The following is a 72089-nucleotide window of genomic DNA, read 5'->3' as shown; positions in this document are numbered from 1 at the left end:
AAATAGCATGAGAAAAAAAGGAAAGAAGGTACCAGCCCTTCGTTTTGCAAGCTGGAACGTCAGAACTATGTGTCCTGGCTTGTCGGAAGACTTTACACAAATCAACGATTCTCGGAAGACTGCCATCATTGACAACAAGCTCAGTAGACTTAATGTGGACATTGCAGCACTTCAGGAGACACGCCTCCCTGCGAGCGGATCTCTAAGAGAGCAAGACTGCACCTTCGACTGGCAGGGTAGGGATCCTGAAGAACCAAGACAGCATGGACTGGACTTCGCAATCAGAAAATCTTTGCTCAGCATGATAGAACCACCCTCAAATGGCTCGGAATGCATACTGTCCATCCGACTGCTCACTGCCTCTGGTCCAGTACACCTATTCAGCATCTATGATCCAACACTCTGCTCCCCACCTGAAGCTAAAGACCAGTTCTATGAGGAACTCCATAATATCATTAGTAGCATTCCCAATATCAAACATTTGTTCCTGCTGGGGGACTTTAACACCACGGTTGGGGCCGACCATGACTCATGGCCCTCCTGCCTTGGGCACTATGGCATTGGAAGGATGGATGAGAATGGTCAGAGACTGCTGGAGTTGTGTACCTATCACAACCTCTGCATCACCAACTCATTCTTTCATACGAAACCCTGTCACCAGGTTTCATGGAGGCACCTAAGATCATGTCGTTGGCACCAGCTGGACCTCATCGTCACAAGACGAGCCGCTTTAAACAGCATTCAAATCACACGCAGCTTCCACAGTGCGGACTGCAACACCGACCACTCCCTGGTTGGTGCAGCAAGGTTACTCTCAAACCAAAGAAGCTGCATCACTCCAACCAGAAGGGCCGCCCGCGCATCAACACCAACAGAATTTCTTATCCATAGCTGTTATATAAGTTTCTAAATTCACTTGAAAAAGCCCTACAAAACACTCCTACAGGGGATGCAGAGATCAAGTGGGCCCACATCAGAGACGCCATCTATGACTCAGCAATGACCACCTATGACAAACGTGAGAAGCAGAATGCAGACTGGTTTCAAACTCACTTTGAAGAGCTGGAACCTGTCATAGCCACTAAACGCATTGCACCGTTGAGCTACAAGAAAGCTCCCAGCGAGTTAACATCCGTAGCACTTAAAGCAGCCAGAAGTGTTGCACAAAGAACAGCCAGGCACTGCGCAAATAACTACTGGCAACACCTGTGCAGTCATATTCAACTGGCCTCCGACATCGGAAACATCAGAGGTATGTATGATGGCATTAAGCGAGCTTTTGGACCAACCATCCGGAAGATCGCCCCCCTCAAGTCTAAATCAGGGGACGCGATCACTGACCAACGAAAGCAAATGGACTGCTGGGTGGAGCACTACCTAGAACTGTACTCCAGGGAAAATGTTGTCACTGAGACCGCCCTCAATGCAGCCCAGTCTCTGCCAGTCATGGATGAGCTGGACGAACAGCCAACAAAATAGGAACTCAGTGATGCCTTTGATTCTCTAGCCAGTGGAAAAGCCCCTGGGAAGGACGGCATTACCCCTGAAATAATCAAGAGTCCCAAGCTTGCTCTACTCTCAGCACTCCATGAACTGCTTTGCCTGTGCTGGGATGTGGGAGCAGTACCACAGGACAAGCGCGATGCCAATATCATCACCCTCTATAAGAACAAGGGTGACTGTGGTGACTGCAGCAACTACCGTGGAATCTCCCTGCTCAGCAGAGTGGGGAAAGTCTTCGCTCGAGTCATTTTAAACAGGCTGCAGAAGCTGGCTGAGCATGTCTACCCTAAGGCACAGTGTGGCTTTCGAGCAGAGAGATCCACCATTGACATGCTGTTCTCCCTTCGCCAGCTACAGGAGAAATGCCGCGAATAACAGATGTCCCTCTACATTGCTTTCATTGATTTCACCAAAGCCTTTGACCTCATCAGCAGACGTGGTCTCTTCAAACTACTAGAAAAGATCGGATAAAAGCAAAATACTGCGGATGCTGGAAATCTGAAACAAAAACAAGAAATGCTGGAATCACTCAGCAGGTCTGGCAGCATCTGTGGAAAGAGAAGCAGAGTTAACGTTTCGGGTCAGTGACCCTTCTTCGGAACTCTTCGGAAAAGATCGGATGTCCACCAAAGCTACTAAGTGTCATCACATTATTCCATGACAATATGAAAGGCACAATTCAGAATAGTGGTGCCTCATCAGACCCCTTTCCTATCCTGAGTAGCGTGAAACAGGGCTGTGTACTCGCACCTACACTATTTGGGCTCTACTTCTCCCTGCTGCTCTCATATGCGTTCAAGTCTTCAGAAGAAGGAATTTTCCTCCACACAAGAACAGATGGCAGGTTGTTCAACCTTGCCCGTCTAAGAGCGAACACCAAAGTACATGCACATCTCCGCTCAGGCCACAAGCAGGAGCCTGAGCTTCCGGTTGCTTGCCATTTCAACACTCCCCCCTGCTCTCATGCTCACATCTCTGTCCTGGGATTGCTGCAGTGTTCCAGTGAACATCAACACAAGCTCGAGGAACAGCATCGCATCTACCGATTAGGCACGCTACAGCCTGCCGGACTGAACATTGAGTTCAATCATTTCAGAGCATGACAGCCCCCCATTTTACTTTCATTTTTAGTTTTTTTTTTACATTCTTTTTTACATTTTTTACAATTTTTTTTTTGCATTTATTTCATTTCATCTTAGTTTGTTCAGTTTGCTTACCCACTTTTTTTAAGGTTTGCACTTGCTGCTGTTCAATATTCAGTGTATTAACACCTAATCTGTACTAATGCTTTGTCTTTCAACACACCATTAACATATTGTTTGCCTTTGCTCCGTGAGCTTTTGGTCAGCTATGTGGCCTGGTCCAATCTAGACCTCCTTTGTTATCTCTTGCCCCACCCCCACCTCACTTGCTTATAACCTGTGACTTTTCTAATATTTGTCAGTTCCGAAGAAGGGTCACTGACCCGAAACGTTAACTCTGCTTCTCTTTTCACAGATGTTGCCAGACCTGCTGAGTGGTTCCAGCATTTCTTGTTTTTATTTCAGATTTCCAGCATCCGCAGTATTTTGCTTTTATTAAAGTACGGAAGGTCTTCATCAGGGAACTCCTCTTTGCTGACGATGCTGCCGTAACATCCCACACAGAAGAGTGTCCGCAGAGACTCATCGACAGGATTGCGGCTGCCTGTAACGAATTTGGACTAACCATCGGCCTCAAGAAAATGAACATCATGGGACAGAATGTCAGAAATGCTCCATCCATCAATATCGGCGACCACGCTCTGTAAGTGGTTCAAGAGTTCACCTACCTAGGCTCAACTATCACCAGTAACCTGTCTCTCGATGCAGAAATCAACAAGCGCATGGGAAAGGCGTCCGCTGCTATGTCCAGACTGGCCAAGAGAGTTTGGGAAAATGGCGCACTGACACGGAACACAAAAGTCCGAGTGCATCTCGCCTGTGTCATCAGTACCTTGCTCTACGGCAGCGAGGCCTGGACAATGTATGTCAGCCAAGAACGACGTCTCAATTCATTCCTTCGCTGCCTCCGGAGAATCCTTGGCCATCAGGTGGCAGGACCGTATCTCCAACCCAGAAGTCCTTGAGGCGGTCAACATCCCCAGCTTATACACCCTACTGAGCCAGCGGCGCTTGAGATGGCTTGGCCATGTGAGCCGCATGGAAGATGGCAGGATCCCCAAGGACACATTGTACAGCGAGCTCGTCACTGGTATCAGACCCACCGGCCGTCCATTTCTTGGCTTTAAAGACGTCTGCAAACGCGACATGACTGTGACATTGATCACAAGTCGTGGGAGTCAGTTGCCAGTGATCGCCAGAGCTGGCAGACAGCCATAAAGGCGGGGCTAAAGAGTGGTGAGTTGAAGAGACTTAGCTGTTGGCAGGAAAAAAGACAGAAGTGCAAGGAGAGAGCCAACTGTGTAACAGCCCTGACAACCAATTTTATCTGCAGCACCTGTGGAAGAGTCTGTCACTCTAGAATTGGCCTTTATAGCTACTCCAGGTGCTGCTTCACAAACCACTGACCACCTCCAGGCGCTTACCCATTGTCTCTCGAGACAAGGAGGCCAAAGAAGTATTGCTTCATTGTCATGTTACTTATAATGTAAATTTATTTGGTCTTAAATACAGTATAACCAATAAGGAATAGGGTCCTGAAGTAGGCCCTTTCTACCATTTCTATTTCGAATGGGATTTGAATCTATGCTTATATTTCACCTCATTTGCCTGGAGTTTGTGGTCAAAGGCGAAGCAAAGGCACTCGCCGCTGACCACGAAGCAAGTCTCGCTGATAAATCTCGCAATCTCTCTGGCACGAATTTCACCTCTTTCATTGTGCAGTGATACTGCAACTGATTGCAGTATTCTTTACTGGGCATTCACAATGTGGAGCTGGAGTGATATCATCAGGTTGTCCAAGCAGCCCACTAAAATCCCATTAAAATATTTTCGCAAAACCCCCAAACAGAAAACAAAAAGCAGAAAAATAAGATCACTTAAAAAATTTTTACATAAAGCAAATTGAAGATTGAGACATGCACTTGGAGTGAAGCTAGAAGGTAAAATATTCTGAAAAAACTATTTTAAAACATTATCATTAAAAATATTTAGCTTAAAAACTCTGCTAATTAATCATTTAACAGTACTCCATGAACATGAAATTATTTTTTCATGGTAAATTCTGTCGTTCATCAAATTTTATTCATCACATCGCCATTAAAAACACAGTTACACCTAACGGCAGCACATATACTAAAATTGGAACGATACAGAGAAGATTAACTGAACAAGAATGTGTAGAATGTGCTGGAGCCCTGAGTGCCAGACCGCAACTTTAGGATTTCCACATTAATCTGCGCATGTTTCAGAGGCCCAATGGTGGCCAATGCTGATATTTTGCCATTAACCACCCCCCAGCCATCCCTCAAAATCCAGGTCATTGTTCAGCTCTTGCTTTCGTTAGTTATTGTGGTTAGTAGATTGTTCTGCTTGCAATCAATAAATAGTGAAGTGGACATTTTAAAGCCTCCAACTAAAGGTTTTGCATTCACTTTATATGTTTGAAATACACTTTGTCTGGACAGGTTAGTTTGTGGCAGTAAGTGAGGAGTAATTGTGTTGTCCACTGCTAAGGTTCTAGACCCTCCGGGTAGGATTTTCAATTTTTCTGGACTTGGCTGAATAAATCCCACCAATACCAAAGTGTTGCTTGAAATTAAATTATTTTAACATTATTAATTAAACAGGGATGAATAGGAAAAATTGGGGAAAAAGATTGTTTGGTTTATCAATTTATCTGTAATGGTTGAACATTTTTTAAGTGTGTTAGGTTAAGAACGATTTATATAGTTTCCCGACAACATCAATAGGGGTGGGCGATAAATGCTGGCCGAGTCTGTGATGCCCACATCCCACGAACGGATAAAAAAAAAATTGCATTTCATGAAGTAAATGTTTATTCTAAGGAAAAGTATGTTGTTTGATATTTGGTGCTGTGTTATTGGAGTTCCAGCCAAGATTTCTGTTTAAATTTGTTAGAAATCAGAGTTGATTTTTTTTTTGGAGATTTCAAACTTGTTCTGATAAATAAATTGCTCTCCAGCCCTGCATAAGGCAAATTGTTCCTGGGCAGACTTAGCATGCCAAATTGGTTTCACCCCAAGATGCATCAGTCAATGAGTTCACAAAATAGCCTACAGTGACTTGGGAACAAACATGTCCACACCTGCAAAGAGGTATAATTTAAAAGTGCTAATGAGCAATGTCAAAACTGATTAATAATAATACTGTGGGAGATCATGGAGCAGGCTTAGTGTTTATGACTAGAGAAAAATAAATATGAATGCTTGGATGAAGCTTGTGAAAGCTGAATAGGGAAAGATTTTTCAATACATTTAATCAAATAAAAGGTACTGCACAATGGAGCAGGAAATATGAAACCTATACACAATAAATGGAAAAGAATTTTTCAGTTTTTTGACAAACGTTGAAACAGGTTATTCTAAACTTGCATAAATCATTTGTGAGGCCATGTCTGGGATATAGTGTGCAACAATTGACACCCTACCTTCAAAATGACATTGATATCTTGGAGATGATTCAGAAAAGAGTGCAAAAGATAATTGTAAGATTTACTGCTTTAATCAATTAGAAACTGTTAGCAGAGTTAAAGTGATTTTATTTATTTAGATATACAGCACTGAAACAGGCCCTTCGGCCCACCGAGTCTGTGCTGACCAACAACCACCCATTTATACTAATCCTACATTAATCCCATATTCCCTACCACAACCCCACCTTCCCTCAATTCTCCTACCACCTACCTACACTAGGGGCATTTTACAATGGCCAATTTATCTATCAACCTGCAAGTCTTTGGCTGTGGGAGGAAACCGGAGCACCTGGCGGAAACCCACGCGGTCACAGGGAGAACTTGCAAACTCCGCACAGGTGGGACCCAGACTGAACCCAGGTTGCTGGAGCTGTGAGGCTGCGGTGCTAACCACTGCGCCACTGTGCAGAGATTTTCTCTTTGGAGAAAATATAATTGAAGAGGGATATGATCCTGTTCTTCAAAATGGTGAGCAACATGTGTTCTGTAGCTGTAAACAGAAGTTAAATGAGAGTACTTAAGAAACAAATTTTTGACCCACATGGAGAATGGACTCCTAACTAAAGCAGTTACTGTACTGTCAATCAATTTATTCTAAGGGCCTCGATACAGTGCTGGCTGGGAATTGGATAGAAGGTTATAGGGATAACGAAAGACTGAGATAATGAAATGCTTCACATGACACAATAGATTCTGTGTTATTGGGACCAAGAGGGAAGGGTGTCATCTGTAAATGGCAGCTGTCCAAATGGAAAAAAATGGGAAATCTGAGTGTGGAGACGGTCGATGTTGGTATGGTTCTTAATGAATACTTCGCATCTGTTTTTGCAGAAGAGAGGGATGATCTAGACATTGCAAACAGGGAGGAGGAGTGTGAAATGTTAGATGAATTTGGCATAGTGAGAGAGGAATTTTTAAGGGGTTTAACATCTTTGAAAGTGGATAAATCTCCAGACCAGGACAAAATGTATCCTAGATTGTTAACGGAAGGAAGAGAAGAAATAGCGGAGGCTCTGACCATCATTTTCCAATCCTCTCTGGCTACAGATGTGGTACCAGAGGATTGGAGGAGCGCTAACGTTGTACCATTGTTTAAAAAGGGAGAAAGGAATAGGCGAGGTAATGACAGGCCAGTCAGCCTAACCTCAGTGGTGGAAAAATTCTGAGGGAGAGGATAAATTTTCATTTCGAAAGACACAGATTAATCAAAAACAGTCAGCACGGATTTGTTAAGGGAAGATCGTGTCTAACAAACACGATTGAATTTTTTGAGGCAGTAACATGGAGGGTCGATGAGGTAATGCATTTCATATAGTCTATAAGGATTTTAGCAAGACTTTTGATATAGTCCCACATAGCAGATTGGCCATAAAAATAAAAGCCCATGGGACCCAAGGCAAAGTGGCAAGTTGGATCCAAAAATTGGCTCAGAGGCAGGAAGCAAAGGGTAATGGTTGATGGGTGTTTTTGTGACTGGAAGACTGTTTGCAGTGGGGTACTTCAGGGCTCAGTACTAGATCCTTTGCTTTTTGTGGTATATATCAATGATTTGGACTTGAATATAGGGGCTATGATTAAGAAGGTTGCAGATGATGCAAGAATTGACCTTGTGGTTGATAATGAAGAAGAAAGCAATAGACTGCAGGAAGATATCAATGGATTAGTCAGGTGGCTGGAACAGTGGCAAATGGTATTCAATCTGGAAAAGTGTGAAGTAATACATTTGGGGAAGGCTAAAAAGGCAAGCGAATACACAAGAAATGATAGGCTACCCCACTGCCTCGTGAGCGTCTCGGGAGAGATCATGGCTAAGGGAGTAAACCCGAACAGAAAATCCGGAATGGAACCCCGAAGGCGGTCATGTGTCATCTTTGGCATATTTCTGGCAGTTCCAGCAGCCATACCGGTGCCAAACGTCATGCTCTGCACTCCTTTGGACCCCACCAGGAAGGCCAAGAGGGGGGTTTTGACGCTTGCGCAACTCACAACCTCCATACATCCGCCCAGGCATGCGCTGTGGAGAGGCCACTCCATAATCGCCTCACAGTGAACAAAACAACACGGAAGGCAGCAGTTACGGGTTATAAGTCCAGCTCAATTGGCGTAGAGAGTGGGCGCCACTGATTGCCTTTGTCGGTGGGAGAGGTCATCGCATCTCACTGGACAGCCACCGCCCGCCTCAAACCGGGCAGCCCCCAGTCAGTAAGGTTCTGTGCCGGCACATTCCACCTGCTTCAATGGGTGCTTGGAGCTCAGGGTCATTGCCTGAAAAGTGGACTGCAACACCGTAGCAAACAGCACGATAAAAAAAGGAAAGAAGGTACCAGCCCTTCGTTTTGAAAGCTGGAATGTCAGAACTATGTGTCCTGGCCTGTCGGAAGACCTTACACAAATCAACGATTCTCGGAAGACCGCCATCATTAACAACGAGCTCAGTAGACTCAATGTGGACATTGCAGCACTTCAGGAGACACGCCTCCCTGCGAGCGGATCTCTAAGAGAGCAAGACTACACCTTCTTCTGGCAGGGTAGGGATCCTGAAGAACCAAGGCAGCATGGAGTGGGCTTCACCATCAAAAACTCTTTGCTCAGCATGTTGGAGCCACCTTCAAATGGCTCAGAACGCATACTGTCCATCCGACTGCTCAGCGCCTCTGGTCCAGTACACCTACTCAGCAGCTATGCTCCAACACTCTGCTCCGCACCTGAAGCTAAAGACCAGTTCTACGAGGAACTCCATAATATCATTAGTAGCATCCCCAATACCGAACATCTGTTCCTGCTGGGGGACTTTAATGCCAGGGTTGGGGCCGACTATGACTCATGGCCCTCCTGCCTTGGGCGCTATGGCATTGGAAGAATGAATGAGAATGGACAGAGACTGCTTGAGTTGTGTACCTATCATAACCACTGTATCACCAACTCGTTCTTTCATACGAAACCCTGTCACCAGGTTTCATGGAGGCACCCAAGATCACGTCGGTGGCACCAGCTGGACCTCATCGTCACAACGCGAGCCTCTTTAAACAGCGTTCAAATCACACTCAGCTTCCACAGTGAGGACTGCGACACCGACCACTCCCTGGTGTGCAGCAAGGTTAGACTCAGACCAAAGAAGCAGAAGAGTCGCCCGCACATCAACACTAGCAGAATTTCTTATCCATAGCTGTTACATAGGTTTCTAAATTCTCTCGAGACAAGGAGGCCAAATATGGAGATGGAGATGGTAGGCTACGTAGAAGTGTAGAGGAACAGAGGAACCTTGCAGTGCATGTCCACAGATCACTGAAGGTAGCTGGATAGGTAGATAAATTGGTCAAGAAGGCATTTGGGATACTTGCCTTTATTAGCTGAAGCATAGAATATAAGAGCTGGGAGGTTATGCTGTAACTGTATAAAACACTAGTCAGGCCATAACTGGACTACTGCATGCAGTGGGGTCAGTGACTAGGGGACAAAGATTTAAAATGATTGGATTAGAGGGGAGATGAAGAGAAATTTGTTCACCCAAAGGGTGGTGGGTATCTGGAGCTCAATGCCTGAAAGGGTGGAGAGGCAGCAACCCTCATAACATTTAAAAAGTACTTGGATATGCACTTGAACTGCCATAACCTACAAGGCTACAGACCAAAAATAGGAAAGTGGGATTAGGCTTAATGGCTACTTATTAGCTGGCACAGACACAATGGGCTGAATGGCCCCCTCCCAAGCTGTAAATTTCTATGATTCTTACAGGAATCATCAGCCAGGTCTTCAGAGGGTAGCCCTTGTTTCCTAGGAGCCAGCCATTGAGTCTGTGTGGAGGAGCAAAACCCTGCAGGAGTTGCGATTGCCATAGATTGAATGAGTCATAGCATCTCCCTCGGTATCTATCGCAAACATGCATGATCACCTTCTGGTGGTCACAAACTATCTGGATATTAAGGGACTGGAATTCCTTGTGATTAACAAAGATTCCAGGCTGGTCTGAAGGCATCTTGATTGCCACACTTGTGCAACCAATGACTCTCTGTACACCTGAGAACACAGCCACAGCAGTGAAGCCGCCAGCCCTTTGTGTTTGACTGGCCTCATCTGTGGCAAAGTTCATTTGGATAGGTCAAATATTTGCTTTGTCTTCAAGCTGGGATGAATTAATACATTTCTTGTCGCAAAGCTTGGAAATTGCTATAAAGTTCTGACTGAAAATACATTGCAATTATAAAACCATCAACAATCGCATTTGCTAAAAAGAAAAACGGGGAAATACATGTGTTACATTTGTCATGAATGGATGAAAACCAACTGTAAAGTATAGTATTTTTGTTCACTTGGGTGTTATTGTCAGCTGCCATTAGACACAGTGAAAATAATAGGAACTAGGATACAAATAAGTTTAAAAACTCAGTTCTTCATATGCATGTTGATCCTTTTGTTCTGGGTATGGTATGCTTTTACTGAAGAATCTTTTGAGTTTGAGAACAGCCTTTTTTACACTGATCTCTTTATATACACAGCATATAAAGTTGTTTCCTTTCTGTGTTCAATTTGTTTAAAATGGAGTGGGGAGATCACTTCACCAACTCTAGTAAGGCCAACAGGAGGTGGGACAGCTGCTTGAAAGGGTCCAGTCACATGAGCCAGAAGCCATCCTTTTTAGCCTGTCTAATTTTGAAACAGTTTCAGTTAAAGAGAACAGCTCGTACAAGAAACCGTTGCCTTGAAGCCCTGCACCTCTCTATCTCCAGGGCCTGTAAGAAGAAGAAAAGCCACAGTCTGAAAAGCAGTAAAAAATTGTCTCTGCTGTCTGCCAGTTTCTCTCTTGTCAGAAAGGGTAAAATCAGAAACTAAGCTGCCTCAGCTTATCTCAGAAAGTACTTAAGAAGTAAGTTAAAGAGAAGAGATTTCCTCTGACTCCTACTCCACTCGGCATTTCCAGTTGATTAATTCCAACTTTGGACTTTATGCTAGTTAAAAAAACGAACTCTAGTTTCAGCTGGACCCCCCATCAGTTTGTAATTAAGCTATTTTCTACTTGGTAAATGTCCTTGCTCTTTTGATGCCTTTACCTTTCCTTGTATGTTTGAGAGCACGCATTGCAAAGTTAACCCCCTCCCGAGTTTAAGAGTGTGTGTTAATAAACCTTACTTGTAAAAAAATTTAAAAACAGTGCTGGCCTTTAAAAGTCAAGGTTCACAAACTGAGGGAGTGGAGAAATACGCCAGCAGGGTTTTTGTTTTAAAGGGAAAAATTTAAATCACAATCTGCTTACGGACAGGCTGTTGAAATTATAAAGAAATTTGTTTTCAAAAATTAACTACCTGTTCTTAACACATTGCAAATACCTTTAAGTTCTAATGGTTAAGTTTTAATATTTGACTTTAACTTACATTTAAAATAATTCTGGCCATAACTTTGATTATATGATTGCCTTGGGAGAATGAATTCGCTCAATGTAATTTAAAAGTTTTTATTTAAGAACTAAAAACTAGATTCATTGGTGTGTACCACAATTCAGATTTACTATGAATTGTCATGTAAGAGCAGATATGGTTTTATTCATCAACTTTTTTTTTGTAATGTGGAATTTCAAACAGTGGAGAACTGCAATTATTCATTAGACCAGACTTTAGAAAATAATGTAATATTCATTGTTACGGCCTGGTGAGGAGGGGGTCACAGTCGCCCCTCTTGCCCTTCCTCTTATTTGACCGCAAGGGGGTCAGTGTTGTCAGTGTTTACTGAAAGAACCAATCGGACAGGTTTTCTTGAGTTGAAACAAGAAAGAGGTAAGTTTGATATACTCAACAAGCTAAACCCGATCAAAAAATAATTTTTAAAAATACGCTACACATTCACACATGCATTCACACGAGGATTGCACACACACAAATAGATTACAAAGTGGAAAGTAGGTTTTTGGGTTGGATTAAAGTCCAGAATAAATAAAAGTTAAATACACTGTCTGAGGTTGGATAATTCGGTGGTCTTCCGGCTGGAGTTGAATTCTTGAGCTTTGGCTGGTCAAAGTGCACTTTGTGGCTGGCCCGCTAGGCTCAGGGTTTTCTTGGAGGCAATCTTGTAGATAGCACTCTTCCCTTGGACTCTGTAGCAATCTGTAGGCTTGGAGAGTTCACAGTCGCAGACGGTTTCAAACTTGATGTTTTCTGGAGAGAGATTGAGAAAGGGTGGCACACAGCCTTCTCTGTTGCTGCAGTCTTAGTTACTGCTTGCCTGTTGTGTGTAACAGAATTTCCACAGCCTGGGGAGATGTCACATGGGTCGCTCAATCTCCCTTGTTTTTAATGAGGTCCTATGTCTAAATACCAAAATCTCTGTCAGGTGGTCTTGTCAGTGTTTACTCCCTGGAGGAATGTCTCCATTCATGAATGCCACAAGATGGCTTTGAATGTCCCGCTATCAAGGATGATCTGGATAATCTACTCAGTTAGCCAAAGCATTGTCCTGGCTGGGCTTCTTGTTCGGACATGTGTCATCGATTCAATCTCCTGGTATTTCAGATGCAAATTGCAGTGGCCATCTTGGTTGTTAAATTTTTAAAAAAGTTAACGTTAGGATTTTTTCCATTAAAAGTTGAACGTAAGTTTCCAACTGATGAATGAATATTTCTCATTTGGCATATTATGTTCTCTTGACACCATCGTGCCACGCGGAATAAAAGGTGACAGTAGAAACATTTAATTCGTTGTGGGAAAAAAAGATTTCACACATTCATTCTCAGCACTTACTCCTCAAATTCATTCATTCATATCAGAAATTGCTGCATCTGGCTTTGTCTGCAACAGCTGTGCTGATTTAATTTTTTTTGAGTTTTTCTGGGATGGTTATGTGTTGCCACATGGGGTTAAAGATCCTACAAATTCAATGGCAGGTCAATGAATATCAGTGTCCTCTCTCAAACCAACATCCCCAGTATCCAGACACTGGTCATGGCTAGTCAGTTATGTTGGGTGGGACACATCGTCTGCATGCCTGACACAAGACTCCCAAAACAAGCTTTCTACTCTGAGCTCCATCACGGCAGGAGGCTACCAGGAGGGCAGAGGAAACACTACAAGGATGTCCTTAAAGCCTCCCTGAAAAAATGCGACATTTCCACTAATTCGTGGGAATCCCTTGCCTGAGACCACCTAAAATGAAGAAGAAACATCTGTGAAGGTGCCAGCCAGTTCGGACAACGTCAACATGCCCAGGCTACGACCAAGTGCAAACAGCAGAAGAAGCGTTCGGAGATGCGAACATCCCATTCACTCACCTCACCAAAAACCAGCTGCCCCATTTGTGGCAGAGTGTGCGGTACCAGACTGGACTATTCAGTCACCTTAGGACCCACAACCCTGGAGTGGAAGAAAGTCATCATTGTTCCCGAGGGACTCCCTAAGAAGAAGGAGAAAGTTTCTCGAGTATTAATTTGTAATACCCTGGGGATGTGCCTCCTGATAAACATGTGGTTGTTGGTGAAGCCAAGCTTAAGACAAGTTCTCTTGCATGTACAAGCTTTAACCCCTCAACTGCTGTTTTTGCAACACGTGGCTTTAACCATTCAGGTTCCAGTACCTTGATAATTTTTCTCCCTGTAGTGGCAGTGGATAATAAATTGGTTTTTAGCCCCAGTGAATTGTCTGAGGTTTCCTCTGGGCCCTTGTTCTTGCTGAATTCTGAATTGAAATTGCTGGGTTTGATTAGCTTAGGGTTTGGGCCCTGATCATTGGATTCTTCAGTGGGTAGATCCACATTGACCTCACTTTTATTTTTCTGTTGAGTCACACAAGTGCTGTTTACTTTAGGGTATTTTTCTTTCCCTTGTCCCTTTACTGTGGGGAGGATCTCTTTGCTAATCTGCCCCATGTCCTCTGGGACATTCCTGCTCACAGGTGTCTGTCCAGCTTTCACTATACTCCCCTGGTGCACTTTAACCAGGTGAGGCAGCTCCCTCACTGTTGATCTGCCTTTTTGAGAACTTTCCTTGTCCCTGGAAGTTTCTGTAAATGCTGTGAGCAGCCTTGAGAGGGTTCCTCTTTGGCCTGCATTAGAGAAAGAGAGTTATCAGGAAAACCCTATATGTCAAATAGAACATATTAATTTCATCGGTTGGAAACTCACCTTAGACTTTTATTGGAAAAAATCCTACAAGTAACTTTAAAAAAAAACTAGCAGCCTAGATGGCCACTGCAATTTACATTTGAAACACCAGGTGATTGGACAGGCGACAAAGAGTCTAACAGAAACTCAGCCAGGACATTGGCTTGCCCTAAGTGATTGAATTATCTTGAATGGCTTTATCAACACAGCCGTCAAATCCATTTCCACCTATTGACTTTGAAAGAGCCAATCCCTCCAGGTGTGGATGGACACCCTGGGGCATGTTGCACCTTGAATTTCATGAGAAGATTCCAGAAAAAAAACCTTGGTTTCCACCAAGGGGATTGATAGGAGCATGTGACTGCCGGTTCATCTGAGGAAACTAAAGTTTTGTGACACAGACAGCAGTTAGGCAGTAACTGAGGGTACAGCGGCGAAGATGTCAGCTGCTCCCACTGTGTTTCCCTCTCTCTGTCTCTCTCTCTCCCCCCAGAAAACATCAAGAAAAGAACTGGCTGTGACTGGGGGGCTCCCTCAAAGCCTTTATACTGCTATGGCCAGCAACCAGGGGAAGAGAATCAACAATCAATTCTGCCTTCAGGAGCCCTGAGCAAAACAAGCTAAAAACAATGCACTTGGACCAGTGAGGATTTCAAGACTACAACAAGGACTGCAGGACTTACAGACTGTATTTAAGTTCCATTTATTCTGGACTTTAATCCAACCACCGAATCTGTTTCCGTCTGTAATCTATTTGTGTATGTGTGTGACTCTCATGTGAATGTGTGCATGCATGTATGTCGTATTTTGAGTATTTTAAATCGGGTTGGAGTGTTAAGTGTTATAAACTTGCCTCTTTTTTGTTTAAACTCAAGAAAACCTGTCTAATTGGTACTTTTGCAATCATGTTAGAGGAACAAGGTCAAAGAATCACTGAGGTAGTAAGCACAAACACTGTTTTAAAAAAGGAATAAACCTTGTTGCTGTCAAATGAGAGGAATGGCAAAAGGGAAGCCTGAGGCCCCCCCTCCTGACCTGGTCGTGACAGAGTGTGGGGTCTAATTTTCCCAACATTTCAGGGTTGGCTAACCGGACAGTAGAGGGTTCCCATTGGGAAGTCTCCCTGCCATCCTTTAACCTGTCCTCACAAACAAAGAACAAAGAACAGTACAGCACAGGAACAGGCTATTCGGCCCTCCAAGCCTGCGCCGATCTTGATGCCTGCCTAAACTAAAACCTTCTGCACTTCCGGGGACCATATCCCTCTATTCCCATCCTATTCACGTATTTGTCAAGATGCCTCTTAAACGTCGCTATCGTAGCTGATTCTACCACCTCCCCAGGCAGCAGGTTCCAGGCACTCACCACCCTCTGTGTAAAGAACTTGCCTCGCACATCCCCTCTAAACTTTTCCCCTCGCACCTTAAACCTATGCCCCTTAGTAACTGACTCTTCCACCCTGGGAAAAAGCTTCTGACTATCCACTCTGTCCATGCCACTCATAACTTTGTAAACCTCTATCATGTCGACCCTTCACCTCCGTCGTTCCAGTGAAAACAATCCGAGTTTATCCAACCTCTCCTCATAGCTAATGCCCTCCAGACCAGGCAACATCCTGGTAAACCTCTTCTGCACCCTCTCCAAAGCCTTCACGTCCTTTTGGTAGTGTGGCGACCAGAATTGCACGCAATATTCTAAGTGTGGCCTAACTAAAGTTCTGTACAGCTGCAGCATGACTTGCCAATTTTTATACTCTATGCCCTGACCGATGAAGGCAAGCATGCCGTATGCCTTCTTGCCTACCTTATCCACCTGCTTTGCCACTTTCAGTGACCTGTGGATCTGTACGTCCAGATCTCTCTGCCTGTCAATACTCCTAAGGGTTCTGCCATTTACTGTATACTTCCCACCTGCATTAAACCTTCCAAAATGCATTACCTCACATTTGTCCGGATTAAACTCCATCTGCCATTTCTCCGCTCAAGTCTCCAACCGATCTATATCCTGCTGTATCCTCTGACAATCCTCATCACTATCCGCAACTCCACCAACCTTTGTGTTGCCCGCAAAATTACTAATCAGACCAGCTACATTTTCCTCCAAATCATTTATATATATTACAAAGAGCAAAGGTCCCAGCACTGATCCCTGCGGAACACCACTAGTCACATCCCTCCATTCAGAAAAGCACCCTTCCACTGCTACCCTCTGTCTTCTATGACTGAGCCAGTTCTGTATCCATCTTGCCAGCTCACCTCTGATCCCGTGTGACTTCACCTTTTGTACCAGTCTGCCATGAGGGACCTTGTCAAAGGCTTTACTGAAGTCCATATAGATAACATCCACTGCCCTTCCTTCATCAATCATCTTTGTCACTTCCTCAAAAAACTCAATCAAGTTAGTGAGACACAACCTCCCCTTCACAAAACCATGCTGCCTCTCGCTAATAAGGTTGTTTGTTTCCAAATGGGAGTAAATCCTGTCCCAAAGAATCCTCTCTAATAATTTCTCTACCACTGACGTAAGGCTCACCAGCCTATAATTTCCTGGATTTTCCTTGCTACCCTTCTTAAACAAAGGAACAACATTGGCTATTCTCCAGTCCTCTGGGACCTCACCTGGAGCCAATGAGGATGCAAATATTTCTGTCAAGGCCCCAGCCATTTCTTCCCTTGCCTCCCTCAGTATTCTGGGGTAGATCCCATCAGGCCCTGGGGACTTATCTACTTTAATGCTTTGCAGGACACCCAACACCTCCTCCTTTTTGATAATGAGATGACTGAGACTATCTGCACTCCCTTCCCTAGGCTCATCATCCACCCAGTCCTTCTCTTTGGTGACTACTGATGCAAAGTACTCATTTAGTACCTCGCCCATTTCCTCTGGCTCCACACATAGATTCCCTTCTCTGTCCTTGAGTGGGCCAACCCTTTCCCTAGTTACCCACTAGCTCTTTATATACGTATAAAAAGCCTTAGGATTTTCCTTAATCCTGTTTGCCAATGACTTTTCATGACCCCTTTTAGCCCTCCTGACTCCTTGCTTAAGTTCCTTCCTACTGTCTTTATATTCCTCAAGGGATTCGTCTGTTCCTACCCTTGCAGCCTTTACGAATGCTTCCTTTTTCTTTTTGACTAGGCTCACAATATCCCACGTTATCCAAGGTTTCCGAAATTTGCCAAACCTATCCTTCTTCCTCGCAGGAGCGTGCTGGTCCTGGATTCTAATCAACTGACGTTTGAAAGACTCCCACATGTCAGATGTTGATTTACCCTCAAACAGCCGCCCCCAATCTAAATTCTTCAGTTCCTGCCTAATATTGTTATAATTAGCCTTCCCCCAATTTAGCACCTTCACCCGAGGACTACTCTTATCCTTATCCACAAGTACCTTAAAACTTATGGAATTATGGTCACTGTTCCCAAAATGCTCCCCTACTGAAACTTCGACCACCTGGCCGGGCTCATTCCCCAATACCAGGTCCAGTACGGCCCCATCCCCAGTTGGACTATCTACATATTGTTTCAAGAAGCTCTCCTGGATGCTCCTCACAAATTCTGCCCCATCTAAGCCCCTAGCACTAAGTGAGTCCCAGTCAATATTGGGGAAGTTAAAATCACCCACCACTACAACCCTGTTACCTTTACATCTTTCCAAAATCTGTCTACATATCTGCTCCTCTACCTCCCGCTGGCTGTTGAGGGGCCTGTAGAAAACCCCCAACATCGTGACTGCACCGTTCCTATTTCTGAGCTCCACCCATATTGCCTCGCTGCATGACCCCTCCGAGGTGTCCTCCCGCAGTACAGCTGTGATATTCTCCTTAACCAGTAATGCAACTCCCCCACCCCTTTTACATCCCCCTCTATCCCGCCTGAAGCTTCTAAATCCTGGAACATTTAGCTGCCAATCCTGTCCTTCCCTCAACCAAGTCTCTGTCATAGCAACAACATCATAGTTCCAAGTACGAATCCAAGCTCTAAGTTCATCTGCCTTACCTGTTATACTTCTCGCATTGAAACAAATGCACTTCAGACCCCCAGTCCCGCTGTGCTCCGCAACATCTTCCTGCCTGCTCTTCCTCTTAGTCTTACTGGCCTTATTTACTAGTCACCCCTCATTTATTTCACTTGCTGTCCTACTGCTCTGGTTCCCACCCCCCTGCCACACTAATTTAAACACTCCCGAGTGACGCTAGCAAACCTCGCAGCCAGGATATTTGTGCCCCTCCAATTTAGATGCAACCTGTCCTTCTTGTACAGGTCCCATCTGTCCCTGAAGAGATCCCAATGGTCCAGATATCTGAAACCCTCCCTTCTACGCCAGCTGTTCAGCCACGTGTTTAGCTGCACTATCTTCCTATTTCTAGCCTCACTGGCACGTGGCACAGGGAGTAATCCAGAGATTACAACCCTACAGGTCCTATCTTTTAACTTTCTACCTAACTCCCTAAATTCTCCTTTTCATCCCCTTCCTCCCTAACTGTTCGACAGACCTGTGTTTGTCTGTCCCCTTTTGTTTTTGGTAGGGGTCCCACACAACCCACCAGCACTCTGCTGAAGGGTTCCCCAAAAGCTAGTATGGGAATTAGGGATGCAGGTTTTATTGCAAGTTGGGGCTTCCCCACAACATGGCACGTGTGGAGTTGTGGCCATTCAAAATGCTGTCTTATGCGGGCTTCGGTTTTTTGTACACCGACATGTCCAGACATTGGAAGTTTGTGGGCCATTCTTAATATTTCCCTACGGTACCTCAGCGGCACCACCATCTGGTGAATCACTGTCCACTTTTCATCTGCAGGTCTGTGAGGAGGTCTCCACTTCCTCATCAACATCTCATTCTTTAGATAGTAGCACTCTGGGACTCCCTCAGCTCTAGTTTCGGTTTGGGCAGTCTGTGCTTACTCCTTTAATACTGGGTCGGCTTGCTGAGCCTCAGCTAGGAAAGATGTGTCCAACCCTTCCTTTGGGTCCTCTAATTTCCCAAAAAGATTTCAGATAACCAGACAGTAGGGTCATCTGTCTGCAATGCCAGTTCAGTCTCCTGTGATGGAGCTTGTTTGGCTATGGACGAGGTCACCACACAGTCAGGGAAAATGACGGGGATCTTGTCCTGCAATCATTCTGTCTTCCTGACCTCTTTCAGTCTCTCTAAAACTACTGGGAAAGCTATCACCTTAGCCCCCGCCATATCATTACCCAGGAGCAGGTCGACCCTATCCACAGGTAAACTAGGGACAATCCTCACTGTTCCTGGTCCTGAAACAAGGTTGCACTCCAGGTGCACCTAATATAAAAATATGGACATATACTGCCATCCGATACCATTCACTAACACTCTGGCATTCACTGCACTCTCTGGGGGAAAGGTCATGCCTTTTCCCAACAGAAGCAATTGGGTGTCCCCTGTATCCCTGAGTATTTCTACGGGCTTGCTTGCCACACTTGAGGGGTATGGCGTCACTTTACCTCGGTATGCAAAATCCTGATCACTTTCACGGATTTTGTTACATTTTCCTACACCCACAGCAGTAGGTTTACTGGGTCTTACTGCTGCAGTTAAAGCCACAGCCTACTCTACTGTGCTTTCCGTCAAGGCCCCTTATCCTGCACTGGTCTGGTGTGCCCTGATTAACCCTACAGGTTTTCCCCGTAATTTCCAGCAGTAAGCTCGAAGGTGACCTGCCTTGTTACAATGGAAACACAGAGGTCTTCAGGTGTCGCTCCTGCTCTCAGAACCATCTATTTTGGCCTGACGAGTGCCCCCTGTGTGTCCAACTTTCCTTTCTCACCCAGGGCTGTTCATGCTCCTATCACCTTCCCACCTTCTATTCTTTTCAGGTTTCTGGGGGTGATTAGGGAATGGTTTCCTTTGGGCTAAATGCTAGTGTATAAGGGCAAATTCATCAGCCAGAATTGTAGCTTATCTGGCTCTGAAACTTTTGTTCCTCTCCATGGGTTTTAATAGAAAGGGAAAGTGAGTTTTTAAATTCCTTGACAAGGATCACCTGTCTAAGGTTTTCATATGTGAGCTGTATCTTAAGTACCCTTATCCATTGGTCAACTGGTCTGGTTCATTAATGTCCTTTAAGGGAAGGAAATTTGCTGTCCTTACCTGGTCTAGCCTACATGTGACTCCAGACCCACAACAATGTGGTTGACTCTTACATGTCCTATGAAATGGCCGAGCAAGCCACTCAGTTGTATCTAACTGCTACGAAGTCAATAAAAAAGAATGAAACAGGACGGACCACACGGCATCGACCTAGGCACCGGAAATGACAACGGCAAACCCAGCCCTGTCGACCCTGCAAAGTCCTCCTTACTAACATTTGGGGGCTTGTGCCAAAGTTGGGAGAGCTGTCCCACAAAATAGTCAAGCACAGACTGACATAGTCATACTCACGGAATCATACCTTACAGACAATGTCCCAGAAACTGCCATCACCATCCCCGGGTATGTCCTGTCTCACCGGCAGGACAGACCCACCAGAGGTGGTGGCACAGTGGTATACAGGAGGGAAGGAGTTGCCCTGGGAATCTTCAACATCAACTCTGGACCCCATGAAGTCTCACGGCATCAGGTCAAACATGGGCAAGGTAACCTTCTGCTGATTACCGCCCTTACTCAGCTGATGAGTCAGTACTCCTCCAAGTTGAACACCAGTTGGAGGAAGCACTGAGGATGGCAAGGGCACAGAATGTACTCTGGGTGGGGGACTTCAATGTCCATCATCAAGAGTGGCTCAGTAGCAACTCTACTAACCGAGCTGGTCGAGTCCTAAAGGACATAGCGCCAGGTGGTGAGGGAACCAACAAGAGGGAAAAGCATGCTTGACCTCGTCCTCACCAATCTGCCTGCCGCAGCTGCATCTGTCCATGACAGCATTGGTAGGAGTGACCACCGTACAGTCCTTGTGTAGACGACGTCCCATCTTCACATTGAGTATACCCTCCATTGTGTTGTGTGGCGCTACCACTGTGCTAAATGGGATAGATTTCAAACAGATCTAGCAATGCAAAACTGGGCATCCATGAGGCGCTGTGGGCCATCAACAGCAGCAGAATTGTACTCAACCACAATGTGTAACCTCATGGCCCAGCAAATCCCCCATTCTACCATTACCATCAAGCCAGGAGACACACCCTGGTTCAGTGAAGAGTGCAGGAGGGCATGCTAGGAGCAGCACCAGGCATACCTCAAAATAAGATATCAACCTGGTGAAGCAATAACACAGGACTACTTGCGTGCCGATCTACGTAAGCAGCATGCGATAGACAGAGCTAAGCGATCCCATAACCACATCTAGCCCTGAATGGTGGTGGACAATTAAACAACTAACTGAAGGAGATGGCTCCACAACTATCCCCATCTTCAATGATGGGGGAGCCCAGCACATCAGTGCAAGAGATAAGGCTGAAGCATTTGCAACAATCATCAGCCAGAAGTGCCGAGTTGATGATCCATCTCGGCCTCCTCCTAAAGTCCCCAGCATCACAGATGCCAGACTTCAGCCATTTCGATTCACTTTGCGTGATGTCAGGAAACGACTGAAGGTACTGGATGCTGCAAAGGTTATGGACCCTGACAATATTCCAGCAATAGTGCTGAAGACCTGTGCTCCAGAACTTGCTGCGCCCCTTCCAGTACAGCTACAACACTGGCATCTATCCGGCAATGTGGAAAATTGCCCAGGTATGTCCTGTACACAAAAAGCAGAACAAGTCCAACCCGGCCAATTACCGCCCCATCAGCCTACTCTCTATCATCAGTAAAGTGATGGAAGGTGTCACCAACAGTGCCAGCAAGTGGCACCTGCTGAGCAATAACCTGCTCAGTGATGCTCAGTTTGGGTTCCGCCAGGGCCACTCAGCTCCTGACTTCATTACAGCCTTGGTTCAGACATGGACAAAAGAGCTGAACTCAAGTGGTGAGGTGAGAGTGACTGCCCTTGACATCAAGGCAGCATTTGACCGAGTATGACATCAAGGAGCCCTAGCAAAACTGAGGTCAATGGGAATCAGGGGGAAACTCTTTGCTGGAATCATACCTAGCGCAAAGGAAGATGGTTGTGGTTGTTGGAGGTCAATCATCTCAGCTCCAGGACATCATTACAGGAGTTCCTCAGGGTAGTGTCCTGGGCCCAACCATCTTCAGCTACTTCATCAATGATCTTCCTTCAATCATAAGGTCAGAAGTGGGGATGTTTGCTGATGATTGCACAATGTTCAGCACCATTCGCGACTCATCAGTTACTGAAGCAGTCTGTGCAAAAATGCAGCAAGACCTGGACAATATCCAGGCTTGGGCTGATAAGTGGCAAGTAACATTCGCACTTCACAAGTGCCAGGCAATGATCATCTCCATAAAAGAGAGAATCTAACCATCTCCCCTTGACAGATTGGGTCGATTAGGCTTGTTTAGAAGAATGAGAGAGGATCTCATAGAAACCCACAAAATTCTAACAGAACTGGACAGACTAGATGCAGGATGGATATTCCCGATCGTGGATCGCATCTAAGGATAAGGGCTAAGCCATTTAGGACTGAGATGAGGAGAGATTTCTCCACCCAGAGAGTGGTGAACCTGTGGAATTCTTTACCACATAAAGCAGTTGAGGCCAAATCATTAAATAAATTCAAGAAAAAGTTAGATATAGTTCTTAGGGCTAAAGGGATCAAGGGATATGGGGAGAAAGCGGGAACAGGGTACTGAGTTTGGATGATCATCCATGATCGTATTGAATGGCGGTGCAAGCTTGAAGGGCTGAATGACCTACTCCTGCTCCTATTTTTCTATGTTTCTATTCAATGGCATTACAATAGGTGAATCCCCCACTATCAACAGCCTAGGGGCTACAATTGACCAGAAACTGAACTGAAATAGCCACATAAATACCATGGCTACAAGAACAGGTCAGAAGCTAGGAATCCTGTGGCGAGTAACACATCTCCTGACTCCCCAAAGCCTGTCCACCATCTACAAGGCACAAGTCAGGAGTGTGATGGAATACTCTCCACTTGCCTGGATGGGTGCAGTTCCAACAACACTCAAGAAGCTCGACACCATCCAGGACAAAGCAGCCCGCTTGATTGGCACCCCATTCACAAACATTCACTCCCTCCACCACCGATGCACAGTGGCAGCAGTGTGTACCATCAACAAGATGCACTGCAGCAACGCACCAAGGTTCTTTAGACAGCACCTTCCAAACCCGCGACCTCTACCAACTCGAAGGACAAGGGCAGCAAATGTATGGGAACACCACCACCTGCAAGTTCCCCTCCAAGTCACACACCATCCTGACTTGGAACTATATCGCTGTTCCTTCACTGTTGCTGGGTCAAAATCCTGGAACTCCCTTCCTAACAGCACTGTGGGTGTACCTGCCTCACATGTACTGCAGCAGTTCAAAAAGGCAGATCGCCACCACCTTCTCAAAGGCAATTAGGGATGGGCAATAAATCCTGGCCTAGCCAGCAATGCCCACAGCCCATGAATGAATAAAAAAAAAGCAAGCTGCTTCAGTCTTTCAAATCTGAGGTAAGTTTGTTCTGGCTGCTTTCGGAGTGTTCGGAATTTCTGGCGGTATGCTTCCGGTACTAGCTCATGCCCCAGGATAGCATTTTCAGTCATCTCATAATCTGATGAACTTTAATCTGGCAACAGTGAATAAACCTCACGGACTTTTCCTGTCAGCTTGCTTTGTAACAACAGAGTCCAGCTCTCTGCCGGACATTTCAGTTGTTTTGCAAACTTTTCAAAAGTGGCAAAAAATGCTTCTGCATGCCCCTCATTGAACTTTGGAATAAACTGGGAGAACTTTAAGAGCTCAACACATGGTCCTGAGCTAGGGGTAGCTTCCTCACTCACCGTACCTTCACAGGGTGTACTGGGTCTCCTCCTAGTCAATTCAAGCCACCTTAGCTCTCTTTCTGCCTTCTCCTTCTGGAAAGCTCTCTCTTTTTCCCTTTCTTCCCTTTCTTTTTCTCTTTCTTGACACTCTCTCTGCTCTATCTCTGGAATTCTAATTCTAGTCTCCTCTGTTCGAATTGTATTTTAGCTAACATTTCCTTGTCTGTTTCTGACTCTAACCCTGTTTCTGACTCTTCAGGTTGAAGTGAAAAATGGTTGGCCAAAAATCTTTGGATTTTGGATTTCTTAGCATTTGAACGTAAAGTAATCCCTAACTACCCAGCTACATTCCTCTGCTCTTCAGTAGATAGGGCCTTTAACCTGTCTCAAGTTACTTCACTCTGGCTTAGGAAGGTACTGGCCTCGAATGTGGACATGTCAGTATTCTAGCAGTGAAAACCACAAAAAAACCTGTATTGAAGTTTTAAACTTTTTTTTTTACTGGGGATTGTTGGCCAGGGGCTGTAAGAAGTACTGAGTCTGTTACAAACTGCTGAACATCTTGTGAACTAAAGTAACCTGAGTTCAGATACTGGCCTGTGCTGGTGAAAACCAGTTTGAACTAATTAAGTTATGTGAAAGACAAGTTGAACTAATTAAGTTATGTGAAACACAAGGGAGATATCACAAGAATGGAGCCTTATTTGGACAAGGAGTGATACCGGGGTCCTTGGGCCTGGGCCAATAAGGAGAAGATACGAACGAGGCGAATAGGCCTAAACCAACGGGAAAGAGACAGCACAACTCGAAGAGATAAGAAAGAGAATAAGTATGGAGAATCTCGGGCATAGAGCCAATGAGAAACTCCGGAGACCAACCATCGCGGAAGTGGAAGACCCTGCATCAGCAACGCAGCGACGATGTAAAAGAGAGAGACAACGGAACGCCTGGCCAGAGTCAGCTCTCCCCTTTTTCGTGTATTATCCTTTATTTTCTGTGACTAGGTCAGGGAAGGTCAGAGGAACCTAGTGGGTGTGCGTATCGATTCTAGCTAGCTTTGTCATAAACTGTATAACCCAGTTTGAGTTGCATACTTCTGTCTAACCAAGTGTATAAGCCTTATTCTTACATTGTACAACAACGTGAATAAAGTAAGTTGATAGTTAAAGAAAGGACTGAGTTTCCTCCTCTTTGTACTAAGCCATTAACCGTAGCCGGTGGATTAGGTGGCGGGTGGCTCTCCTGTAACCCCGCTATCCCAATCACCCAGCCTGAGCCTGAATTAAGAGGATTTAGTCCCACGTGATGGCCAGGATCAAGTGGGCGAAGGGAACAAAGGGGCCAAAGGGGAGTTGACTCCACGCCATGGTTAACAGGATCAATTTCATTTCCCACTTCCCATTTCTTATTTGTCATTGGGTTAGGATTGTGGACGAGAGCCCCAATTTCTGTTATGGCCAGGTGAGTAGTGAATCAGAGTCGCCCTTCGTGCCCTTCCTCTTATTTGTCTGCAACAGGGTTTATTCCTTTTAAACAGTGGCTGTCCTTACCGTCTCAGTGAGTGTTTTACCTTTTACCTTTAATGTGATCATGAAAGAACCAATCAGACAGGTTTTCTTGAGTTTAAACAAGAAAGAGGCAAATTTATTATGCTGAACAAGCTAAACCCAATCTAAAAATAATTTAAAAAATGTTACACATTCACGCACACATTCTCATAAGGATCACACACAAACAAATAGATTACAAAGTGAGAAGTAGGTTTTTGGGTTGGATTAAAGTCCAGAATAAATAAAAGTTAAATATACTGTCTGAGATTGGATGATTCGGTGGTCTTCTGACTAGAGTTGTATTCTTGAGGTTTGGCTGGTCAAAGTGCACTTTATGGCTGGCCCACTAGGCTCAGGGTTTTCTTGGAGGCAATCTTGTAGATGGCACTCTTCCCCTGGACTCTGTAGCAATCTGTAGGCTTGGAGAGTTCACAGTCGCAGACGGTTTTCAAACTTGATGTTTTCTGAAGAGAGATTGAGAGAGAAAGGGTTGGCAGATAATCTTCTCTGTTGCTGCAGTCTCAGTTACTGTTTGCCTCTTGTGTGTAACAAAAACTCTAGTTTTTCACAGCCTGGGGAGATGTCACATGGGTCTCTCAATCCACCTTGTTTTTAATGAGGCCCTATGTTTTAAATACCAAAACCTCTGTCAGGTGGTCTTGTCAGTGTTTACCCCCTGGAGAGACATCTCCATTCATGAATGCCTCAAGATGGCTCTGAATGTCCTGCTCACAAGGGTGATCTGGATAATCTACTCAGTTAGCCAAAGCATTTTGCTGTCTGGGCTTCTGGTTAGACTCGTTTCTCCAATTCGATCTCCTTGTATTTCAGATGCAAATTGCGGTGGCCATCTTGGTTGTCAGTTTTTTTAAAAGTTAACTGAAGGATTTTTCCATTAAAAGTTTAATGCAAGTTTTCAACCGATGAATTAATGGGCTGAATTTTATAAGCCCGCCGTGAAAATGATGGTGGCCTGCCCATGTGGGCCGCACGCCAAAGAGCCGCCGCAATTCCAAGCAGGCAGCTCATTTAAATAGCCAGGGAGACCACCCCCCCGAGATCACATGGGGGAGGGGGTGGACTGTCCATCCCCGGCAATGGCATCAGCTGCCTGTGCACAGGTGCTGACACCATTTTTAAAGGGCTGTTGTCCCTACCGGGAACTTGAAATATTTAAAGGGAAATAGAATTGAAATAAATAAATACATCTCTTTTGCCCCTCTCCCACCCTCCCATTAACAATTAAATTAATTATTTGCCCTTTTCCCCCTTATTTTAATTTATTTAAATATTTAACTTGCGTCGAGGCTCCTTAAAATCCAGCCCAATATTTCTCATTTGGCATATTGTGTTTTCTTGACATTATAAAAGAGCATTCCTACCTAGTCATACAGGTTTCAATACATAATGTTGGCATGATTGAGACAGGGCTCATTAAGGGCTGATACCTTTCAAACATGAATAAGAAGAAGGAAGAAAAAGAAGCCAACAGGGACAAAAAAACTTTTTTCCCCATTATGCAGCTAATCCCATGTACAGTCATCTTCCCAACCCTCTCAGCACTCAGTGCAGGTGACGATGCATGAGCAAGACTAATCAATCTGTTTGTTCAAAAGATCGAACTATCCAGGCAGAGAAGTTGTCAAGTGAAGACTAATCACCCTTTTGAAATAGGCAAGGAAAGGACCCTAAGTATTTGTGTAAAACACAACATATATTTTATATTCTGTTACAGCAATATCTGAAATATATTTAAGAAGCTGTGGAATCTTCCCGTTCATTAATATATGTCTACAGACTGCCACAATCAAATATCCCACCAATCTTTATCCACTCCTATTATAGTGCACCATTGGGAAGAAACCAGAAATGTTTCCACTCTCAGAGCAGCATCTTCTCAATTATCTTCAGCACACAGTTCCAAAGGGTCACAATCTAAACAGCAGTGCATAAATTTGGATCTGGTTGCTTATCTGCCCACAGAATTTCAGGGAAAAAAACCCACTGGGAAATAGTCTACAAATCCTGAATAAATTGCATAGAATATGGTATTTTAAACCAATGTTCCTGTTAATGGGCTGGACCTTTTGAGTGATTAAGATCTTAAAGATGTGTTGGAGATTTTCTTGTTGCAGTTTTGCTTCTTAAATTTATGCTTTGCGTTTGTTTTCCTCTATTCTTTTCCCTTAGGATTTGCTTTTGTTTTGTGTTTTTCTTATGGCTTGCTATATTCAGTTCTGTATTTCTGAGGGCGACAATTTCTGATTTCAAGATTCAGAATATGGAAATTCCTCTGAGACTTTCTGAATGTTTTGGAGTATCTAAGAGGGATGAGAGGCAGGCACATTTATACCTAGGTTGGAATGCCCATGCTTGCCTTTGTCCAAGTAGTCACATCTACAAACCAGGCAAAATTACCTAGGCATGTCTGAGGAGATCTGTTTTTCCAGGCTGTACTTCAACAGGAAGGTAGTGAAGTAATTATGTTGGATATTCAAGCCTGCCCATATAAACTGAGCATAGTGTGGCAGTGAATATGAAAGTGACGACAGCACTGAATCTTTTTGCCTCTAGATCTTTCAAAATCACCACTGGAGAAACATGCCAAATCAATTAAAGAACACTAATTCATGCTGCAGATGATGGATGTGTTGTTCACCAGGGTTAATTTGGTTTTAATTTTCTTGATGAAAAGTCAACAGCCACATGAGAGGGCACTGCATGTCTTCCATTTGGGCAGTATTCTCCAGAATGCAGCATATTATTGATGGCACTCATAAGTGTGGAGCGTGGGACAGCATAGTGAAAGAAGGGTTTAGATGCCTAAACAGAACAGCAGTGTGTGGCAATGCGGCCCTGTTAAGACCTAGAGGATTATTGAGATTGAGGGTCAGAGGCCGAACAATGCCTCTGTAACTTTTAGGCAAGTGATGATTGGGTTGCTTTCCTGAATATGAATAAAACCAAGTGTCATATAGCTTTCTTATAATCTGAGAGTTTATTTTTAAAAATAACATTTAACATGAACTAGAATGAGCTATTTATAAATTGTATTTTTTTCTGGGGGCGCAAATGTAGTTTCCCCATCTCCAGAAATTTACGTCTCATTGGAAATGGGGAGGAAGGAGCATCACTTGGAACGAATATAAACAATTTTCAATTTATTATCAATGACCCTGGTGCTAAACAATTTGGTCAATCATTCGAAATAATTCCAAGACAATTATTGACAGGGACATCTATTTGATACATTTTAATTCATCCAACCAGGAACATCCTATAGTTTCAACTGTTAATTCAATAATTTCAGGGTTTTCACCCCTACTACTCTATTTGGGATTTCATTCCATGTATTGACTGCTCTGTATGTTCAGAAGCATATTATGATCTCAGTTCTAAATTTTTACTAGTGTGAATCTGTGTCCCCTAGTGCTACTCATGCAATTTTCTGAATATATTATTTCCAGACTCTTAAATGTCCTTTTTAAGTTTTATAACTCCTCCCAATCTGAAATGCCCAAGTTTTTCTCTGGTCATTCCTCATAACTCAAAAGTCTAACATTAGGGATCAGCTTCATGGTTCTAAAATAAAAACAAGAAATGCTGGAAATACTCAGCAGGTCTGGTAGCATCTGTGGAGAGAGAAGCAGAGTTAACGTTTCAGGTCAGTGACCTTTCACCAGAACAGATGCTGCCAGACCTGTTGAGTATTTCCAGCATTTCTTGCTTTTATTTCAGATTTCCAGCATCTGCAGTATTTTGCTTTTATTTTGGTTCATGGTTCTGTTGTGCATTTGAAAGTCTGGTTTGTGTCTTGCCAACCAGAAACAAACACAGTACTTAAGAGGCAGTGTGACAAAATCACTGTGTAGTTTGATCATACGCCCTTGGGTCAATTGAGACCCATAACTGGTTAATTAATGGCCACTTAAGGGCTTCTTCCTGCTGCTGCTGGTATTTTAACAGTGGTAGATGGGTACTTGCCACCTGCGGAGGCCGCCTAGTAAAGCCTGGTGGCCTCCCTGTGAACTTGTGAGGTGGGGGAGCCCTCCTGATCCACAGAGGGCCCCCCCCAGCAGCGAGTGTTGCGCCCGATGAAAGGACCTCCTCTGTCCTCGCAATCCCTGATCACTGCTTACCTGCACTCCAGGCCTCCTTGAAGGCTGCTGCTCCAGGGACTGCTGCAGTCCCAGCAGTGGCCACCGCTCCTAGTGGAGCTACTGGAATTGAAGAGCTGCCAGCCCTCTGATTGGCCAGCAGCTCTTGGAGGTGGGACATCCTGCCTTCGAGGGGCGGATGCCACAACTACAGACAGTTAATTGCCTGAGGACCGGAAAATACAATCAAAGCTTCCAGGGCCGGCAGAGGCAGGCTTCCCTCCAACCTTCCAGCTGGTGGGCAGGGCTACCACCTCTACATTAAATCCTGGCCCATTTGTGGAGAACATCACAAAGGTAAGCATACAGTTGGGTTTACTGTTCCATGTTTTCCTTGAAAATATATTTCTTTTGCCCTTTGACAGACTGTTCTATAGACAGGGGAAGTCAAGCCAGGTTTATGCCACCTATCCTCATAATTTAACCCTCCAGCTCCAGTACAATTCTAGTGAAATAAAAACTAAAAATTCTGGAAATACTCAGCAGATCTGGCAGCATCTGCAGAGAGAGAAGCTGAGTTAACGTTTTAGGTCACTGACCTTTCATCAGAACTGGCAATGATTAGAAATGTAATAGGTTTTAAGCAAATAAAGTGGGGGTGGGGCAGGAAATAACAAAATGGAAGGTGTTGATAGGACAGAGGGTCACAGAGAATACGTGACCAGAAGATCATGGAGCAAAGGCAAAGGGTGTGTTAATGGTAATGCTGAAAGACAAAGCGTTAGTGCAGAGAGGCTGTGAATTGGCTAAAAGCACAAATATGGTAAAAAAAAAGAATGATAAAACAAACTAAAATAAAATAAAAACAAAAAGTAAAAAAGAAAAAAATATAACTAAAAATAAAAAGGGGGCCCATCATGCTCTGAAATTATTGAATTTCAATGTTCAGTTCGGTAGGCTGTAGTCAGTCAATGAGTTGCTGATCCTCAAGCTTCCGTTGATGTTCACTGGAACACTGCAGCAAGCCCAGGACAGATATGTGGGCATGAGAGCAGGGGTGTGGGTTGAAATGGCAAGCAACCGGAAGCTCAAGGTCATGCTTTTGGACTGAGTGGAGGTATTCCACAAAGTGGTCACCCAATCTTCGTTTGGTCTCCCCAATGTAGAGGAGACCGCATTGTGAGCAGCGAATACAGTATACTAAATTGAAAGAAAGACAAATAAATCGCTGCTTCACCTGAAAGGAGTGTTTGGGGCCTTGAATAGTGAGGAGAGAGGAGGTAAATGTGATTACATGGGAAGGTGCTGTGGGAAGAAGACGAGGTGTTGGGGGTAATGGAGGAGTAAACCAGGGTGTCGCAGAGGGAACGATCCCTTCGGAATGCAGATATGTCTTCCTTTTTCCTCAGCCGAGGATTTACCTCCAGTGTGGTTGACAGAGCCCTCATCCATGTCCGGCCCATTTCCCGTACCTCTGCCCTCACCCCTTCCCCTCCCTCCCAGAACTGTAACAGGGTTCCCCTTATCCTCACTTTCTACCCCACCAGCCTCCACATCCAAAGGATCATCCTCCACCAGCGTAATGCCAATACCAAATGCATCTTCCACTCCCATCTCCTGTCAGCATTCCGAAGGGATCGTTCCCTCCGCGACACCCTGGTCCACTCCTCCATTACCCCCAACACCTCACCCCCTTCCCACGGCACCTTCCCATGCAATTGCAGGAGGTGTAATACCTGCCGTTTTACCTCCTCTCTCCTCACTATCCAAGGCTCCAAATACTCCTTTCAGGTGAAGCAGTGATTTACTTGTAATTCTTTCAATTTAGTATACTGTATTTGCTGCTCACAATGTGGTCTCCTCTACATATGGGGCAACCAAATGAAGATTGGGTGACCGCTTTGCGGAGCACGTCCGCCCAGTCCAAAAGCATGACCCCGAGCTTCCGGTTGCTTGCCATTTCAACACTCGCCCCTGCTCTCCATATATCTGTCCTGGGCTTGCTGCAGTGTTCCAGTGAACATCAACGCAAGCTCGAGAGACAGCATCTCATTGACCGATTAGGCACACGATAGCCTATCGGACTGAACACTGAGTTCAATAATTTCAGAGCATGACGGGCCTCCCTTTTTTATTTTTAGTTTTTTTTTATTGTTTACTTTTTATTTTTATTTTATTTTAGTTTGTTTCATCATTCATTTTTTTACCATGTGCCTGCCCACTGTTTTTTTTCAAGTTTGTGCTTTTGGCCAGGACTGTTCATTTTTCTGTCAATTCACACCCACTATGCACTAAAGCTTTGTCTTTCAGCACACCATTAACACACCCTTTGCCTTTGCTCATGACCTTGCCAGTTATTCTCTGTGACCCTCTGTCCTTTCAACACCTTCCCTTTTGTTATCTCTTGCCCACACCCGATTTATTTGCTTAAAACTTATTACATTTCTAACCTTTGCCAGTTCTGATGAAAGGTCAGTGACCTGAAACGTTAACTCTGCTTCTCTCTCCATATATTCCGCCAGACCTGCTGAGTACTTCCAGCAGTTTTTGTTTTTATTTCAGATTTCCAGTATCTGCAGTATTTTGCTGCAGTATCATTTTAGTGAAACTGTGCTGCACCGTCTCCAAAGCCAATATATCCTTTCTGAGGGGCACAGCCTAAAACCTAGTTCAGTGGACTGGATGGGGACTGACCAAGGCTCTGTACAAGTAAAGCATAACTTGCTGCCTTTTGCATTCCAGCCCCCTTGAAATAAAGGCCAACATTCTTTTAATCGTTTCGATTGCTCTTTGATCCCATGAACTGAGTTTAAAGAAGGAAATATTAATCAACCAAATCTCATCCAACTCGATAAACTAGAAAATTCAACAGGTTAAATCTTATCCAACCCTTTGGAGATGGACTAGGAGGCAGGAGGGGTGGTAAAATGGCATTGGAAGGTGTCAGGAGGGAAGCCCAATGAGTTCCCGCCACCATCGGATATTACCAAAGGCAGGAATGGCAGCAGCACGGCTACCCACCAACAGCAAGTAGGCGGCCAATTAAGGTGATTAATTAGCCCACATATTATCAACATCAGAACGGCCCCATGCCACATGGGGAGACTGCCAGCTACATCAAGGTGGCCTTCCAGCAGCTTTCAAGGGGAGGACCTGCTTTTCCTGAGCCTTCATGGCCCACGCCGAGGCCCACTGGCGGCAATAGTCATCAGTGTGCACCAACGCCACCACTGGATGGTTCACATCTCCAGTTGTGGGAGTCTGCATACCTAGCCCCAGCACATTCAAACATTTCTTACCGGTCCTTTAAGGGCACCTCAACATGGAGGCACCCTCTCATCCTCCTTGCAGCCTCAGCAGCACCTCTATCAATGGCGCTGCCAAGGCTGCAGAGCTGCCAACCCTCTGACTGGGCTGACAGCTCTGAGAGGCAGGCCTCTGTCTTTACTTGGATGGCTGTCCTGGTGATGAACTCTTAATTGATCGCCGCTAGTAAAATCGCCTCCACAGTCCTGCTGTTTGCCCACATGGGCTCGGGATCTGCTTTCGGTCCCAGCAACGGGACTTGCTTTCTTGAGGCCAACATTTCCTTGATTCAGATTAATAATGTTTAACATTTCCCAATAGAAACTACATAAAAAGTTATCATAATTGATGACGCATCTGTATTTTTATCTGTGAATGTCAGATGGTTCCTTGTCTTGTTATGTGATGCAAATTTCTTGAATTACAAATCAGATCAACATTAATGAAAATAAATGCAATGACATCTATAACCTATACTGCAGTTAAACATTGTACAAAATTATGCTTTGTATGAACAACGCATTGAGTAGAACAGAATTATATGTTTATGATGAATTGTTGAGGACATTGTATTGAATTAGAACACAAATATTACAAATGTAGTCTTATTAAAAAAACATTCAAACTTTCTCTGACTTTTAATTTCTGCATGCCATACACTGCTCCTCAATCAAGTTTAGAGCAGGTAATATCCTTTCTGTCCAGCCAATGTCACTCTTACTCCAGCTGTTGTGACCCCTCATGAAGTTCATAAAAGAGACTCAGAGTAACATTACCATGCTTCCTTGGAAAAATATCCTCTGATTTAATTTGGTATTATGGAGATTAGGAACTGAATCTATGAGAGATAGCATGTTACGCCTTTTTCATGGACTCTGATCATTACTGTAAGGTGTGATTTGATGTTGTCGTTGGATGAAGCCTAAATAACTATGACGTTGTGCAAAACCCTGGAAAAGAAAACATTGGAGTATTGAGAAGAGTGAACTAAAAATAGAGCCAAAATTTTATGAACATACGAACATACGAATTAGGAGCAAGAGTAGGCCACTCGACCCCTCAAGCCTGCTCCGCCATTCAATAAGTTTATGGCTGAACTGATTAATTCACATTTCCACCTACCCCCAATAATCTTTCACCCCCTTGCTTATCAAGAATCTATCTACCTCTGCCTTAAAAATATTCAAAGACTCTGCTTCCACTGCCTTTTGAGCAAGAGAATTCCAAAGACTCATGACCTTCTGAGAGAAAAAAATTCTCCTCATCTCTGTCTTAAGTGGGTGACTCCTTATTTTTAAATAGTGACCCCTAGTTCGAGATTCTCCCACAAGGGGAACCATCCTTTCCACATCCACCCTGTCAAGACCCCTCAGGACCTTATATGTTTCAATCAAGTTGCCTCTTACTCTTCTAAATTCCAATGGATACATGCCAAGCCTATCCAATCTTTCCTCATAAGACAGCCCACCCATTCCAGGTATTAGTCCAGTAAACCATCTCTGTACAGCCTCCAATGCATTTACACCCTTCCTTAAATAAGGAGACCAGTACTGTACACAGTAATCCAAATGTGGTCTCACCAATGCCCTGTATAGCTGAAGCATAACCTCCCTACTTTTGTATTCAATTTCCCTCGCAATAAACAATAACATTCCATTAGCTTTCCTAATTACGTGCTGTACCTGTATACTAACCTTTTGTGATTCATGCATTAGGACACCCAGATCCCTCTGCATCTCAGAGCTCTGCAATCTCTCACCATTTAGTTAATATTCTTCTTTTTCATTCTTCCTGCCAAAGTGGACAATTTCCCACTTTCCTACATTATACTCCATTTGCCAGGTCTTTGCTCACTCACTTAACCTATCTATATCTGTTTGAAGCCTCCTTATGTCCTCTTCACAAGTTACATTCCTACCTATCTTTGTGTCAACAGCAAATTTAGCAACCATACCTTCTGTCCCTTCTTCAAAGTCATTTATATAAATTTTAAAAAGTTGAGGCCCCAGCACAGATCCTTGTGGCACACCATTTGTTATATCTTGCCAACCAGAAAATGATCCATTTATGCCTACTCTCTGTTTTCTGTTAGCTAACCAATCTTCTATCCATGCCAATATGTTACCCCCTACAACATGAGCTTTTATTTTCTGCAATTCCTTTGATCTGGCACCTGACCAAATGCCTTCTGGAAATCTAAATACAATACATCCACCGGTTCCCCTTTATCCACAGGACATGTAACTCCCTCAAAGAACTCCAATAAATTGGTTAAACATGATTTCCCTTTCACAAAACCATGTTGACTCTGCCTGATTACCTTGAATTTTTCTAAATGCCCTGCTATAACATCTTTAATAATAACTTCTACCATCTTCCCTAAGGTTAAGTTAACTGGCCTGTAGTTTCCTGCTTTCTGTCTCTCTCCCTTTTTGAATAAAGGAGATACATTTGCTATTTTCCAATCTAAAAGAACCTTCCCCGAATCTAGGGAATTTTGGAAAATTAACACTAACGCATCAACTATCTCACTAGCCACTTCTTGGATGAAGTCCATCAGGACCCAAATATAGAACTAAAAATACAGCAGAAAATTTAGGGCTATTTCAAGAGCTGTGGCAAGTAAAGGGCAGGATTAACTCTCATTACACAAGCACTTTGCGTGCTTCTTACTTTTGGGGATTTATTTTTGACTTATTTCCGCAGAAAGGGTTTGGAAAGTGAGTTGCATTTAATGTTGGGTTTTTATGCAAAGCATATTTACTGAAGTTTTGCATAATAAAGCGTCTAGCTGAAAGGTGGCTGCAATTCTATTGGCAATTTCTTTCTCCAAAAAGCTATAAACAATAAGTAATGTGTTAGCTTGGCTGGGTAATTAATTAACACCTCACACCCTTCATATTAGGAAGTCTCTGGTGGCATTTGGAAGGCCTACCTTTCCAGTAGTGAACAGAGGGAGATTAAGAAAATACCAGATAAAGACCCAGGCAGTCATGCCCAACAAAAGCTACAAGGCCAGTCAGGTTTTTGAAAACAGAAAGCTGGAAGAGGAAATTTTTGCTCTGCTGAGAAGAAGAATACAGGAATGTAGTTAAGAGTTATTTTAAGTTAAGTAAGACTTACCTGGGAGAGCGGAGAGGTAGCAGACCAGGGAGGAATCACAACTGGAGAGAGGCACCTGTACATCAGGACCAAGGCTTGAGGCCCATACTTACCTGGTAGAGTGGCTGTGGCTGGGAGTCGGCACATGCTGAGTTTGAAGAGTGACAGTGACATCACAGGAAAGCCGTAAGCTCATTGGTTGGTGAGTAACTGCTGTTAGACAGTGCTTATAAATAGCTGGAAAATCAGATAAAAAGTATTCTTTTAACCCTCAAATTAGTGGTAAGGTTAGTATTCTTAAGGTTTCATTTGGTTTAATTTATTACTAATTACTTGTTGGAAAGTGCTGCTTGGATAGAGTGTGAGGCTATGAGTTGGTGTGTGAGGGAATTCAGTGACAAGAGGAAGGGGGTGCTCCTTTGTCTCTTTTCTGCCTTTTCAGCCTCCACTATTTGGTTCTTACTTTGGTAGAGGGGAAGAAGCTGATTGGCAAGTAATTGGTAAGTTATTTTACTTATTACACTAACAATAATTAGTTTGTAAAGCTAAGGTATGGCAGGGCAGCTCAGCCGAGTGGAATGTGCCTCCTGTGGTATGTGGGAAGTCATGGACGCACCATGTGTCCTTGACAAACACATCTGCAGGAAGTGTCACCAGCTGCAGAAGCTTGAGCGCACGTTTTGGAACTTGAGCAATCGCTGGAGTCACTGTGGTGCATTTGCAAGGCAGCAACTATGTGGATAGCATGTTTAGGGAGGTGGTTACACCACAGGTTAAGAATTTGCAGGTAGAGAGGGCATGAGTGACTGCTGGGCAGTTTAAGAGAACCAGGCAGATAGTGAAAGAGTCCCCTGAGGCGATCTCACTTGCTAACTGGTTTTCCATTTTGGATACTGGTGAGGGCGAGGTTTCCTCAGGGGAGTGCAGCAAGAGACACATTCGTGGCACCATGGATAGCCAAGCTGCACAGGAGGGGAGGAAGAAGAGGGGAAGGGCAATAGTAATAGGTGATCCGTTAGTTAGAGGAACAGACAGGCGTTTCTGCGGCCACAGATGTGACACCAGGATGGCATGTTGCCTCCCCAGTGCTAGAGTCAAGGATGTCACAGAACGACTGCAGGACATTCTTCTGGGGGAGGGTGAGCAGCCAGAGGTCGTAGTCCACATTGGTACCAACAACATAGGTAAGAAGAGTGATGAGGTCCTTAAAGCAGAGTTTAAGGAGTTAGGAAAGATATTAAAAAGCAAGACCTCAAAAGCAGTAATCTCAGGATTACTTCCAGTGCCATGTGCTAGTGAGTTTCGGAATAGGAGGATTAAGCAATTTAACATATGGCTGGAGAATTGGTGCAGGAGGGATGGCATCAGTTTTCTGAGGCATTGGGATCTGTTCTGGGGTACGTGGGACCTGTACAAGATGGATGGGTTGCATCTTAGCAGGACCGGGACTAACATTCTCACAGGGAGATTTGCTAGTGCTGTTGGGAGGGTTTAAACTAAATTGTCAGGGGGTTGGTAACCTGAGAGGGAGCTCAGATTGCAGGGAAGTAAAACTGGTAACAGGAAGTAGAGAAATAGTAAGCAAAATTGGAAGGCAGACGAGATGAAGGCAAACATCAAATATGATCGGAATGAGGAATAATGTTAAGACAAAGTTCAGGGCACTCTATCTGAATGCACGCAGTATTTGTCACAAGGTAGATGATTTGAAAGCACAAATATAGGTAAATGGGTATGATTTAATTGCCATTAGGGAGACGTGGTTACAGGGTGATCAGGACTGGGAACTAAGTATTCAGGGATATTCATCACTGAGGAGGGAGAGGCGGAGGGGAAAAGGAAGTGGAGCAGTGCTGTTAATAAGTGACGAGATCAGTACATTAGTGAGAGAGAATTGTGGATCGAAGGAGCAAGAAGTAGAATCAGTTTAGGTGGAGCTAAGAAACAGCAAGGGGCAGCAAACATTGGTGGAAGTTGTTTATAGGCCACCAAACTGTAGTGGTAATGTTGGGCAGGATATAAATCAGGAAATTAGAGCTGCATTTAGCATGGGCAATACAGTAATAATTTGTTTTTAATTCATTTATGGGGATGTGGGCGTCACTGGCCAGGCCTGCATTTATTGCCCATTCCTAATTCCCATGAGAAGGTGGTGGTGAGTTGCCTTCTTGAACTGCTGTGGTCCATTTGGGGTAAGTACACCCACAGTGGTGTTCGGAAGGGAGTTCCAGGATTTTGTCCCAGCAACAGTGAAGGAACGGCGATGTAGTTCCAAGTCAGGGTGGTGTGTGACTTGGAGGGGAACTTGCAGCTGGTGGTGTTTCCATGCATCTGCTGCCCTCACCCTTCTCGGGGTAGAGGTTGTGGGTTTGGAAGGTGATGGGCGACTTCAATTTACATATAGATTGGGTGAACCTACTTAGCACTAATGCTGTGGAGGATGAATTCCTGGAGTGTGTACGAGATGGGTTTCTGGAGCAGTATTGCTACAATTGTATAAAGCCTTGATCAGACTGCACCTGGAGCATTGTGTACAGTTTTGGTCTCCTTATCTAAGGAAGGATATACTTGCCATGGAGGGAGTGCAACAGAGGGTCATCAGACTAATCCCTGCAGAAACTGGGCCTGTATTCTCGAGAGTTTTAAAGAATGAGAGGTGATCTCATTGAAACTTACAAAATTCTAACAGAGCATGACAGGGTAGGATGTTTCCTCTGGCTGGTGAGTCCAGAACAAGGGGACATAGTCTCAGAATAAGGGGCAGGCCATTTAAGACTGAGATGAGGAGGAATTTCTTTACTCAGAGGGAGGTGAATCTGTGGAACTCTCTACCCCAGAGGGCTGTGGAAGCTCCATTAGTGAGCATGTTCAAGACAGAAATCGATTGATTTCTCAATGCTAGCGACATCAAGGGATATGGGGATAGTGGGGAAAAATGGCGCAGAGATAGATGATCAGCTATGACGCATTTGAATGGCAGAGCAAGTTCAATGGGCTTAATGGCCTACTCCTGCTCCTATTTCCTATGATCCCATGATCGCTGATGTATGGTTGTGAAGCATGTTCATTATTTTTTATTATTGCACAGAAAAGTTGCATTGATTGAAAGAAACAAGTTCAGTCATAAATATTGCTCTGTCTGTTTACTCATTGTAAAATAAAACAGCCCAATAATTTGTTTCTGGCCTTGTCTCACTGAATATTTTCACAGAATACCCATGCGGAGGATGTGAATATCCAGTTCAGATCACAAAGGGATACTTTTGTTACACCCTTAGGTTACACTTTCATTTGGTTAGATATTTGGGTGGGGAGAGCTCACCCCTAAATGTAAGATGTGCAGACCACATAAGGAACTGACAAGTATCTATGCACTCGAATTTGTAACAATACTCTTTCTTGAAAATAAATTAGTTAATAAGTTGCTTAGGCAGCAAGGAGAATTTGGTTCAGGCATGTTGATCATTTATATGACAAAAAAGGCCAACAGCAATTTCCCTTGTATCTCTCCAAAAGGCAGGACAAACTTTACAAGATTAAGACACAGACACTGGATAAGGACGTTTATAAATGTCAAGGAAACAAATAGTAGTGGGCACTGAGTTACTCACAAATCAAATGAATATAACAGGAGCATTAGAAGGGAAAGGACAAGAGAAGGATAGAGTGTGTGCATCATCAAAAAGGGGCCTTATGGTGCACTCACACTATAACTGTAGTATTTATATAAAGCTCTGCTCATCCATGCTACTGGAAAAAAACAATCCTGCTGCTTCTTCTCCAACACCTTCTCAAACCTCCAAAACTGTGGTTCCTAATTCCATGACGTCACTGATTCTGTTGATCTTTTCAACAGTTTTCTTGCAATTACTTTTGACACCCACACAACCTCTGCATCCATCATAGCTTTCCGTCACTGCTTTTGGCTCTGTGCAATTTTCGATGTCAGCTTGAAATTGGTGGTCAATATTTCTGCTTCCATCCCTGATTTCAGGCTCAAGGCCCTGCTGGGGCACAGCCTCTGCCTGAGTGAGACTAGGCCATATTAATAAACAAGTCTGACATATTTGATGCATGGCAACCAGGACATATGGAGTGAAATTTAGGTGAGCTCCACCAGTATAGTGCCTGAGCCAGGGGACGGGGCAGTAAAGTCACACTCTAAGTGTTTTGTTAAGTTTAAAGCAGTTTCTCGCCGACAGTTTCATCAGTGCAATCTGATAAGGGGGTCATTAATACCAGCTCTGCTGATAGCTATGCAATATATAGCATAATGTTGGTTTTAGTCGAGGGCAAGTCTGTCCTATATATAAAAGATGATACCCACCTTATAAAATATTACATTGGTTGGTTTCAGGTGCATATATAGCTCTATGTTCATAAAGGCAAATGAAATAATCTCAATATATTTTGATTCTGGGTCCAGCGATTACAGTTGAATATTTGGAAAAAGGGATTGTAATCTTGCCTTGCATAATATGACCTTGACCTATAGAGATGAAATGAAAAGCATTGCAGAGGAAATAAAATTAATGGTTACACTATCACCCCCTTACATGGAGAGGAAAAGAGTCCAATTTCTTCTCTTTTGCTTGTTCAAGAAAATTTGAATATAACATTTTTGTCTTAAACTTATAAATGATCAAAGTGTTCAATTAATCATTACAAATTTGAAAAAAAATTCTGGGTAAAAATGTAAGATGAGACGATTTGGCTGATTGCCAGTGACAACGTCTAAGGATAGACTTCATCGCTGTCAGTTTGAAATTGGATTAAGTCTGCCCCAATCAATCAGATTTATGCCATAGAGTTCTTAATCAAAATGCAATCATCAGAAAGGTATACTTGCACCTTTACTTTATCTTAGAGTTCAATGTTTTGGTCTAAAGATAAATGAGCTGAATTGGGTTTCCAGGTATCTGATTTTGTGGTAAAGTAATTTATCAGCTGTGCAAGGACATTTACATTTGATCTTGTTAAAATAATCTGGTTTATTATTACCCAAAAGGCAGTCTGACCTCATTGGATGTCTCAGGTAGAAGATAGATTGGACAGAAGTGAAGGACAATGCTTGGCTACCTTGGAGAATTTCCTCTTCTAGCTTAGAACCAATAACAATATATAACCTATTTACAGTCCAGCAAAATACAACATATTTTTTCACATTGATCTATCCTCATGAATATGTTCCGTAATGATTCATTATGGGAAATTTTTCCAGTAGATAGAATAAAACCTTTGCTGCAATGTCTGTAATCATAGCTATAAAAATCTTATTATGTTACAGACTCTGCATCTATCACTATGCACAAGCATATTTTCATATTTCTGCAGATCAACTTCTCTCAAACAAATTTATAGTCGGGGACAACTTGAACTGACTATTTCAACCTAATTGTGATGAACTCCACTACTCTAATGAAGCAAACGTAAAAGTGCAGTCCTCCTGAGCTTTCAAAATAAGTCATCTTTTCAATAATGTCAATGCATAACACAGATTGAAAGATGTTAATATAAAAATGGCCACTCAGCCTATGATAAATTGTTGGATAAATTGTCTCCTTTTGTACAAATATTTGCCAGTCAGTTGTGGATCCTGCAGATGCTGGCATGATATCCATTACTTTTTTTTGCTATATTTTTCTCAAACGTGATGCTTGTATCTGCTTTTAGATTGTTCTGCAACAGTACATAATCCCTGACATTTCTTTTAGTTCACGAGACTTGTTGCAACAAATATTGTAAAATTCTACTGCACATTGGACTGTTTTTAGATGGCAATCATTTGAAGCTACCAATAAAAAAAGAGAAAGGTTTCAACAGTACCATCCTCAGACTGGGATGACCGAAATAAGATCCAGGGCCTTGATGCAAATGAGATGGCAGTCCTCGGTAAACTAAAAGGACTGAAAACAATAGATAACCAGGGATGATTATATTTACCCCAGACTTCTGAGACAGACGAGGGAGAAGATTTATGAGGTACTGACAATCATTTTCAGAGAGTCACATAACATTGGAAAGTACCAATAAATTGCACACTAGGCAATGTTGTGCCCAAATTCAAAAAAAAGTTGGTAATACAGACACAAAGGGGGGAATTTTATGGTGCTTGCAAGAGCGGGATTTGTGGTGGGCAGGGTGACTTAATTAGGCAGGAGGTGATATTTTGATCTCTCAACGGCGGGTTCAAATGTGGAGATTAAGTCAGTGCATGTTTGTGACAGGTCGGGCATCACGCCATCCTGTGGCGGGTTACAACTTTTAATACATTTGCATACCATGAATACTCATTAACTTATAATTAATTGAAATTAAGTCCTATCTACCAGATTCAGTCAGCGACACACGGGAATCTCATGGCACTCGGTTCATGTTCATTTAAAGGTGATGTGCACCAGTTCGCTTTGTGCAGTTATGTCGGAGGGCAGTGGTTTTCTTGCTTGAACTCTTCATCACAAAGGAGAGCAACAGTGGAATGGATGTTTGGCTACAGGCTCGGGAACAGCAAGGTCAAATTGTGATGGTGGTGAGGGTAGGATGTTTGAGAGGATAGGGTTTGGGTGCCTGAGGTGCAGAAGAGGGAAACCAGGGAGGGCAGAGGGTAGGGTTCGGGTGCCTGAAAGTGCAGAGAAGGGAAGTCAGGGAGGGCAGAGAGTAGGGTTCAGGTGCCTGGAGGTGCGGAGAAGGGAAGGGCCTAGAGTTCTAGGTGTGGTGGTGGTGGTGGTTGGAGCAGTTAATGAAGATGGGGTGCATAATGAACCTTAAGGGAGGGGCCAGTACTGTCAATATTGGGGTCCTATGGGCTGAACCCAGGGTGCTGACTGGCAGAGCAAACAGTCAGTCACAGTCACAAGGGACAGTGTGATTAGGTAGGGGGCAGGTCCAGAGTCATAGTCGGGTATTGCAAGGCCTCGTAGGGCCCAACAAGGGGTTGGACCACAACATTAAGGATGATTATGGGAGGATTTAGGGTGAGAAGTGGGCATTTCAATGGGTGTAGGCATGGTGGGGGAGGGGATGTGGAGCAAGATGGCATGTAAACATCGATAATTGCATGGTAATGATTTGATTTGATAAGATGTAACATCAAAGGTTATTGCGGAAAATAAAAGCTCATGGTTCAGGGGGTAACATATTGGCATGGTTAGAAGATTGGCTGGCTAACAGAGAACAGAGAGTAGGCATAAATGGTTCATTTTCTGGTTGACAAGATGCAATGAATCATGTGCCACAGGGATCAGTGCTGAGGCTTCAACTTTTTACAATTTGTATAAATGGTTGGATGAAGGGATCGAAGGTATGGTTGCTAAATTTGCTGATGGCACATTTAGAGGTAAGAAAGTAGTTTGTGAAGTGGACATAAGGAGGCTACAAAGGAATGTAGAAGGGTTAATTGAGTGGGATAAGATCTGGCAAATGGAGTATAATGTGGGAAAATGTGAAATTGTCCATTTTGGCAGGAAGAATAGAAAAGTATATTATCTAAATGGTGAGAGATTGCAGAGCTCTGAGATGCAGAGGGATCTGGGTGTATGGTGCATGAATTGCATAAGTTAGTATGCAGGTTCAGCAAGTAATTAGGAAAGCTAATGGAATGTTATTTATTGTAAGAGGAATTGAATACAAAAATAGGAGTTTATGTTTCAGTGAAACAGTCCATTCTTGAGACCACATTTGGCGTGGTACAGTATTGTGTACAGTATTGGTCTCTCCTTATTTAAGGAAGGATGTGAATGCGTTGGAAGCAGTTCAGAGAATGTTTACTAAACTAATACCTGGAATGGGCGGATTGTCTTAGTTTAGTTTAATTTAGTTTAGAGATACAGCACTGAAACAGGCCCTTCGGCCCACCGAGTCTGTGCCGACCATCAACCACCCATTTATACTAATCCTACACCAATTCCACATTCCCACCACATCCCCACCTGTCCCTATATTTCCCTACCACCTACCTATACTAGGGGCAATTTATAATGGCCAATTAACCTATCAACCAGCAAGTCTTTGGCATGTGGGAGGAAACCGGAGCACCCGGAGGAAACCGGAGCACCCGGAGGAAACCCACGCAGACACAGGGAGAACTTGCAAACTCCACACAGGCAGTACCCAGAATTGAACCCGGGTCGCTGGAGCTGTGAGGCTGCGGTGCTAACCACTGCACCACTGTGCCGCCCCTTATGAGGAAAGGTTGGACAGGCTACGTTTGTATCTGCTGGAGTTTAGATGGGGCAACTTGATTGAAACATGGACTTTCCTGAGGGGTCTTGACAGGGTGAATTTGGAAAGGATGTTTCCTCTTGTGGGAGAATCTAGAACAAGGGGTCACAATTTAAAAATAAGAGATCACTCATTTAAGACGAAGATGAGGAAATTGTTTTCCTCACAAATGGTTATGAGTCTTTGGAACTCTCTTCCTCAAAAGGAAGTGGAAGCAGAGACTTGAAAACATTCATGGGCATGCAAGGAGTGCAGAATGAAGTGGGAGGAGGCCAGTGTTGGGTGAATGGAGTTGTTGCTGTGGACAATGGAAGGAGCTGAGAACCTCTTTGCTCATGAGCTCAATGGTTGAAAATCATGGTCAAACATGTTCTCATTTCACTGTCTGCCTCATTCAAACAGTTATGTAGTTGTAATGACATGCGTCTCATACACACAATACTTTTATAACCTCGGGAGCAAGAGAAGAAGATGTGATAAAGGAGAGCTCTTGCTGCTCAGTGGCAGAGGTCGCAACGCCAGCAGCAGGCAGCACAAGAGGAGGAAGCTGCTCAAAATTATGCCATCTAGGGAAAGCATCATAGAAGACTGGCGTTGGCACAACAATGCATTCTAGGACAAGGGCTGACTACTGTTATGGACAGATGGTCAGGGGTGTGGGTGGTTCCCACTGTTCACCTCCCAAATGACCACAATCGTGTTTTGTTTAAAATGATGAGTTGGCCCCTAGATGTTTTACTTGCCAAATAAACAGACAGTGGCAGCTTTTCTTGTAGGTTTAAAACAGATAATAAACTATTTATTGAACAATATTCATTCCCCAAAACATTCACAACACCACTCATGCACACATTAAATCTCACATGCACTCTCAAGGGAAGATAGATCGAAGGTAAAGGGTAAGAGTTCAAGGTGTGGTAGATGTTCATGGTTTATGGTAATTAGGAGAGTGTCTTTTTAAAGATGCAGGATTGGATGTTTGTAGTCTTGAACTTATTGAGCTTTTATAGATTTCTGGTTGTTAAGATTTCAGACTGGAGGTGGCAGTCAGTTTCAGTTCTCTGCTCCACCAAGTTGAAGTGTGCAATTGGCAGCAGAGCTTCTTCTTGTTTAGGCTCGATCTTTCCACAGCCTCTCGCTTGGCTGCCATTCAGTTATGTTTCTGTGATCTGTCTCTCTCTCTCTCTCTCCAGTGGGTTACCTTTTAAGGTCACAATTTATCATATTAACACGTGTGGTACTTGACACATGGTCTTCTCCCCTGGTGTGACCATACAATGGACCAGGATGTAAAATCCATGGCCAACCATTAATTTCTGGATGAGTATCATTCTGTTTTAATGTGTCTACTTCATACAGTTGCATCTCAGAAGAAATCCATTCAATTCAGGAATGTCTCTTGATCGTTTCAGGATGGGTGTACTTGACACCTCTTAGTCTGGAATGTGTGCTTTTGTCCTTTCAAGATAGCGCGGCAATTTTTGAATACACAAGCCAGGTCATCTGACCATCAGTGGCCATTTTGCAGCACATTGTCCACTTTTCTTAAAGGCAAAAGTCAATTTCAAAAATTGGGCATGCCACTACCTTCAGATGTCAGAGAGGCAATGCCAGAGATGTCTGAGGATGTCACGGGAAATGGTCACTGAGATTTGTGGGATCATTTAGCTGGACCTGCAACCACGTGGTTTTGATGGGAACCTCATGCCAGTTGCCCTCAATGTGACTGTGGCAGTCAATTTTTTTCACCAGAGGTGTTTTCCAGGCCTCAATGGGCAACATATGTGGCATCCCACAGGCTGCCACTCACAGGTGCCAATAACCTCTTCCTTCATGCCAATGATTTCATTTATTTCTCAGCAGACGAGGACAGCCAGGCAGCAAGGCCTTCAGTGCCATCGCTCATTTCCCCAGAGTGCAAGGGGTCATTGACTGCACTCATATGGCCAATAAAGCTCCCTGGGATCAGCCAGCTGTATTTGTGAATCATATAGGCTTTCACTCTTTGCACATTCAACTGGTTTGCGACCACAGTCAAAACATCATGCAGGTCTGTGCTCATTTGCCAGGGAACTGTCAAGATGCATACATTTTGTAAAACACACAGCTCCCAGAAGTTGTTGAGGTACAGTCCAGTCCTCCTGTGGATGACCATGGTGGGCATCCTCTGGAGGTATGGGGCTTTTACTGGGGCTCTCCTGCACTGGTTCAGGGGCATCTCCCTTGGCCTCACATACTGGAGGTAAAGGGGTCAATGTCGGGGGTGGGTGAGGAATGAGGACATGCTGCTCACCCTGAGGGTGCCCTGAGAGGATGACCCTGAAGCAGCTGGCATGCATTCCTCCACCATCTGGGTGCACGATGACACCTGCCTGTCTACCTGAGGGGAAGGGGCACCTGGAAGGAGATTAAGGTGCCTCGTCCCCCTCTAGCTTAGCCACTGCTGCACTTACCCTATGGCTACAGCAATGGAAGGCAGGTCAGAAGTCGTATGGGTCGAGTGCTCGACTTGGCCCTCCATGGTGATCGCTATCTTCTCCATGGCGGAAGGCATGCACTCACATGCCTGGGACAGGGCAGACGTCATGGCTTGTACGGAATCCTCCACCGCCTGCGCGTGACCTCTAGCATCTCTGACATATGTTCACCAAACGTTCGCTGCATTTCCAGTGAGTATTTTCTGACCTCGACCAGAGGACCATCATCACTGTGGAGCTCAGCAGCCTGGGCCCAAGTAAACCTCCGACTGTTAGGGAACCCAGCTGTAACATTCTCCCTCGGCTGCTGGGATATGTCTGTGCCATGTCCACCAGATTGTGACCCTGATTTTATGCGCAACCCCCTACACCCCCACTGCAGGCTGTGTGGCTGTGACTGTGCTGGTTGAGGCTGCTGAAGAAGCAGATGATGGTGCACCCTCTGGGGCATTAGTCTTATTGTCCCCAGAGGCAGAGTCAATAGCTTGCTGGCTTGTCGTCATTCTTTTTGTGCGATTGCGGGCACCTGCAATGGAGAGCAAATAGAATTACATTAAGCATAATCACAGCATGAGCGCATCACTTCTTTGCACGGTCCTCCCGTGTACCCACATGGCAGCTGCACAGTAAGTTTGGTTCTTCATCCTTACGCCTAGACGATCCAGCAATCCAGCCTCGCTGTCCGCAATGGCTCGGTCCTCCCTCCTCTCTTGCTATCTTGACTGCCTCCTTCTCTGCTGAGATGAGGATTCTTAAGTCTGGCACTCCACCCCCTGTCTTGGTGTGCTCCCACTGATTGTGGGTCTGTTTGTCCTGCACCAGAAAGTGCTGAGTTAATGACATATCAAGAGATGCCTAACCCCTCCCACCCGCCCTTGCATCCCCATCACTCATTCTGGGCTGTCAGTCCACACTGCATCCAAGTGCAAACAGACGCCAGATTTACACATACTCTGGACACAATTGCTATGTGGCACCAAGGCTGATCATGCATTCACCCACCTGGCATTGATGCCTACTGACAGACATTAGGTTTTGAGGACCCCAAGAGATACCATTTGTTAAGATTCGGCCGCATCAACTTTTCCTCACCGATCTGAGTAGGTAATTGACCCATTTCCTACACTGTACTCAGATCTAGGTTGAACCCATGGTTCAGCACCTCCTCTGCCACCACCACCCAAGCTGCCTTGGTCAGGTAGGAGGGCCTTGTGATGCCCATCTGGAGGAAAGAGGACCTTCCGCCTTTCCCTGATGGCCTGAAAGAGCCCCCTGCAGGGAGGCATCACTGAAACATGGGGCAAGATGCTGCCTACTAACAGACATGACGCTGTTGGTGATGAACTAAACCAAACAATTACAAAGGGGGTTGGTGATGGTGTTGGAGAAGTGTGAGGATGGGTGAGGGTGGGTAAATGCTTATACTTAGTTAAGGGGAAAAACACAGAATACTTTCCTTAAAGACAAACAGCCACATTGATGAGCCTCCCTGATTGTGTTGAAGGATTATTTATAGCCCGACCCGACATGATGCTTCGCTGACTGCTGGCGGGTTCCACTAATGATTTTTAATTGTAATTGCGTGGGAACTGGCAAACAGGGAGTGAACAGGAAATGACGCAACACAAATAAAATCTCGCCCAGATAATTACAGACATTATTTTCTCACTTCTAAGTATAACAGGTAAGGCAGATGAACTTAGAGCTCGGATTAGTACTTGGAAATATGATGTTGTTGCTATTGCAGAGACTTGGTTGAGGGAAGGGCAGGATTGGCAGCTAAATGTTCCAGGCTTTAGAAGCTTCAGGCGGAATAGAGGGGGATGTAAAAGGGGTGGGGGAGTTGCATTACTGGTTAAGGAGAATATCACAGCTGTACTGCGGGAGGACACCTCAGAGGGGTCATGCAGCGAGGCAATATGGGTGGAGCTCAGGAATAGGAAGGGTGCAGTCACGATGTTGGGGGTTTACTACAGGCCTCCCAACAGCCAGCGGGAGGTAGAGGAGCAGATATGTAGACAGATTTTGGAAAGATGTAAAGGTAACAGGGTTGTAGTGGTGGGTGATTTTAACTTCCCCAATATTGACTGGGACTCACTTAGTGCTAGGGGCTTGGATGGGGCAGAATTTGTGAGGAGCATCCAGGAGGGCTTCTTGAAACAGTATGTAGATAGTCCAACTGGGGATGGGGCCATTCTGGACCTGGTATTGGGGAATGAGCCCAGCCAGGTGGTCGAAGTTTCAGTGGGGGAGCATTTCGGGAGCAGTGACCATAATTCCATAAGTTTTAAGGTACTTGTGGATAAGGATAAGAGTAGTCCTCGGGTGAAGGTGCTAAATTGGGGGAAGGCTAATTATAACAATATTAGGCAGGAACTGAAGAATTTAGATTGGGGGCGGCTGTTTGAGGGTAAATCAACATCTGACATGTGGGAGTCTTTCAAACGTCAGCTGATTAGAATCCAGGACCAGCATGTTCCTGTGAGGAAGAAAGACAAGTTTGGCAAGTTTCGGGAAGCTTGGATAACACGGGATATTGTGAGCCTAGTCAAAAAGAAAAAGGAAGCATTTGTAAGAGTTGGAAGGCTAGGAACAGATGAAGCACTTGAGGAATATAAAGACAATAGGAAGGAACTTAAGCAAGAGGTTAGTAGGGCTAAAAGGGGTCATGAAAAGTCATTGGCAAACAGGATTAAGGAAAGTCCCAAGGCTTTTTATACGTATATAAAGAGCAAGAGGGTAACCAGGGAAAGGGTTGGCCCACTCAAGGACCGAGATGGGAATCTATGCGTGGAGCGAGAGGAAATGGGCGAGGTGCTAAATGAATACTTTGCATCAGTGTTCACCAAGGAGAAGGACTTGGTGGATGATGAGCATAGGGAAGGGAGTGCAGATAGTCTCAGTCATCTCATTATCAAAAAGGAGGAGATGTTGGGTGTTTTGCAAAGCATTAAGGTAGATAAGTCCCCAGGACCTGATGGGATCTACCCTAGAATACTGAGGGAGGCAAGGGAAGAAATTGCTGGGGCCTTGACAGAAATCTTTGCATCCTCATTGGCTACAGGTGAGGTCCCAGAGGACTGGAGAATAGCCAATGTTGTTCCTTTGTTTAAGAAGGGTGGCAAGGATAATCCAGGAAATTGTAGGCCGGTGAGCCTTTCGTCAGTGGTAGGGAAACTATTAGAGAGGATTCTTCGGGACAGGATTTACTCCCATTTGAAAACAAACGAACTTATTAGCGAGAGACACCATGGTTTTGTGAAGGGGAGGTCGTGTCTTACGAATTTGATTGAGTTTATTGAGGAAGTGACGAAGATGATTGATGAGGGAAGGGCGGTGGATGTTGTCGATATGGACTTTAGTAAAGCCTTTGACAAGGTTCCGCATGGCAGACTGGTGCAAAAGGTGAAGTCACACAGGATCAGAGGTGAGCTGACAAGATGGATACAGAACTGGCTCAGTCACAGAAGACAGAGGGTAACAGTGGATGGGTGTTTTTCTGAATAGAGGGATGTGACTAGTGGTGTTCCGCAGGGATCAGTGCTGGGACCTTTGCTCTTTGTAAGATATATAAATGATTTGGAGGAAAATGTAGCTGGTCTGATTCATAAGTTTGAGAACGACACAAAGGTTGGTGGAGTTGCGGATAATGATGAGGATTGTCAGAGGACACAGCAGGATATAGATCGGTTGGAGACTTGGGCGAAGAAACGGCAGATGGAGTTTAATCCGGACAAATGTGAGGTAATGCATTTTGGAAGGTCTAATGCAGGTGGGAGGTATACAGTAAATGGCAGAACCCTTAGGAGTATTGACAGGCAGAGAGATCTGGGCGTACAGGTCCACAGGTCACTGAAAGTGGCAACGCATGTGGATATGGTAGTCAAGAAGGCATTCGGCATGCTTGCCTTCATCGGTCGGGGCATAGAGTATAAAAATTGGCAAGTCATGTTGCAGCTGTACAGAACCTTAGTTAGGCCACACTTAGAATATTGCGTGCAATTCTGGTCGCCACACTACCAGAAGGACGTGGAGGCTTTGGAGAGGGTACAGAGGAGGTTTACCAGGATGTTGCCTGGTCTGGAGGGCATTAGCTATGAGGAGAGGTTGGAAAAACTCAGATTGTTTTTACTGGAACGACAGAGGTCGGGGGGCGACATGATAGAGGTTTACAAAGTTATGAGCGGCATGGACAGAGTGGATAGTAAGAAGATTTTTCCCAGGGTGGAAGAGTCATTTACTGGGGGACATAGGTTTAAGGTGCAAGGGGCAAAGTTTAGAGGGGATATGCGAGGCAAGTTTTTTACACAGAGGGTGGTGAGCGCCTGGAACTTGCTGCCAGGGGAGGTGGTGGAAACAGATACGATAGTGAGGTTTAAGAGACATCTTGACAAATATATGAATAGGAAGGGAATAGAGGGATATGGGCCCCGGAAGTGCAGAAGGTGTTAGTTTTTGCAGGCATCAAGATCGGCGCAGGCTTGGAGGGCCAAATGGCCTGTTCCTGTGCTGTACTGTTCTTTGTTCTTTGTTCTAATCTGTGCAAATTAAAGGAATTGATAATCAGAAGTAGGCATGAGAGGTACCTGTACAATAATAATCAAGTAAACAATAGCCAACCTGAATTCAGAAGGGGTTCATCGTGTGGCTGGTCCTATTCAATGCTTACTGATGGATCATTCACACTTCCAGCCAGCATATCACATAGATTCTGGATATACTGTTAATGAGAAGCCCACCTGATTTTTTGTTTCACATCACTTCATCAACATTTGCTAAAATTACAGATCTGTGCAGTACAAAATATGAATGCCTATTGTAAGAAGTAAAACCTCTGCTGCTGCTCGTAAGATTGAATCTGTTAAAAAAATTCTTTTGAATAATCTATACTGTGCAATGATGTGCAACTCTGGAGAAAACATGGCAGCATGTTAAAATCCCCAATTTATTATTGCCTAAATGTACTATTAGTTGCAATATTTCCTTATTGGTGTCAGCCATGGCTCAGTGGCAGCACTCTTTTTTCTAAGTCAGATGATTATGGGTTCACCAATAAGTCCCACTCCAGACACTTGAGCACATGATTTAAGCTAACACTTCAGTGCAGCACTGAGGGAGTGCTGCTCTGTTGAAGGTGTTGTTCTTTTGGATGAGATGTTAAACTGAGGCCTTATCCGCCGTTTGAGCAAAGGTCCTCCAAGAAGTTGAAAGAAAGGGAAAAAATAGAAAATGGAGTAAACTAGCCAGCAATACTAAAACAGATTTTAAGAGCTTTTATAAGTACATAAAAAGAAAGAGAGTAGCTAAAGTAGACGTTGGTTCCTTCGAGGCAGAGACAGGAGAAATCATCATGGGGAATGAGGATATGGCCGAGGCATTGGATTTTGTGTCTTTCTTCACAGTAGAATACGTAAGTTCCATACCATACCAGAAATAGGAAGTAAACGAGAAAAAGTATTGGAGAAACTTGAGGGACTAAAATCTGACAAGTCCACGGGACAAGATGGCTTTCACGGTAGGATTCTAAAAGAGATAGCTGCAGAGATAGTGGATGTGCTAGCTATGATTTTCCAGACTTCCTTAGATTCAGGGATGGTCCCATCAGATTGGAAGTTGGCAAATGTTACATCACTTTTCAAGAAAAGAAGGTAGAGAGAAAACAGAGAACCACAGGCCCGTTAGCCTAACATCAGTCTTTGGGAAGATGCTGGAAACTATCAATAAAGAAGTCTTAACGATGCACTTGGAAAAGCATAGTATGATTATAGCAAGTCAGCATAGTTTTACTAAAGGGGCTGTTTGACAAATTTATTAGAGTTTTTGTGTATGTGACTAGTAGGGTAGATAAGGGGGAACCAGTAGATGTCGTATACCTGGATTTCCAAAGGCATTCGATAAGGTGTTACACTAAAGATTAGTAGACAAGATAAGGGCTCATGGTGTTGGGGGTAATATATTAGTGTGGATAGAGGATTGGTTAACCACCAGGAAGCAGAGAGTGGGCATAAATGGGGCATTTTCAAGTTGGCAGGCAGTGAATAGTGGAGTGCCACAAGGATGAGTGTTGGGGCCTCAGCTATTTACATTCTATATTAATGACTTGGATGAAGAGACAGAGAGTAATGTATCTAAGTTTACTGATGATACAAAGCTCAGTGAAAAGGTAAGCTGCGGGAAAGACATAGAGAGGCTGCAAGGAGATATAGGTGTAGGAGAGAAGTGAGTAGGCAAAAAGATGGCAAATGGAGTATAATGTAGGGAAGTGTGAAGTTGTTCACTTTGGTCATAAAAATAGAAAAGCAGAATTTTTTTAAAAGGTGTGTAACTGGTAAGTGTTGATGTTCAGAGATGCTTGGCGTTACTCATACAAGAAATGCACTAAGTTAGCATGCAAGTGCAGCAGGCTATTATGAAGGCAGATGGCATGTTGGCCTTTATTGCAAGGGGATTGGAGTACAGGAATAAAGAATTCTTACTAAAATTGTACAGGGCTTTGGTGCAACCACACCTGAGATACTGTGTGCAGTTTTGGTCTCCACATTAAAGAAAGGATATACTTGCACTGGAGGCGGTGCAAAAAAGATTTTCTAAATTGGTCCCTGGATGAGAGAGTTGACCTATGCTGAAAGGCTGAGTAAATTGGGCCTATATTTTCTAGAAGAATAAGAAGTGATTTAATTGAGACATACAAGATTCTGAGATTGTTTCCACTGGTCAGGGAATCTAGAACACGGGCACAGTCTCAGGATATGGGATGATCATTCAGGACTGAGATGAGGAGAAATTATTACACTCAAAGAGTTGTAAATCTTTGGAATTCTCTACCCTAGAGGGTTGTGGATGCTCCATCATTGAATGCATTTAAGGCTGGGATAGATAGATTTTTGGTCTCACAGGGAATCAAGGGATATGGGAAGCGGGCAGGAAAGTGGAATTGAAGCCCAAGATTGTATCGAATGGTGGAGTAGGCTTGATGGGCCATATAGTCTACTTCTGCTCCTAAATTTTGTGTTCCTCTGATGTATAATATCCCTTGGCACTATTCAATGAAGAGCATCGGAATTTTTCCCAGTGTCTTGGCCAACATTTATCCCTTAATCAGCATCACAAAAACAGATGTCAAAACAGAAAGCACTGGAAATACACAGCAGGACTGGCAGCATCTGTGGTGAGAGAAACAGAGGGGCTGGCTTTTACAGACCCCCAACTTCGGGTTTTGTGGCAGGTGGTGGGGGGGGGGGGAGGGCAGAAAATGCCTCCGGGAGAGGGCTGCCACACACACCAACGCCGGGACGACCCAGCCCGATATTGCCGGTGGTGGCGCGGCCTTGTGGCGGCCCCTGTCGCTCGGCGACAGGACCCTATTTGCATATTCAAATAAATTAAAATGAATGCATTAATTATCCTTATGCCACCACCTGAGTTCCTGCTCCAATCTTCAGCCCGGTGGCCGGCACTCCCGTGCCTTCAGATCCACGTCCGAGGAAACGAGGCGGAACATTTGTGGGGAGGGGAAGGAGGTAAGTTTCTCAGTGCGGGGGGTGGGGAATGGGTTCAAAGTGACATCATTGGTGTAAGGGATGGTGGGAAGGGTTTTAGGTTAAAGTTTATACACTTTGTGGGGGTGATGTCAAGTGAGCAAGGTATGTGTTTTGGGGGGGAGAGGGCAAGTAATTAGTTTAATTGATATTAGGGGGTGGGAGAGGGGCAGAAGAAATGTCTTTATTTTTAAATTTAGCAGTAGAGCTAAAATCCCTTTAAAAATGTCATCAGCACCTGCGCACAGGCAGCTGCCGCCATTGCCGGGGACGGACAGTCCTCCACTCCATGTGATCGGGGGCAGCCTGTCCCGGCTATTTAGATGAGCCGCTGTGCTTGGGATCGCGGCAGCTCCGCGAAATGCGGCCCGAGTGGGTGGACCGCCATTATTTTTGCGGCCACCGATTTCGGCCGCTGGCTTATAAAATTCTGCTCAGAGTTAATATTTCATGTCTCTGACCTTTCATCAGATACAAAAACAGATATCTGGTTATCATCACATTGCTGTTTGTGGGACCGGTTGTGCATAAATGGGCTGCTGCATTTTCCCCATTACAATAGTAACTGCACTTCAAATTCACTTCATTGGCTGAGAAGCACTTGGAGACATCCTGAGGTCATGAAAGACTCTACATAAATGTAAGTTCTTTCTTTTATTAAATAGATAATAATTTAGTCAGATTCTTGTATCTAATGAATGATATCATTGCTTCAAGATAGTTCTGGTAACAAGTATTGTCACATGCCGATGTGTCAATGCAATTTAATTTGAAAGGAGGCAACTATGAAAAAAAAATCATTACTGTAATGTGAACCAACCCATATGCTAAATGCTCAAATATAAAGTACAACTTCCTTCAGCTGTTTTTTTTAGCAGATTATCAAATTTTGTGTGAAACACAATTAACTTCAAAATACAAAGGATTGTGGTATTTTTGGTTTATTCTGTAAAATAATGATTTAAAGAGAATACATACAAGATTCTGCTACAAGCTGTTAAAATTTGTTGTGATTACTGATTCCATTAATCATTGAAGGACACTTGTAATTGGAAGTCAATTTGTGTACATACAAATGTTTAACCAGAATAGGGTGGTTTAAGCAACAGGTTGGAGGCCCTACAGAAGGGTATGGGTATAAAGGAAATCTGGGCAGTAGCCCCATTTAATCAGCATCAAATAATAAAAAAAGAATATTGTATTCTGATTCAGCAGATCGACCAAGTTTGTTCCACATTAGTTGAAACATTCAAAGATATTAATTCAGCAGCCAGAGATCAGCATGGTTTATCCTGCTCTACTGGTGAACAGACAAAAAACAACTAAGAGTATGTTACAAATCATTCCACTTTTCAGTTAGGTATTGTACAGTATAAATTTAACAATGGGCATTTTTGGGGGACCACAACAGCAAAAATGCTGATCACTGAGAGGCATTGAAAGTCTTGGTGATTACAGTCCACAAAACACACAAAGTGCCCATAGTCGTTTAGGATGCAGAGATTTGCAGGAAAAGAATCAAATTACCTTAAATGTAATTGATGAGGGGATAACACATAAAAGATCACTGATTCTTGGAAACAACACTGTGTCCTGAAAAAATAATGCTGACAGTCTGAGAAATGAGTTCTTGCTTTTTACAGTCTTTTTAGGCAAAGGAGGTGACTTTTCCAAACTCTCAGGCTCCGTTGAGTGACAGTCATTATGTTTTTTACATGTACTAATAAATAATCAATTTTTCTAAGGAGAATGAAATGGGTGTGGAGAGCCCATTGTTACACGGAGAATGCATTGATATGGGAGTATCAAGAGTGCACACACAAATTTGTATTCAGGTGAATATAAGAATGGGCAAGCAGAATATGACTAACTGATCTTGTTTGTACCAGCACATGCATGAAGTGATGATGTGGAGTGGGTGAGTTGCATTTTGAAAAGAGTAGAAAAGGAGCTAGTAAATGTTTTGCATGTGGGGACTAATGGCATCAGAGAGACAGTCAGTCAAAGTAATTGAAGAAGAAATGTTTCAAAATAGCAATGCAAAGGTGATGATATGTAGGCTCCTTCCGGTTATGACAGAGGATGATGAAACATTGAACAGGATAATTGGTCTCAACGTGTGTCTGAAGAGTAGTGAGAAGGATGGGTTGCAGTTAATTAATAGCTCAGAGAGGTTTAGAAGCAGAAAACATGAGATTCCAATGTGACACCAATTGTTAAGAAAAAATCGAACAGGACTGGGACATTTCTGGAGAAAATTGGGAAAGTTAATATGAACATTTTTAGAAGGAAGAAGTAAAAGATCTTAACTTGCCACCAAATAAATCAGGGCAAGGAATACATGGGTCATGACTGATTAGCATGACTAAACAGGGCAGGGATAGCATCTCTGCAACAAAAGCACCTACCTGTCACTGTACAGATTGTTCATTAGACCACATCTGGAGTACAGTGCCCAGTTGTTCCCTCAAAATGATGGCTGATATAATGTCCTTATAAAGGTCCAGAGGAGAACTGCAAGAATGGCTGTGGCAGACAACTGGTTTAACCATTCACCACCAGATCTGGCTGGGCCACATAAAGCGTTATCAGGTCTCGTTATAATTTGCCAAAACTGATCAATAAAGATCACTCCCAACTTCTTTTCTGCATGATAAACTGCCTTCTTGAACCCCTCTTGCCTGTGCACTCCACCCTCATCTCTCAAAACAAGTGATAGATGCTCATGTAATTCTTTGTTACTAAGATTGAGAACATCCTGATCAGCAGCTTTTGCCACTTCCCTCCCTCCCTCTAGCTCACCAGGCCAAATTTCCTCTAAAGCGCCCCCTCTCTGAGCTCTGAACTCACATCTTTCACTAGTTTCTCTCCTATCTCCCCTCATGCCCTCTCCGAGCTCAGCTTGTCTGTGAGACCCACCTCCTGCTCTCTCGATCCTATTCCCACTACACTGTGGACCACCCAGCTTCCTTTGCTGGCTCCCATGTTGGATGATACTATTAACTATTCTTTGTCCTCAGTTGTTGTCCCCCTTTCCTTCAAACTGCCGTCATCACCTCTCTCCTCAAAAAAAAACCTTGACTCCACTGGCCTTGCAAACTATTGCACCACTTGCAACCTCTTTTGTCTCTCCAAATCCTTGAATGTGCCATTGCCTCCCAAATCCATGCCCATCTTTTCCAAAACTCCATCTTCGAATTTTTCCAGTCAGGTTTCCGCCCCTACCACTGTACTGATAGAGTTCTTCTCAAAGTCATAAATTTCATCCTATGTAACTGTGGTAAAGGTAAACTATTCCTCCTCATCCTTCTCAACTTGTCTACTGCCTTTGACATGGTTGATCACACCATTCTCCTCCAATACCTCCCCACTGTCATCCAGCTGGGTTGGGCTGCTCTCACCTGCTTCTATTCTTACCTATGTAATCGTAACCATCAAATCACCTGCAATGGCTTCACATTCCACTCCTGCACTGTTACCTCTGGTGTCCCCCAAGGATCTATCTTTACCCCCCTCTTATTTTCATCTACATGCTGTCCCTCGGCAACATAATCTGAAAACACAATGTTAGTTTTCACATGTACATTGATGACACTTAGCTTTACCTCACCACCACCTTTTTCAACCTCTCCACAATTTCTAAAATGTCAGACTGTTTTTCCGACTGGATGAGCAGAAATTTTCTCCAACTAAATATTGAGAAGATCAAAGCCATTGTCTTCAGTCACCATCATAAGCCCCACTCCCTAGCCACCAACTCCATCCCTCTACCTGACAATTGTCTGAGGCTGAATCAGACTGTTCACAATCCTGGGGTCATATTTGACACCAAGATGAGCTTCCGACGACATATCAGTGTTATCATGACAACTGTCTATTTTCACCACCGTAACATTGCCCGACTCTGCCCCTGCTTCAACTCTCCTGCTGCTGAAACCCTCATTCATGCCATTGTACCTCTACACATGACTATTCTAACACACTCCTGGCCTGTCTCCCAGGTTCTATGCTCTGCGAATTTGATGCCATCCAAAACTCTGTTGCCCCTGTCCTAACTCGTATGAAGTCCTGTTCTTCCATCACCCTGTGCTCGCTGCCCAGGTAAACAGCTCGATTTTAAAATCCTTATCCTTGTTGGCAAATACCTCTATGGTCCCAGCCCTCCTTGACACTGAAATCTTTTACAGCCTCACAAGTCTCTGTGATATCTGTGCTCTAATTCTGGCCTCTTCAGCATCCCTGATTTTAATCACTCTACTGTTGCTGGCCATGCCTTCAGCTGCCTGAGCCCTAACCTCTGGAATTTCCTCCCTAAACCTCTCTACTTGCTTTCCTCCTTAAAACCTACCTTTTTAAAAATTCCTTAGCTAGCTTCGCTGGCTAAGCCAACATTTCATGCCCATTCCTAATTGCCCTTGAACTGAGTGGCTTGCTAGGCCATTTAAGCATCAACAGTCACATGTAGGCCAGGCCAGCAGATTTCCTTCCCTAAAGGACATTTGTGAAATAGATAGGTTTTTACAACCATTGGCAATGGTTTCATGGTCACCATGAGACATGCTTTTAATTTCAGATTTATTAATTGAATTCAAATTTCACCATCTGCCATGGTGGGATTTGAACCTGTCCCCAGAGAATTAGCCTGGACTCTAGATTACTAGTCCAGTGGCATTACCACTACGACACCGCCTCCCCACTTTGACCAAGTTTTTGGTCATTTGCCCTAATATCTCCTTCTGTGGCTCAGTGTCAAATTTTGTTTTATAATGTTCCTGTAAAGTGCCTTGGGACATTCTGTTATGTTAAAGGTATATAAATATAAATACAAAATGTTGTTGTTGATTCCTAGTTCAAAGAACCTCAGTTACTGAGATAGGCTTAAGGATCTTGGTTCATTTACTTTAAAGCAGTGTAGACTTAGAAGCAACCTAATAAATGGCTATAAAATAATCTAAGGTGGGATAGCATGTCTATTGATAGGTTATTCCAGTTTAACAGATTTGGTAGGACCAGGGGACATGAGTTTAGATTATGTAAGTTTAGAAATAGACTGAATGTTGGATGGTTCTTCTTTTCTCAGAGAATAGTGAACCATTGGAATACAGTTTCAGATCCATCCACAATTACAGATAATCTTCTAGACATTCCTTGAACAGGTATTCTCTCTGCATCCTGAGATCCACACTCAACTCCATGCACCGCCAGATACACACTCTCGACCTCCCTATTAAGTAGCACTGACTCACTCTATCTAAAAGCTGTCCTGGTCACACAATTTCATTTCATCCATCATCTCATCTGATGTTTTAACCAAAAACTTCTCATGTTCCTTGCAGCTGTGAAGGATCATAAGCTTCAACAACAACCAACACCCCTCTGGATCTTTCTTCCCATTCACTTTCCTCTGAGCCCATACCTTCTTCTAATCTCACCCCTTGCTGTGCATTAACGATACACTCCAACCTTTCAATCTCTGACCCTGAATAATTTGTCCTTAGCAAAGACCTCAGCTTCATTCCCTTATGCCCCAATCCTATCTGAATGAATTTCGAGCCAGGCATGACACTGAGCTCTTCTTGTGTTGCCTTCGCCCCTGGACTCACTTCTTTGGCCAGGAGTCGTCCCCCCACACAACGGCCTCTTTTACCTATCTCCATTATTCTCCCTCCACCTGGACCCCTTCCTCTGGCCTCTGATCCTCTCTTGATCATTTGATTGAAATCTGCTGGCATGATATCATCTGTCTCAATTTCTCACTTCCCTTACTCATTTTAACCTGTCTCCCTCTGAATTTGCTGCACTCCGTTCTCTTAGGTCCACCCGTAACATTGGCCGGAATTTTAAACGCCCCCGCCCCCATAGAGCGGGAAGGTGGAAGGGGGTGTAAAATGGAGCAGGATGCTCGGGGAGCCCTTGGTGACCCACTCCCACCTCCACCGCCACTTTATGCAGGGCGGCGAAAAAGGGCCCACCCGCCCCAGGCCGATCAAGGTCCTTAAGTGGCCACTTAACAGCCTCTTAAGGGCCTCCACCTACTACCATGGGGATTTTACCCGTGGCTGGTCGGGCGGCTCAGGCCCAAGAGAAGACGCCTAACAAAAGCAGGCACCTTTCTGATGGCCTGGGGGGGTGGGTGGGGGGGCGCCCTCATGATCAGGCATCCTGTGCCCGACAGAGGGCCACCCCCACTGCCCCAACCACCCTCAACACCCAATACATCCCCACCACCCCCCCGTCCCCGCAATCGTCCATCCTTGCCTCAGCGGGGCCCGACCGATCACCCCTGGCGAGGCACCAAATACCTACCTTCATTCCGGGTCTCCCCGACATTTTCTTTCTGATGGCCGGGTTGCAGTCCCAGCAGTGGTCACCACTCCCGGTGGCGCTGATGAGACTAAGAGCTGCCGGCAGCTCCATTAGGCGGAACTTCCTGCCTCAATGAGGTGGAAGTCCCGCCTCAGACCAATTAAAGGCTTGTGGATCACAAAATGCAGTCCGGATCCCCAGGCCAGGTGGAGGTGGGTTCGCCACCGACTTTTCAGTTGCTGGACAGCTCCCATCCGCCGAGGGAAAAATTCCGGCCATTGTTATCAAACCTGCTGACAAGGGTGGCTCTGTTGTTATCTGGCGAACGCCCTCTACCTTACAGAGACCGAACACCAACTCTCCAAAACTTCTTCCTACCTCCCCTTCCTCGACCAAGACCCTACCACTGAACATCAAGTGCCACTGTCTCCAGGACGATCACTGACCTCATCTCTTCTGGAGATCTTCCCTCCACGTCTTCCAACTTTATAGTCCCCCAGCCCCGACCAACTCACTCTACCACCCTCCCAAAATCCATAAACAAGACTGCCCTGGCAGGCCTATTGTTTCAGCCTGTTCATGCCCCACAGAACAGATTCCTTCCTATCTTGACTCTATTTTTCTCTCCCTTTGTTCAGTCTCTTCCCACTTACATCCGTGATTCTTCCGATACCCTCCATTACTTTAACATATTCCAATTTCCTGGTCCTAACTGTTTCCTCTTCACCATGGACATGCAATCCCTCTACACCTCCATCCCCGACCATGATGGTCTGAAGTTCTCCGCTTCTTCCTTAAACAGAGGTCCAACCAGTCCCCATCCACCACCACCCTCCTCTGCCTGGTTGAACTTGTTCTCACATTGAACAACTTCTCCTTCAACTCCACTCACTTCCTTCAAATAAAAGGTGTTACAAGAGTCCTAGTTCTGCCTGTCTTTTTGTGGGGTATGTCGAACATTCCTTATTCCAGCCCTACTCCTGCCCTCTCCCACAACTCTTTTTCCGGTACATTGATGACTGCATCAGTGCTGTTTCCTGCTCCCACCCTGAACTTGAAAACTTTATCAACTTTGCTTCCAACTTCCACCCTTCCCTCACCTTTACATGGCCTATCTCCGACACTTTCCTTCCCTTCCTTAACTTCTCTGTCTCCATCGCTGGGGATAGACTGTCCACTAATATTCATTAAAAGCCCACCGACTCCCTCAGCGACCTCGAATACACTTCCTCACATCCTGCTTCCATTCCATTCTCCCAGTTTCTCCTTTAACTCCACTCATTTCCTCCTAATAAAAGGTGTTGCTATGAGTACACAAATAGGTCAGAGTGATGCCTGCCTTTTTATAGGATACGTGGAAGATTCTTTCTTCCAGTCCTACACAGGCCCCCTCTCTCACCTCTTTTTCAGTATATTGATGACTGTATCAGTGCCAGTTCCTGCTCTCGCCTGGACTGGAAAATTTCATCAACTTTGTTTCTAACTTCTATCTTTCTCTTATCTTCACATGGTCTATCTCTGACTCTTCCCTTCCCTTCTTTGACTTCTCTGTCTCAATTTTTGGGGATAGGCCATCAACAAATATTTTCTGTAAGCCCACTGACTCCCACAGCTACCTCGACTACATTTCCTCACACCCTGCCTCCTGTAAGGACTCCATTCCATTCTCCCAGTTTCTCTGTCTCCGTTGCAGCTGTTCTGATGATGCAATCTTTCATACTAGCGCTTCTGATAAATGTCTTCCTTTTCCTCAACCAAGGATTCCCTCCCGACCATGGTTGACAGGGTCCTCAACTGTGTCCATCCATTTCCCGCACTTCTGCTTTCACCCCTTCCTTTCCCTCCCAGATCCGTGATAGGATTCCCCTATCCTCACCTTCCACCCCATCAGCCTCCATTTTCAATGGATCATCCTCTGCCATTTCAACCACCTCCAGCATGATGCCCCAACCAAACACATCTTCTCTTCTCTTCCACTTTCAGCATTCCAAAGGGTTCTGTTCTCTTTTCAACACCTGTTTCACTCCTCAATTACCCCAATACTCCCTCACTTTCCCACAGCATTTTTCCATGCAAGTGTAGGAGATGCAACACCTGTCCTTTTACGTCCTCCTTCCTCACCGTCCAAGGCCCCAAACACTCCTTTTAGGTAAAACAGTGATTTATATATACATCTTTCAATTTAGTACACTGTATTTGCTGCTCATAATGTGCTCTGCTCTACAGTGGGGAGACCAAATGCAGTTTGGGTGACCGCTTTGTGGAACACCTCCGTTCAGTCTGTAATCTTGATCCTGAGCTTCCGGTCGCCTGTCATTTCAGTTCTCCAGCTTACTGTCCCACTGACTCCTTTGTCCTCAGCCTCCTGCAGTATTCGAATGAAACTCAACACAAGCTCAAGAAATAGCATCTCATCTGTCGATTAGGTACTTCACAGCCTTCTAAACTCAATGGTGATTTCAACAATTTCAGACTGTAATCTCTGCCCCCATATTGTTTCCTTTTTCTTTGATGGTTTTGGTTTTACTGTCTTGTTTTACTCCTTTTTATCCTTCAGACAGCAGGTGTTCATCCCTCTGCCATTCACACCTCTCTAGCTGCATCTCTTGTTTCTTTACTTGTTGTGTTCCTACTGTCTTTGGCATTGCACCACCAATCCTTTTGTTATTTAATTTCTCGTCTTCCACCCTATCACAGACCTTCTCATTTTTTCTATTTCCTACACTCCCCCTTTTCACTTGCTTAAAACCTATTAGGTTTCTAACTTTTCCCAGTACTGATGGAATATCACAGACCTGAAATGTTAACTCTTGTTTCTCTCTCCACGGATGCTGGCAGACCTGCTGAGTATTTCCAGCATTTTCTGTTTTTATTTCAGATTTCCAGCATATACAATGTGGCCACCTTGGTTGGAAGTGTCTCGTCATGACGCTCTAATCATCTTGACTGTGGAGTAGGCTTGATGGACGAGTTGATCTTTTCCAGTGCCTCTATCTTGTATGGCTATAGTGCTTTATTCTCTCTCCTTCACTTGTGTGTGTCTTGTTCTCCTTCATTTCTGTATTTTACCTTCATTAGTGTCTGTATGTGTATCTTACTCTATTTCTCCACTTACCTTGTCCCCTTTCTCACTGTCATGCATAAGAACACAAGAAATAGGAGCAGAAGAAGACCATATGCCCCATTGATCCTGTTCCACCATTCAATATGATCATGGCTGATCTTAGGCTTTAAGTCCACTTTCCTGTCTGCTCCCCATATCCCTTGATTCTATCTATCCCAGCCTTAAATGTATTCAATGATGGAGCATCCACAAATCTCTGGGGTAGAGAATTCCAAAGATTCACAACCCTTTGAGTGTAGTAATTTCTCCTCATCTCAGTCCTGAATGATCATCCCATATCCTGAGACTGTGCCCCCGCGTTCTAGATTCCTCGACCAGTATAAACAATCTCTCAGCTTCTACCCTATCAAGCCCTTTCAGAATCTTGTATGTCTCAATTAGATCACCTCTCACTCTTCTAAAGTCCAGAGAATATAGACCCAATTTAATCAACCTTTCATCACAGGAAAATGCCCTCATCCCAGAGACCAATTTAGTAAATCTTCGCTGCACTGCCTCCATTGCAAGTAAATCCTTTCTTAAAAGTGGAGACCAAACCTGCGCACAGTATTCCAGGTGTGGTGTCACCAAAGCCCTATACAATTTTAGTAAGACTTCTTTATTCTTGTATTCCAATCCCCTTTCAATAAAGGCCAACATGCCATTTGCCTTCCGAATGGCTTGCTGCACCTGCATGTTAACTTTGTGTATTCCTTATACAAGTACCACCATTTGTCTCTGAACACCAACACTTACCAGTTTCACACCTTTTAAAAAAATTCTGCTTTTCTATTTTTACAACCAAAGTGAACAACTGCACACTTCCCTACATTATACTTCATTTGCCATCTTGTTGCCCATTCACTTAACCTGTCTATTATCACTTTGCAGCCTCTCTATGTCCTCCCTACAGCTTACCTTTCTACTGAGCTTTGTATCATCAGCAAACTTAGATTCATTACTTTCTGTGTTTTCATCCAAGTCATTAACATAGTGTGTAAATAGTTGAGGCCCCAGCACTCATCCTTGTGGCACTCCACAATTCACTGCCTGCCAACTTGAAAATGCCCATTTTTGCCCACTCTCAGCTTCCTGTCAATTAATCAATCCTCTGTCCATGCTAATTTATTACCCCCAACACTATGAGCCCTTCAGAATCACAGAATAATACAGTACAGAAGAGGCCCTTCGGCCCATTGAGTCTGCACCGATGCATTAAAGACACCTGACCTGTCTACCTAATCCCATTTGCCAGCACTTGGCCCATAGCCTTGAATGTTATGACGTGCCAAGTGCTCATCCAGGTACTTTTTAAAGGATGTCAGGCAACCTGCCTCTACCACCCTCCCAGGCAGTGCATTCCAGACTGTCACCACCCTCTGGGTAAAAAAGTTCTTCCTCAAATCCCCCTTAAACCTCCTGCCCCTCACCTTAAACTTGTGTCCCCTCGTAACTGACCCATCAACTAAGGCGAACAGCTGCTCCCTATCCACCCTGTCCATGCCCCTCATAATCTTCTACACCTCGATCAGGTCACCCCTCAGTCTTCTCTGCTCCAGCAAAAACAATCCAAGCCTATCCAACCTCTCTCCATAGCTTAAATGTTCCATTCCAGGCAACATCCTGGTGAATCGCCTCTGCACCCCCTCCACTGCAATCACATCCTTCCTATAATGTGGTGACCAGAATTGCACACAGTACTCCAGCTGTGGCCTTACCAAAGTTCTATACAACTCCAACATGACCTCTCTTCTTTTGTAATCTATGCCTTGATTGATAAAGGCAGGTGACCCATATGCCTTTTTCACCACCCTATTAACCTGCTCTCTGCCTTCAGAGATCTATGGACAAACACGCCAAGGTCCCTTTGTTCCTCGGAACTTCCCAGTGCCAGGCCACTCATTGAATACTTCCCTAATCTTGCCTATTAATGTTTTATGGGACACCTTATCCAATGCCTTTTGGAAATCCAGGTATACTACATCTACTGGTTCCCCTTTATCTACCATACTAGTTACATCCTCAAAAAACTCTAATAAATTTGTCAAACAGGATCTCCTTTTAGTAAGACCATGCTGGCTTGTTCTAATCATACTGTGCTTTTCCAAGTGCAATGTTAAGACTTCTTTAATAATAGATTCCAGCATCTTCATCTGTCTCTTTACTTTTATTTGCTTTATTTTCTCTTGCTACTTTTCACATTCCCTTTTTTGCCTCTTTCTTACCTTTCTTTTGCTTGTCACAATGGAACATTTGCACCTCATTTCCTACATCATTTGCACTGCAATGTGGGCTGCTGAAATTCAGTGAGTAGGAGAGTATGGAATTTGAGACACTGGGTCTAGCATGAGGTGTATAAGGGAATAGGTGCAATAGAGTCTTGCTTTGAAATTTTGAAACAAGAGAAAATTAGTAGTAATATCGATGGTACTATTGAGGTAAGATTCAGTATGTCAAGCTTGAACACTGGTAATCTATACAGTATTGTTTTGTTGTGCTGTTTGAATGATTGATGCAGTATGTTGCAAACACTGCAGCTCCTAGGTCTCTGGCATAAACATATACGACTTGACTTAGGTGCCAAGAACATTTTATTTCAAGAAACCAAAATTACAATAAACAGATTTTAAGCAGAAACGGGCAAACATTTAACTACTGCTGAAATAAAAACAATAAATGCTGGAAATACTCAGCAGGTCTGGCAGCATATGTGGAAAGAGAAGGGTCAGTTCTGAAGAAGGGTCACTGACCTGAAACGTTAACTCTGCTTCTCTTTCCACAGATGCTGCCAGACCTGCTGAGTATTTCCAGCATTTCTTGTTTTTATTTCAGATTTCCAGCATCCGCAGTATTTTGCTTTTATTTAACTACCGCTGATTTGAGTATAAAAATGCTTGTAATGTAATTTTTATTTTTCAAAATAGAAAAGTGATACGTTGGTTTCACACTGATATTGTAGTAATGTACATTCTTCAAAAGGTGTTTACAGGAAACTGGGCCGAATTTTTCAGAGGAGGTTGAAGTCCCACTTTTGGGATCGAAAGCAGGAGACAACCCTGCTCTGGAGGGCAGCGGGACCCGAGGTAGCATTTTGCTGGCAGCAGCCAAATAACAGGCAGCGGTTGGGGCCATTATCTACTTGAGGATGTCAGCCCACCCCACAGAACTCCTGGTCCAAACACTGCTGTGGCTGCATCACAAAGGAGCGGGTGCCTCAGTGTCAGGGTGCCTGCGAAGATCAGTAGGTTTCTTTGGGGAAAACAAGGCCAGGTAGGCAGGTCCTGGCAATGGGGAAGGGGGAGGGGGTGGGGGTGTGAGGTTTGTTACGTGGAGGCAGCTTGGATGCGGGGGCTGCCATTGCCGCTGGGAGGGGTGTCTCCATGGACCATGGAGCGCCCATTTCGGAGGGCCCTCCCAGAAACCCGCTGGGAGGCCACCAGGATTTACATGGTGATCTCCCCAGGAGGCAACGGGCACTCCCAATGTGGGCAAAAGGCCCGTGAGGGTTGGAAGTGGCCCCTAATTGGGCCCTTAAGTGGCTCAATTGGCCGCGCTGCTGAGGTTCCCGCGTCAGCAAAATGCCCTGGTGGCGGCAAGACATCGGACTGCCCTCCCAATGCCTTCTCCCGCTATATTGCCAGCCCTTCTGCCTCCCTGTCCATTGCCATAGGGCTGAGAAAATACAGCCCTATTCTTTTCTTTTGGGCCTCCTTATCTCGAGAGACAATGGATACGCGCCTGGAGGTGGTCAGTGGTTTGTGAAGCAGCGCCTGGAGTGGCTATAAAGGCCAATTCTGGAGTAACAGGCTCTTCCACAGGTGCTGCAGAGAAATTTGTTTGTTGGGGCTGTTGCACAGTTGGCTCTCCCCTTGCGCCTCTGTCTTTTTTCCTGCCAACTACTAAGTCTCTTCGACTCGCCACAATTTAGCCCTGTCTTTATGGCTGCCCGCCAGCTCTGGCGAATGCTGGCAACTGACTCCCACGACTTGTGATCAATGTCACACGATTTCATGTCGCGTTTGCAGACGTCTTTATAACGGAGACATGGACGGCCGGTGGGTCTGATACCAGTGGCGAGCTCGCTGTACAATGTGTCTTTGGGGATCCTGCCATCTTCCATGCGGCTCACATGGCCAAGCCATCTCAAGCGCCGCTGACTCAGTAGTGTGTATAAGCTGGGGATGTTGGCCGCTTCAAGGACTTCTGTGTTGGAGATATAGTCCTGCCACCTGATGCCAAGTATCCTCCGAAGGCAGCGAAGATGGAATGAATTGAGACGTCGCTCTTGGCTGGCATACGTTGTCCAGGCCTCGCTGCCGTAGAGCAAGGTACTGAGGACACAGGCCTGATACACCCGGACTTTTGTGTTCCGTGTCAGTGCGCCATTTTCCCACACTCTCTTGGCCAGTCTGAACATAGCAGTGGAAGCCTTACCCATGCGCTTGTTGATTTCTGCATCTAGAGACAGGTTACTGGTGATAGTTGAGCCTAGTTAGGTGAACTCTTGAACCACTTCCAGAGCGTGGTCGCCAATATTGATGGATGGAGCATTTCTGACATCCTGCCCCATGATGTTCGTTTTCTTGAGGCTGATGGTTAGGCCAAATTCATTGCAGGCAGACGCAAACCTGTCGATGAGACTCTGCAGGCATTCTTCAGTGTGAGATGTTAAAGCAGCATCGTCAGCAAAGAGGAGTTCTCTGATGAGGACTTTCCGTACTTTGGACTTCGCTCTTAGACGGGCAAGGTTGAACAACCTGCCCCCTGATCTTGTGTGGAGGAAAATTCCTTCTTCAGAGGATTTGAACGCATGTGAAAGCAGCAGGGAGAAGAAAATCCCAAAAAGTGTGGGTGCGAGAACACAGCCCTGTTTCACACCACTCAGGATAGGAAAGGGCTCTGATGAGGAGCCACCATGTTGAATTGTGCCTTTCATATTGTCATGGAATGAGGTGATGATACTTAGTAGCTTTGGTGGACATCCGATCTTTTCTAGTAGTCTGAAGAGACCACGTCTGCTGACGAGGTCAAAGGCTTTGGTGAGATCAATGAAAGCAATGTAGAGGGGCATCTGTTGTTCACGGCATTTCTCCTGTATCTGACGAAGGGAGAACAGCATGTCAATAGTCGATCTCTCTGCACGAAAGCCACACTGTGCCTCAGGGTAGACGCGCTCGGCCAGCTTCTGGAGCCTGTTCAGAGCGACTCGAGCAAAGACTTTCCCCACTATGCTGAGCAGGGAGATTCCACGGTAGTTGTTGCAGTCACCGCGGTCACCTTTGTTTTTATAGAGGGTGATGATGTTGGCATCGCGCATGTCCTGGGGTACTGCTCCCTCGTCCCAGCACAGGCATAGCAGTTCATGTAGTGCTGAGAGTATAGCAGGCTTGGCACTCTTGATTATTTCAGGGGTAATGCTGTCCTTCCCAGGGGCTTTTCCGCTGGCTAGGGAATCAATGGCATCACTGAGTTCCGATTTGGTTGGCTGTATGTCCAGCTCATCCATGACTGGTAGAGGCTGGGCTGCATTGAGGGCAGTCTCAGTGACAGCAAGACATCGGACTGCCCTCCCAATGCCTTCTCCCGCTATATTGCCAGCCCTTCTGCCTCCCTGTCCATTGCCATAGGGCTGAGAAAATACAGCCCTATATTGATGACATATTTGTGCACATTTGTCCAGTAATTTGAAATGTCAGCGGCAATGGCAGCCCCCGCATCCAAGCTGCCTCCACGTAATAAACCTCACACCCCCACCCCCTCCCCCTTCCCCATTGCCAGGACCTAGTCCTTGGATGGGGGCAGCACAGTATGGACAAGAGTGCAGAGGGGTTAAGCTCGTGCTTGTCGGCTTTGCAACACATCAACAGACTGCCTATGTCATTCTATTGTTGCTGAGGTTGGAACTAGTCACTGTGCCTTCATTAAATTCCTTGGTCAGGTTTTCTTTGGACTATACCCAGTCCAGCAGGAAGGCTTTCTTTGCAAACTGCTAAACAAAACTTCAACTAATGCCAGGTTTGTGAAACATTGAGGATCCTTGAGAATGCCTATGCTTCTATCAGCTTAGCTCAAGTATTGTTACCACGTGTTTGCACAATGTAGATTCAAACTGATTACTGAATTGATTGCTATAATGGCGGTTCTCGCCCGACAGGCTGAACTTGCTCATATAGTACATTTTTCAGGTACAATATGTGGCTGAGCTGTTGAGAATTGCCATGCTGAATTTAAAGCTTTCAAATTGTACTGAAATGGATGTGACTGAATAAATCAGTTGGTATCTACTGAAAGGTCTACTTTTCACCTGGCCAAGTAATTTTTAGAGCGTCTGGCTTCAATGGATAATCTGCCTTTACAGACACAATCATAAAAAAATTGTGCAGTATTGCTCAAAAGTAAACAGATCAATAGTTTTATTTTCCAAAGTCATTTAATTAAAGTTGAACCACATATCATTTTTCCCTTTCAGCCTACTCCATTATATTTAAATGTTTGGCTGCTTGTAGTGTACTGCTGCAATTCAAGTTGAAATAACTAGAAGTCACTTATCCAAGAAAATGTTTTTGCTTTTTTTCATGATGCAGCAGTTGGCTTTTAACTCTTATAATCTTTGCTTTGCAGCCAGGAAATGTTTGCAAATATTGGCCAGGCATCTGACTACAAATTGAAATTGGTTATTAAGATAGAAGATGATACAAAAATGTCTTTCAGCCCAACCAACTCTGTTAGACTGCAACTGTATATTCTGGATTTGTGATAAACATTTTTTACTCCTGTTCCAAATTCTTATCTTCAGTATTCACTTTCATCAATAATTTACCCAGCACATTTTTGAATGATTTAATATCAAATGTGCTTGTTGATAGTATATACAATCAATTCAAAACTCCTAAAGGGAAGGTTTCTTTACCTCACTGTGACGTTACGTGGAAGAGAGATACCTGTATTGTTTCTAGTCACTCTCATTCATTATCGTGTCTTATTTGTTTTATACCTGAAACTGAAAACAGCTGACAGCTCAGGGTATTTCATGCTTCTTGCACAGACAGTTTTATTTACTTGTTTTGCTCATATACTCTGATCTTAAATCAAACTCTATAATTACAACTATAAAACCATTCAAATGCCAGGGGTACCTTTAGTTTCATAATATTAACCTCCCAATGACTAAAGTAAATGCTATATTTTACATATCTTTTTTCTGACTCTTTTTTAATCTACTACTGCTTTCTTTTTTAAAGTTAAACACTTCTTATTCTGATGTTCTTCTGCCTCTTAGGATTTGTTATAACCAGGTGAGGAAGAATCGAGGAGTTCCTCCTCAGCCTTTGCCTGGGTTAACTGTAACAGGGTTTAATTTTCGAAACACCATGTTTTTAGCTCCCCCTTCAGTGAATCCTTGTTCACTGCTCCAATTGTAAGGAAAGAAATTAGACAGGTTTCCTTAGATTTAAACATGAAAGGTGGAGGTTTATTAACCTTAAACTCTAATTCAGTTAATGACTACGAATAAGCAATGCAACCATGCATTTGGAGGAAAATGTAGCTGGTCTGATTAGTAAGTTTGCGGACGACACAAAGGTTGGTGGAGTTGCGGATAATGATGAGGATTGTCAGAGGATACAGCAGGATATAGATCGGTTGGAGACTTGGGCGGAGAAATAGCAGATGGTGTTTAATCCGGACAAATGTGAGGTAATGCATTTTGGAAGGTCTAATGCAGGTGGGAGGTATACAGTAAATGGCAGAACCCTTAGGAGTATTGACAGGCAGAGCGATCTGGGCGTACAGGTCCACAGGCCACTGAAAGGTAGTCAAGAATGCATACAGCATGCTTGCCTTCATCGGTCGGGGTATAGAGTATAAAAATTGGCAAGTCATGTTGCAGCTGTACAGAACCTTAGTTAGGCCACACTTAGAATATTGCGTGCAATTCTGGTCGCCACACTACCAGAAGGACGTGGAGGCTTTGGAGAGGGTACAGAGGAGGTTTACCAGGATGTTGCCTGGTCTGGAGGGCATTAGCTATGAGGAGAGATTGGAAAAACTCGGATTGTTTTCACTGGAATGACGGAGGTGGAGGGGCGACATGATAGAGTTTTACAAAGTTATGAGCGGCATGGACAGAGTGGATAGTCAGAAGCTTTTTCCCAGGGTGGAAGAGTCAGTTACTAGGGGACATAGGTTTAAGGTGCGAGGGGCAAAGTTTAGAGGGGATGTGCGAGGCAAGTTTTTTTACACAGAGGGTGGTGAGTGCCTGGAACTTGCTGCCAGGGGAGATGATGGAAGCTGATACGATAGCGACGTTTAAGAGA

This window comes from Heterodontus francisci, chromosome 15 (assembly GCF_036365525.1).
Source record: "Heterodontus francisci isolate sHetFra1 chromosome 15, sHetFra1.hap1, whole genome shotgun sequence".
Taxonomy (NCBI): Eukaryota; Metazoa; Chordata; class Chondrichthyes; order Heterodontiformes; family Heterodontidae; genus Heterodontus; species Heterodontus francisci.
Note: the sequence above shows the minus strand (reverse complement) of the source record.